This window comes from Rhamphochromis longiceps, linkage group LG9 (genome assembly GCF_057381845.1).
Source record: "Rhamphochromis longiceps isolate RC_006_pf linkage group LG9, R_longiceps_female_GT1.1, whole genome shotgun sequence".
Taxonomy (NCBI): Eukaryota; Metazoa; Chordata; class Actinopteri; order Cichliformes; family Cichlidae; genus Rhamphochromis; species Rhamphochromis longiceps.
Window position 1 is genome coordinate 5,015,744 of NC_140565.1, and position 72,089 is coordinate 5,087,832.

The 72,089-nt window shown below is 43.4% G+C and overlaps 2 protein-coding genes and 3 long non-coding RNA genes across 5 annotated transcripts; 2 read left to right on the forward strand and 3 right to left on the reverse strand.

Annotated features, from left to right (window-relative positions):
- Positions 1-736: 736 nt before the first annotated feature.
- On the reverse strand, positions 737-3,526 carry LOC146661570 (uncharacterized). Its single transcript, XM_085417737.1, has 3 exons — positions 1,875-3,526; positions 988-1,832; positions 737-902 (listed from the first exon to the last, which is right to left on the reverse strand). Exons 1-2 carry the CDS (start codon positions 3,524-3,526, stop codon positions 1,451-1,453), a joined length of 2,034 nt encoding a protein of 677 aa, XP_085273863.1. The 3' UTR covers positions 737-902; positions 988-1,450.
- Positions 3,527-3,571: 45 nt separating this feature from the next.
- Positions 3,572-4,023, reverse strand: LOC146661571 (uncharacterized). The gene is made up of 2 exons (XR_014913183.1): positions 3,823-4,023; positions 3,572-3,737 (listed from the first exon to the last, which is right to left on the reverse strand). It is a non-coding gene; the product is annotated as an uncharacterized LOC146661571 (long non-coding RNA).
- A 17,009-nt stretch (positions 4,024-21,032) lies between these two features.
- Positions 21,033-23,265, forward strand: LOC146661572 (uncharacterized). Its single transcript, XM_085418057.1, has 2 exons — positions 21,033-22,493; positions 23,226-23,265. The coding sequence occupies exon 1, from the start codon at positions 21,234-21,236 to the stop codon at positions 22,188-22,190; it is 957 nt and encodes a 318-aa protein (XP_085274183.1). The 5' UTR covers positions 21,033-21,233; the 3' UTR covers positions 22,191-22,493; positions 23,226-23,265.
- A 9,693-nt stretch (positions 23,266-32,958) lies between these two features.
- On the forward strand, positions 32,959-34,199 carry LOC146661573 (uncharacterized). The gene is made up of 2 exons (XR_014913184.1): positions 32,959-33,424; positions 34,033-34,199. It is a non-coding gene; the product is annotated as an uncharacterized LOC146661573 (long non-coding RNA).
- A 491-nt stretch (positions 34,200-34,690) lies between these two features.
- On the reverse strand, positions 34,691-35,896 carry LOC146661574 (uncharacterized). The gene is made up of 2 exons (XR_014913185.1): positions 35,494-35,896; positions 34,691-34,937 (listed from the first exon to the last, which is right to left on the reverse strand). It is a non-coding gene; the product is annotated as an uncharacterized LOC146661574 (long non-coding RNA).
- Between the last annotated feature and the right edge of the window lie 36,193 nt (positions 35,897-72,089).

Below are 72,089 nucleotides of genomic sequence, written 5' to 3' on the forward strand. Positions count from 1 at the left end.
GGTGTCTGTTCCTTTCTCTGTAAGGCAGAAAACCAAAACACCTCTCTGCCTAGCTCTAATAATCTAATGTTGTTATCCATTGTTCTTCTAGTGATGCAAATTTGGTTTAGAATATCATGTTCAGGACTCTCTGACCCAGAGACTTATTCTAACCATAATCTATGTGTGTAAGCATGTTTGCATCCACTCAAAGTCAATACCTACAAAATATCAGTCCGGACAGTCACACCAAACGAAGCTTATGACCTTCTAAAGACTGAGTGCCAACTCATTATGAGCACATTTGCAATGTGTGTATGAAAATGATTATAACCGCTTAGTTTAGTAAAATAAATCAAAAACAAATTAGCCATTTTTAATTCTAACATTTGCCCCCCTTTTCACAAAAATCATGTGTTTCATTCAGCCTGCCGTCCCACCGTTTCCTCTCCAGTGTGATACTCAGCTTCTCATGAACACAGGCATTTTATCTTCTAAACGCTATTCAGTTTATTTCAATCATTAATGCTTAAACATGAAAATGATGATTTATGCTTCTCACTGGTTCTCTAAAAAAAGTCTGGGAACTTTTGGGTAATTACAAGCTTCAGTTTTACCATACCTAAATTATTAAACACACAAATAAAGTCATAAAAATATTCATAAAACCATTATATGATGTTAAAACTCAACTTCTGTCACGGTATGGCATGGCACACCGTGGAAGGAGTGGGGAAGGAGGACCCAGGCGCGGAGCTCTATGTACAAACAGTGTTTATTTACAGAGTGAAAACAACGTAACAATAAATCCCCGTGTTCTCCCAGACTCCCGTGTCGTGTCTCCCGTGAATAGTCCGTGTGCTCTCTGCTCCCGTGTCAGCACCCCCCGGTGCTCGCTGCTCTCCGTGCCTTCCACGCTCTTCCTGCGGGAAACAATAGCGCAGCTGTCAGGACACTCAGAAATGGCAGGCATACACTTTCTGACTAAACTTAGACAGGGTGACTAACGTGGAGTCTCATGCAATGATCCCGCGTCGGTGGGAGCTCCAAGACTCTCTTAAGTAGCTCCCCCGACGAGGCCTGATCAGCAGCAGGTGTGTGGCTTCGGGTGTGGCCAGTCCCCTTGCAGGGCCACACCCTCCAGGCCTGACGCCGCCTATAAACAAGTGCTCAGCCACCCACACACACATATACACAAGCACAGGGAAGGGGGAGCAACACCAAAATACACAACAATAATAATAATAATAATAATATAATACATAACTGCTCAGGGATCCTGGGTCGCCCAGTCCCAGGACCCTGACAGTACCCCCCCTCTAAGGGTCGGCTCCCGACGACCCCAAAACCAAAACAAAAAAACAGCACAACCAACCCAGGGCGGGCGGCTGGGGGAACCAGGACGGAGGGCCAGAACCAAAACAAGCAAAAACAACAAAACAACAAACCGACCCAGTCCACAGTCTCAGAGTCAGACCGCGCATCCCGCAGCGGTGCAAAAAGAAAACGAAAAGACGCCACAAACAGTCACAGGCGGCCCATCAACACAACAAGAGAGTTCAGGGGGCCTACCTCGAGCCCAACGGCGGCGACGTAGCAGCTCCGGCGGACGGCCCCGGGTCCGGCGGCAGCAGCAAAACAGTTCAGGGGGCCTGCCACGGGTCCGGTGGCGGCGGCGCTGCTCCTCCGGCGGCCAGCCACGGGTCCGGTGGCGGCAGAACGGTTCTGGTGGCCTGCCACGGGTCCGGTGGCGGCGGAACGGTTCTGGTGGCCTGCCACGGGTCCGGTGGCGGTGGCGCTGCTCCTCCGGCGGCCTGCCACGGGTCCGGTGGCGGTGGAACGGTTCCGGTGGCCTGCCACGGGTCCGGTGGCGGCGGCGCTGCCCCTCTAGCGGCCTGCCACGGGTCCGATGGCAACGTCGCTGCTCCGGTGAGCAACAGCGAGGCGTGGCAACAGGTCCATGACGCGCCGATCGCTGACGTGGACGCACCGGACGTGGACGGCGAGGAGGCCGCGCTAGACGTGGAGGTCCCTCCGGTCTGCTGACCTCCTCGGCCGGCAGCGAGAGCTCCTCCTCGGCCGGCAGCGAGAGCTCCTCCTCCGGCTCGCTGAGCTCCTCAGCTGGCAGAGCGGGCTCCTCCGGCTCGCCGAGCTCCTGCTCGGGCATGCTGAGCTCCACAGCTGGCGATGCGGGCTCCTCCGGCTCACTGAGCTCCTGCTTGGGCATGCCGAGCTCCTCCGGCTCGCTGAGCTCCTCAGCTGGCGGTGCGGGCTCCTCCGGCTCGCTGAGCTCCTGCTCGGGCATGCTGAGCTCCTCCGGCTCGCTGAGCTCCTCAGCTGGCGGTGCGGGCTCCTCCGGCTCGCTGAGCTCCTCAGCTGGCGGTGCGGGCTCCTCCGGCTCACTGAGCTCCTGCTCGGGCATGCTGAGCTCCTCCGGCTCGCTGAGCGCCTGCTCGGGCATGCTGAGCTCCTCCGGCTCGCTGAGCGCCTCAGCTGACGGTGCGGGCTCCTCCGGCTCACTGAGCTCCTGCTCGGGCATGCTGAGCTCCTCCGGCTCGCTGAGCGCCTCAGCAGACGGTGCGGGCTCCTCCGGCTCGCTGAGCTCCTGCTCGGGCATGCTGAGCTCCTCCGGCTCGCTGAGCGCCTCAGCTGACGGTGCGGGCTCCTCCGGCTCGCTGAGCTCCTGCTCGGGCATGCTGAGCTCCTGCTGCAGCTGGACGAAGTCTGAGGTTTCCCGAGCTTGCACTACCCCCCGGGCTTTACGCAGGGTGCAAAGGCAGGCGGAAACTCCCTTGAGCTGGCCGAGGTTGGGGTTTCCCTCCAGGATTGCCTCGATGGCATTTAACCCCACCACTCTTGCCCTTGCGTTGGTGGTGTGAGTTACCCAGTCCATCAGGCGTTGGACGCGTGTGAGGTCGCCCCCTCCGGACAGGGCTGCTGGAGTGGGTAGTGGAATGGAGGCTGCCGCTGGTGGAGAAGATGGCTGAGGGATGACTGCATGCGGATGAGATGACGACAGCGCCACAACCGCAGATGGTGAAGCAGCGAGTGGTGTGAAGACCTCTGACCGAGGTGATGTTACCTGCGCTGTCAGCTCGTCCACTGCAGACACAAACACAGATGGTGAGGGAAATGGAAAATTGTCCGTACTACTCACCACAGCCGGCTCTTGAGATGACCGTGGATGTGGCTGCGGTGAGGAACGCTGGCGGCGCGAACGTCGTTTCCGTGTAGACGTCGGGGCCGGCGTCTCAGGCTGTGAATCCACCAGCTGTCCGGGCCGGTGAGCAGCCTGAGGAGGAGAGTGGAGGTGGAGGGTGGAAAGTAAGAAGTCCAGGACCACTGCATTAAGGGAGTCCACCAGCCAGGGGAATTTAAAAAGCATCTCCTGCAGCCGCCTCTCCACGGCGCGACGCAAACCTTCCGCTGGCTTCTCCCACCACACCTCACATAGGTGGTACATTTCATCCATAACTTCCCTCCTGAGCCTCTCCTCGGAGACCGCTGGGTCCATAAGTGGCGGGATCATTCTGTCACGGTATGGCATGGCACACCGTGGAAGGAGTGGGGAAGGAGGACCCAGGCGCGGAGCTCTATGTACAAACAGTGTTTATTTACAGAGTGAAAACAACGTAACAATAAATCCCCGTGTTCTCCCAGACTCCCGTGTCGTGTCTCCCGTGAATAGTCCGTGTGCTCTCTGCTCCCGTGTCAGCACCCCCCGGTGCTCGCTGCTCTCCGTGCCTTCCACGCTCTTCCTGCGGGAAACAATAGCGCAGCTGTCAGGACACTCAGAAATGGCAGGCATACACTTTCTGACTAAACTTAGACAGGGTGACTAACGTGGAGTCTCATGCAATGATCCCGCGTCGGTGGGAGCTCCAAGACTCTCTTAAGTAGCTCCCCCGACGAGGCCTGATCAGCAGCAGGTGTGTGGCTTCGGGTGTGGCCAGTCCCCTTGCAGGGCCACACCCTCCAGGCCTGACGCCGCCTATAAACAAGTGCTCAGCCACCCACACACACATATACACAAGCACAGGGAAGGGGGAGCAACACCAAAATACACAACAATAATAATAATAATAATAATATAATACATAACTGCTCAGGGATCCTGGGTCGCCCAGTCCCAGGACCCTGACAACTTCCCCCTTTTTGACACACTCCCATGTGTCAGTTCACCGGAGCTAGAAATGAAAAGAAAAGGTTAGTGACATCATATCTCAGGAAACATCAAAAATTATTCTCTCGAGTATCGTTGCCGCAGCCTTCTATCCTGTGTTGGGGAATGAAATCAATTTAATTATCATGTTAGATCTGTTAAACTCCTGGCTCCGCCCACATTTAAAGGGAGAACCTAAATCACGTGGACCAGTGTTTGTTATTACATATCTCTATTTTGAATGTGAAAGTGTTGTGAAGTCTACCATTCCCCTGTTATTCATAGATATTGTTAAAGTTTTGGCTATTTTCCTCTATAAAATTTAATTTACTTTTTACAGTGGCCTGCTATGGTTAATAGTAACATATTCCAGTCATGAGTGATATCGAAAGTTTTCTCCACTGTAACATTTGGCATTCCCAACAATATAATGTGATACCTTAATGAAAACACAGCTAATAAAACACAATTTTCTTAATGCAAACATCAGTAACTCAAGATTAGAAACCCAAGGGTTCAGTCTGCAGTTCCACACTCTCATGTGAAGCTAGTCTCCCCCTCCGGTCTCTCTTATCCTCCTGCTCCTGCAAAAACAAAGCAAGACAAAACATCCACTCGTCTGTTGCAGGCTGGGTGAATTGTTTCTCAACATTTACTAATCCTAAGGTTGGTGCAGTTTTTGTCTCAGCATCAAGTCAGTCAAAACTTTTAGTCTCGTCGTCCATCATAGTCCACAGTGATAATGGAGTCTCACGCGCAACCTATTCGAGCATCCATCACCAGCAAGATGACGTCATCATTTTAAAAGGAAAACACTTCCTTGTTTTTTGGACTGGATTGACTCGCTGCAATCCTTTTAGACTCAGGACTATCTCATGTGATCAGTGTCCCATATAAGTGAATTTCTCCCAAGCCCAATATAATCGTGGAGAAGCACACTTTGCAACTGTTTTCTGTAAGAATATTTCATAGCACTTTAAATTTCAATCTTTCAGGCCTGGTTTAAAGAGCTGATTGCTAAATCATGAACTCACAAAATATCACCACTGGTGGATCACACTTCTCAGATGTTCTTATCTCCGTGCACTGTAACAAAAGCAAAAACAGATGTAACCAATAAAATACTAATAAAATAACTCATACTAGGGCCCGTTGCAGACATGTCCAAGCATAAAACGTCTCTCTCTCTCTTAGAGAAAGAACACAATCCAAACCTCACTGATAAAATCAACCTAGCGTTAAGCAAACCCCAAAAATCAACCAGAAATTCACAGGAAAGTTTTTGCTTCCTCCCGGGACAATATTGTGTGGGAATGAGAACCTCAGGTACCGTAGCACCTTTTGTTCCTCCTTCAATTAAGTCTTAATCACAGAAAATGCAGCGCTCCGACATAAAACTTACACCATTAGTTCACCATGTTCACTCTGTGCCACTGCTCCTCATCAGGGCTGTGGGAAGCACAGCAAACAATTCAGTCAAGGCCTTGAGCAGCCATACACAGACATCACACACAGACATTGTTAGAAATTGCAGCTCCTGGAGTGAACTCTTCGGGCAGTGTTAAAATACTCAGATCCTGGTGCAAAAGATGGCTTTAGTCTCTAAATCCAATTTGTCTCTTCATAACAGCTGTATGATGGCTGATTGTGACTGCTTATTGCTTGGGGCGACCGTGGCTCAGGGGGTTGGGAATCGCATCTGTAACCGGAAGGTTGCCGGTTCGATCCCCTGGCTCTCTGTCCTGGTCATTGTGTCCTTGGGCAAGACACTTCACCTACCGCCTACTGGTGTTGGCCAGAAGGGCCGATGGCGTGATATCAATCAATCAATCAATCTTTATTTATAAAGCACTTTTCATACAAAAAAAATGTAGCACAAAGTGCTTTACATAGTTAAAAGCAGCCCACCCCACCCTCCAACTCACTCCCCGCACTCTCATTAACATAAATGATGTGAATACACACATATCCCCCCCCACACACACACACACACCCACACATACACACACGCGCACACTTAAAGAGTAAAAATTGGGCTGGGCTCGCATGAGCCAAGTGAGGAAACACTATAACAGGGAGCCGTCTGCACCGGGAGCCGGTCACAGACCGCAGCCTCCAGGCTGGGCACACAGCAGGAGGGAGGCCAAGGAGCCCCCCAGCCAGGCTGAGAGGACCCCCAGAGACCCAGCAGCCACAGTCGATCACAGCCCCGGTGCAGAGAGCGCCCTCTGAGGAAACACTGGAGATATGACACAATAGGATATATACAGGGTAAAATGATAAAATAAATAAGAACAGGATACAATATAAATATAAATAGAGTAAGAAGGTTAAAAAATGAATAAGAATAAAATCAATAAATATTAGGTAAAGTCTAAATTAATAATAGAATAACAGGATAGAATAAATAAGCATAAAATAAATAAACGCTAAGTAAAAGCTAAATTAAAAAGGTGGGTCTTGAGCCTGTTCTTAAAAACATGTACGTTCTCTGCGGCCCTGAGCTCCTCCGGCAGGCTGTTCCACAGACGAGGACCATACCACTGAAAAGCTGCCTCTCCGTGAGTATGTGTCCTGACTTTAGGGACAATCAAAAGGCCAGTACCAGAGGACCTCAGGGTCCGCGAGGGTTCATATGGTAAAAGCAGATCTGAGAGATAAGAAGGCCCAAGACCATTAAGACATTTAAAAACCAATAAAAGAACTTTAAAATCGATCCTGAAACACACGGGGAGCCAATGCAGCGATTCTAAAACCGGTGTAATGTGGGCCCGCCCTCTGGTCTTCGTCAGCACACGAGCTGCCGAGTTTTGCAAAAGTTGTAAAGTTGAAATATTCTTCTTAGGAAGACCAGAGAGCAGGGCATTACAGTAATCAATGCGACTGGTAATAAAAGCATGCATCAGCATCTCCGTGTTGGCCCTAGAGAGAATAGGGCGGACTCTGGCTATATTTTTTAGATGATAAAATCCAATTTTGGTTACATGTTTAACATGTGGGATAAAACCAAGCTCAGAGTCAAAAATAACACCCAGGTTTTTCACTTGTAGCGAAGGACATAGGACATATGGCAGCCTCGCTTCTGTCAGTCTGCCCCAGGGCAGCTGTGGCTACAACTGTAGCTGCCTCCACCAGTGTGTGAATGTGTGTGTCAATGGGTGGATGACTGGGTGTGTAAAAGCGCTTTGGGGTCCCTAGGCGGGACTAGTAAAAGCACTATACAAATACAGGCCATTTACCTCTCTGTCGCGCCCTTTTTTGCTGCCCGATCACCCGTGTTGGTCCGTCACTGCCCTGCACAGTACTAATGCAGAGTTATCAAGGTCAGCATTATGTTGCTCGGCCTCACTTTTCATCTGGGCTTATTGGGCGTCTTGTCACAGCTCTGGCAGCTGAAGCTGTCTGGGAATTTTCCCCCCGTGTAGTGAAACGGGCTTTAGGTTTAGCGCTCTCCGTCTCCGCTGCATGAGATCGTTTTCCTGCAGCACTGTTGACATTTTCAGGTTGTTGTTGTGGGTCCAGCTGCTGGAGCGTTTGGTCAGGGTCATGTTAAAGATGGTAGAGCAGGAGTCCAGGTCAGCCTCGGCTTCCAGGGCCGGCAAAGCGGCAAAACAAAAACAGACGACTGGACTGTAACAGGAAAATGATGTTGTGCTGGCTGTGTTACAAAGAGAGGGGAGAAACACCGGGCCAGGCCTTGTGTCAGCCTTCTCTCCCCCTTTTGTCTTTCTTTTCTTTTTCTCATGATATAATCAACTCATAACCCACCAAGTTGACAGGACAACACAGGTACAGGTTTAAATTCTTAACATCATGTTTAAACTCACAAAAGAGAATTTTCCTTCCTTCAGTAAGTTACTTGTGTTGATCAATCATCAGAAAGCATCTCACAATCTGACAAATCTTAACCACTGAATTTGTTGTTTCCTCACTGGTTGGTCATACCAGTCTCTTTATTTTCTTTTTCTTTGAAATTAAGTTGTTGTCCTGCAACCCAGAGAGTTTATTTGTTAGTAGTGGATAAACTTCACCATTTAACAACTAGTGTATGTTAAATTTCACTGCTCTAACCTTGCTGAAAAATCTTCACGTGTTCATGAGTGTAAGCTGCTTTTCATTGCGTGTGTGTAAATTTGTAGGCGGGTTAATTTTATGTCTGTTGAGTGAAGCTGCAAATCCAGCAAAGCTTCTCTCTGCCTTCAAACAAGGCGCTTCCTTAAAAGGAGCCTGTCTCTCACATTTCTCTGATTGTGTGTGTTTTTGTTTCACCTTTTGTTGCGATGCTCCGGACGCCTTCCCAACCTCCACAAGTCCGTTGGCCCCAAATTTCAACCCAATTTTACGTGTTACAGCTTCTATTAATTTCTCCTCTACTTCTCTCCTCGCTGCTGTCGGTTGCACAGCTGCTGATTCTTGCTGGGTGTGGTTCCCATTACTTTCATTTTGCTCTGGCCGCTGTGCGTGTGGTGGGCGGTTGGTCCAGGTCCGTAGCCACCTGTATTAACACACTAAGAGATTTATTTAATATCATTTTCATCACTGTTAAATACACAAGCAGGCAACACGCCCAGCTTTACAGCGCAAACGCCAGTCTCACAACACATTCCTCTCTCTGCTTCTCCATAATTCTCCACTCTCGCTTTATTTCTCCTTTCTCTACATCAAATTTAAAACCCAACAGATTTCACACCACTACTCACCTCTTACTGCTTTGACTCCTCTTTTTTCTTTACACCACAGAGAATGTCACCCAATTAAGCCCGTCTATCTCTATGTGGCTCCAAATTACCCTCTTTCTCTCTTTCTTATTTAATTTTACACACTCGTCAGGGGACAGGCACAAAGCAATCAACAATTTCTACCACTGAAGCGAGTAATTCAACCTTTTTAACTAATATAGAACTCAAAATATTCTCTTGTTCTATTCCAGAATAAATGTAAACCCGTGATTACACAGCGGTTTCAGTGTTATTCTGTAGCTAATGCAGGGTCCTCAATTCCCAAGTCGCCACCTCAGCTAACCAGACGCCGCTGGACCTGCCTGTGCATCCACAGACAGGGGGGTTGCCACACCATGAACAAAATCAATTTCCACAGGTCCACTAGGCGTCAACCTTAGGTCTTAAAATATCGTCTTCGCACTAGTGTCCCCCAATTCACACATTAACCGTCACTGTCACCATGTTCATATTTCACACGCAGAAACAAGGAAGGAAGGACAATACTTGGTTTATAATTGCTCAATCAACAATCTTTTATTTCATACAATTCAACACTTTATGAGCATAAACCATCCGGAGGGGAGATGAGCGCGGGAGTGTTCCTCACATTCTTATAGCTTCAGCCGCCCTCCACCTAGTCATAAAAACCTAAACATTCACATTCTTTCTCTCTCAGTGAGCCTGAGTTATGACCTTGGCTTCCTGTGCAGTATGTTCTGTTCTTTTCTAATCAGACAAATAAGGTGATGACTCTCTGAAAACAGTATTTCTTATATCTCAGCAGTATAATGCATCATAAAACAATGTCATTCATTCACAATAAATCAGCAGTCTAATGTAATACAAATCCGTTTAATAAGTGTAATAGTTATCACCTTCTTCTAAGTCAGGAGAATAATGCAAACTAAAACTACATAATGATTTCACAATCTTTAATTAGAGGTCTAACGTGGCATAAGATAATATAATAATCTCACATTAGACACTGGTGTATATTTAATTCAAGAAACATATTGTATTTCTGAGATTCACACCTTTACACACTCTTTGGACAGAGGTAGCACCGTTCCAGCCTGTCACACAGGCAGATGTCTGTACTTGTGCTAACACACAACTGGTATTGGTTGTGAGGGTCTTGGGATGCATTGCTGTTTCTGAAACAACGTGTTGTTGAGAGAAGGATGATGGTCGGTGAGCGTTAGATGTTTGCATTTTGACTTGGTTGAAATTGTGGACAATTGCAATTAAACCCTTTTATGAGATATTTATACCCGATTGAACAAGAAACAGTCTCTAACAGACAACCCAGTAGTCTGAGATGCATAAGTCGAAGGCATATCCAAAAAGCATATAGCTCCATCTCCCCCAGGCATCAGACTGCATGGCCTTGCCCCACAAAAGGTTTCATAGCCCATCTATTGTTTGTTAAGCAGAAAGAAAATCCCTAAGTGAGATATTTCACTCGGGATAAATAAAGTACTATCATTCAATCAATCAATCATGCACAGTTACAAGGTGTGTAATATGTCAATTTATTATTATATGCCAGTTAGTAGAATTACCTTCTTTAATAATGCAGCTGCACATTTATCATATTTTTTCCTCAAGCATATGATGACATAAGATCAAATTTTATGTTACTAGTAATGACTGTTCATAAGATTTTCTTTTTATCTCATTGAAATTATAAATTGATCATCCTGGAATTGCAACTTGTATCTGTCTATAACCTTTAAACTGTTTGGTTTGGCTTCGATCGACTATTTGTGAAATTACTATAGCATCAGTTCCATGTAATAGCATTAAATGTATCTTATACACAACAATGAATGCTCAGAAGAGTTTTTATTTTTTTGTAAATAGGCGTTTTCGGTGTACGAGCTTCAGGTTTACCATAAAGGGCCAAATCATCTGTTTTTAGAAAATTATTTGACCCTCATAAAACCTTTTTTAAAGTTATAATGTTACTTAATTCTGTTCACTAATGTTTCAAACATGATGTGATTTTTTTTTAAACGTACCTTGCAACTTTTTCCACCAGAGTTCACATTTGTAGCATCTCTTTGCCTTTGCTAACTGAAACAGTCTACCACTTTAAGACAGATTGACATTCATTTCATTTTTTTTATTGTGAGTAACAGGTTAAGCTTATTTCAGTGCATATTTCACAAAGATATTGGGACTCAAAATATGCTGTGCATGTGCTGAGCAGAACATTATATACAGAAGGATCACAGGATGGCAGGAAAACTCATACACAGGGAATAAATATAATAATTATGGATTACAAAAGAAGACATAACCATAAAGCAAAACCAGAGAATAGAATAATGAAAAATAAAACAAGGTATAAACTAGAAGACAATAGAATACATACCTTAAAATATTTAAGCTGGGGTTAGTGTCTGTCCCTTTACATTTCTTGGGAGCCATGATGCTAATAGATAATTCCAATTAATTTCAATCAGGATTTAATGGAATTTATGATAAGAGCAGGTTTGATCCTGTGCAGAAATAATAGTCGCATAAGTTTTAATCTTACACAGAGTTTTCTATCTACAAACAGCTAAGCTGTGCTTGTGGCTGTAGAGCCAAAACTCACAATGCCAGCAGCAGAAAGAGGGAGTGATATTCCTGAAGACTTCGTCCGACTAACCTTGGTTGAGGTCTCCCCATATAGTGACACCTCGTCAAACAGAGGGGCTGAACCCAAAAATTTATAGCACAGACTACATAAGAAGTATGGATACAATGCTTATTTACAACTTGTTTCAGAAATAGATAAATACATTGCTCCACAATGCAAACTACACTGGGTGATTGTTTAACAAAGTATTCTTTGCCATTGCTTTATAGTAATGTAATCCTTTTTATTTGATTTTATTTATTTTATTTAATCAATAATTCTTACATATTCCTGTTATGCCACATTACTGCAACACTGTAAGACTTAGGGGGGCTTATTAGTGAACAGATGGGCTGAGTCATTTTTAACAAAGGATGGGGTGAATAAATGAAGTAATGGAATTGAGGTCATAGACATAGACTATTTGTATTTTGGCTGCTTCCATGATTTTTAGTGAGGAAAAAAATGCCGATATTTAGATAACAAGGTGAAGTTATCAAAAAATGCCAGCAAGTTTGGTTACAAGCTACAGTCATAAACAAAACAGACACAGATACTTGCTACATAACAGACTGCAAAATGCAACAATTTTACTCATTAAAAGCAGTCATTTCTCTGATGGACTGTAAGTGCTGAATGGTTCCTATATAGTGCCTAGGCGCTTCATTCACACCAGCACTGTCTTTCCCTTCCTATGTGCTTCTATCTAACATTCACACACATTCATACTTGTGTCTCTATCTTAGTATCTTGCCCAAGGATAGTTGGCATGCATGTCAGTTTTAAAGAAAATGTCAGACCACAAAATTGTTCATTCTGTTATATTTTATTTATATAGCTGCAAATCACAGCAGCATTCACAGAAAAACAAACATGCTGCTGGACATGGGAGTTTATGGGGAGTGACTTCTGTTTGGAGGGAGCAGGCTGCTGCTTACTTTAGGCCCCTCTCACACTGCCTAGAGTGCAGTTGGTGATTGTCTGAAATGACTCACCACAATGATATGACAACCATTTGTTTGACAGCTAATGAGAAGAAAAAAATAACACTGGTTACGTAATGCAGTCTTCATAATCTCATGTCATGAATTGTAATTGTACGCTTGTTTTTGCATAACTAAAATTGTCCATACAGTAAAAAAGCAGCTGTAAATGAAACCTTACGGAAATTTTTACTTACAAATGAAGCCAAACTGATTTTCTGACTTAGTAGCGTAAGTTTTTTTTGTTTGCTTGTTTTGGAGTGTCTATTCCTACTACAAGTATAACACAGATTTTCCACTAAAACTTTCTGTGCTGCCTCATTTTATTGACAATTCCACCTGCTCACCATTGAAACAGGGGCCGATAACCTTTAGTTTACTAGGAAACATCAAATCAGCAGGTACATTGCAGTTCACGTTTGCCAGCTCAAGCTGGTCAACTAAAATGATTGCAGCGTCAACATTATTAAGAGCAGTTTTAACCTATTTGATGCACAAATCAAAACAAAGGCCTTAGTGATTAAAAAGAAAATAAAACTGAAATGAATTTTAAAAGGAATTCATCTTTAGCGGAATTTACTTTTTATTCTTCAAACAGCAGACACAGCTTGGGTGTCTGGCAGTGACTTCCAGATTTTATTTTGAAAGTGTTTTCATTGCCACTTGAAAAATGAAATTAATTGCATGCTCACCGTGTGGTCTCTTGAAAGCAAGCTTTAAATATGATGAAAAGGAAAGCACAGCAAATGATTCAGCCAGTTTGAAGTCGCAGTTTTCCTTTTGTGATGTGGAAGAAAGAGTGTGTGGTTGAGGGAGCGTTTGCTTCCTAAATTCAATATAGCCCTTCTGGTGGGGTAATTATTTCAAAGACAGACTGCCATGTGCAAGATTCAGTCATTTGTTTTTCTGCACTCTCACACTATTTGTGATGTCACTCCCTGATACTTGAATATAGGAGCTTCAGTGATAAAAATGATGATGAGACAGCACATAAACAAACTCCGGCTGCCTTTCCTTTGATGCACACAATGAACGGATAGACTGTCTATACTGAGAACAATAGCGTAATCCACTCAAATAGAGATGTTGTTTACAATAACTATACAATAATACAATAACTGAGAGAACATGCTATTTTCTCTTCATCATACTCTTATTCATTCTGTCCAATATTCTTTAAGTGTGATGAGAAGTACTGAAAACAAGCCAGTGTTTTTGACTTTAGGGACCCTTTCCAATCTGCAAAGTTTGATACACATCCAACACATTGTACCTGCTCACTATACTCTTCAGTTGTTGGAGATTTCAGCGCTTAACAGCACCTGTTAGCTCAGTGCAACAATACTAATAGAAGACAGCTGCTTTTAAAGCTGCAGATTGAGATGCTAAAGCACAACAGGAACAATAGTGAACAGTGTGGACAAACCTTGGTAGAAGAAAGCAGTGTAACTGAACCAGGTGATACCCAGCCCCCTGTAATCATGGATGCATCTAGTGAGCTGTCAATGACAAGCTACCAACCCAACGGGGCATGCTTACAGATGTGATCACTGCTCTAGACACCATCTCCACTGCCAGAATAACTTAAAGTAGTGAGTTCATATATACTGTTGTCACAGCAATCCTAGAAAGGATCAGCATAAAGGTGGCCTTTAACATCATCTAACCTCACCTCATATCTATCTATCTATCTACATACATACATATATATATATATATATATATATATATATAAAGATGCCCCTGAGACAATCCAGCACATAACTGCATAACCAAGTGGCCATCATAGTATATAGAAACATCTGTGCCGAATATGGCCTGGAAGCCCCCGAGCCCTGCCAAAATGGGAGACGCCCCCGAGGATGGTGGGGAATGACCGAGCTAAGATCCTGTGGGGCTTTCAGATACAGACGGACAAAATGGTGGTGGCTGACCAACCATAGTGGTGGAGGACAAACAGAAGAAGACGACCATAGTGATCGATGTAGTGATTCTGAATGACAGCAACATCAGGACGAAGGAACACAAGAAGCTCGAGAAATACCAAGGGCTCAGAGGAGAGCTCGAGAAGATGTGGAGAGTGAAGGTAACAGCGGTCCCAGTGGTAATCGGAGCACTAGGTGCAGGGACTCCCAAGTTAGGCGAGTGGCTCCAGAAGATCCCAGGAACAACATCGTAGATCTCTGTCCGAGTGCAGTCCGAGGAACAGCTAAGATGCTGCGCAGGACCCTCAAGCTCCCAGGCCTCAGGGGAATTATATAAATATTAGGGGTGGAGCCGAACCCGAATAATGTATTCGTAAAGCCACGGATATCATGTTTTTTACGAATACTTATTTCAAACAAATACTTTTAAAAATATTTGTATTCGGGAACAAGAAAAACTTTCTATGAAAAGCTGAGTTTCCTTATGAGACCGCAGAGTGTGACACACTAATGTGTGATCCCATCAGAAGTAGTACTTAAAAGAAAGAGAGATTTGTCACCGAAGTGAACTATGTTTAATGAGGTAGTTGCACCCCCCAGCCTCCGGGTGGCGCATTGTTCAGTGAGACAGAATAGCGAGGTCATAGGCCCTCCTCTCCAATATGGCAGAAGCGAGGCAAAGAGAAACTTCACCAGTCGTCTGTCTCATCATTTCCCTGTTTTGCAGGTTTGTAACCGGTAAAGCTATAGTAAAACGGTTGTAAAATATTGATAAGAAACATAGCTAAATGTGGGGGTATAAATCAGCGGGTAAACGCTGTTATTGGTTACGTTTTATGAAGTAGAAGGACTGAAAAAAATGCCAAAGCCCAGCCAGCCGCGGGCGCCATTTTGGTTTCCTTTCGCCACTTATTTCGGGTCGTTTAGCTGAATAAGCTCCTTTTTGTGTCCTGATATTGTTAATCTGCTGTTGGCAGTGAAAAACGACTGTTTACTGGTTCTGAAAAGTGATTTTGAGAATGTTAAAGCTAAAGCTAAGCCTGCCAGCATACGCATGACTCTTTCATGTATTTGTGAGCTACTAAGCTAAATTGGTTTAAGACCAAGCACTGGTATGTTGGTTAAAACAATCAGAATACATAGGTATTTGGGTTAAGAGTTAAATCGAGGTAAAAATGTATTTGAACATGCATTTCATATTGTTTTGAATTGTCATTCAGAGAGAATAGCCGAGTAAATGATTTGAAGGTCACTACACGTGAAGTACTCTTGTTTCCCATGAAAAGATCGTGGTATTGCAGCTTGAACATACAGACTGTTTTATTGTTATTTCTGTTGTATATAGAGAATGGTGATGCTGCAAGTTAAAAATACATGTGATTGTATAAATAAATATGGCAGAAGCGAGGCAAAGAGAAACTTCATCAGTCGTCTGTCTCATCATTTCCCTGTTTTGCAGGAACATTTAATCTGTTTTACCGGCCCAAACTCTGGGTCGGTTACAGATTCTTGGTGGCCCGTACGGGGATTGGTTCCACATCATCAATGGAGCTGATCCTCACACATCCATAAGACCTGCTGCGGAGCTGATGGCCCAAGGAGAGTTGGTGTAAAGCGGAGGAGCTGCTGTCCACTACAGAGGGAAGATCCAGTTTAGAATTACCCATCGCAGAGCAACGAGGAGGACATCATGGCTGACGGTGTAAGGAAGAGCCTGGTGTGGGACATCAGGAAGGGCCTTTTCGCACTGATGCCGGATCAGCTTTTTGAGATTGCTGCAAAGGTGGGTCCAGTACCAGGCAAGGATCTGTCAGAGCTGTCAAGTGATGATGCAGAAGGAAGCTTCGAGTACATCAACTCCTTCATCTACAGCAAGGCAATGTTAGAAGCTGAGGACAGTGGGATGGGGGAATTGTTAGCGCTAAAGGACATGGTAGATGAACTTCTGAATCCTACCAACAACCAGACCAGTGCCGTGGAGACAGATGTGGAAACACGGACGTCAGAGCATGCACCCCACCCTACCTCAGAGCCCAGCCAGTTCAATGCAGCTCAAGTAAACATGGATCAGTCTGACTCTAGCCTTAACATCCCACAAGAAGAACTCCTTAAAATGATTTCGGACTATGAGAAGGTTGGTAGGACATTGCAAGGTTTAGTAAAAACTCCTGCACTACAGCAAGCTCAACTCACCTCACAAAGTAATGTTAGACCTCCCCCAGGCCCTGTAGTTTCCCTCAAAGACCTACCTTATCTTCCGAGACGTGAGTTCAAGGTTCAGGGAGGCCAAGTAGGGGATCACATGTCAGACATCAGCTACAACAGTGTGTGTAGGCAGATAGAGGAGGGTCTAAAAGAGAATTTTACAGAATCTGAGATTGTTAGAGGGGTGTTAAAAATAATTAAACCAGGCAGTTTCAAGGACATGTTAGTTAATAAAGATGACATGACAGTTGCCGGGTTAAAAGGATTCCTGCAGTCCCATCTTGGAGAAAGGAGTAGTACAGAGCTGTTCCAGGAACTGATTTGTGCCAAACAGAGAGAAAATGAAACAACACAACAATTTCTCTACCGCATAATTGGCTTAAAACAAAGAGTTCTTTTTGAGTCCAAAAAGACTGATTCTGAGATTAAATATACCCCAGAAACAGTTCAAGGTGTCTTCTTGCACACAGTTTATCAGGGGATCGGACATAAGGACAATGATATTAGAAGAGAGCTGAAGCCCTTGCTGGCGAATCAGTCAGTGACAGATGAGATGATTCTGAAACATGCAATGAAAGTGACCAGTGAAGAATCTGAGCGTCACCGGAGATTAGGTTCCACACCCCGAGCAAAACAGTTCAGTGCTCATGTTGCCCATGTGGATGAAGGGAAAGTCAAACTAACAAAGAGAGAGGTTGCAGATCAAAAGTCAACAGCCGACACAGTAAAGCAACTGGAAGAGAAGATTGATGCACTCACTAGAGTAGTAGATTCACTCGCAGAAAAAATGAAGAAAGAGTCTTCTAGCAGTACAGCTAGACCAGCTGCAACAAAGACTGAGAGACTTTATGCATGTTCTACATGTTCACAGGTGGGCTCTAAAAATTGTAACCACTGCTTCTCATGCGGCGAAGAAGGCCATAGAGCGATTGGCTGCCTCAAACGTCCAAAGCAGCCGGGAAACGAGGGCCGGTTGCTGCGGAGGGACCAGCTGTGACCGGGACAACATCTGAGTCCCACCTTGACACAGAGACTGAATCATGTGACAACACCAAAGTGCACCAAGCTAAACTCAAGACACAGAAATCCAAGAAGAGCAAAAATGAGCCACTAAAAACCACTGTAAGCAACAGAGAGCCAATAGTAAGACTAATAGGAAAAAAAGCAACAACAAAATGCCTTCTTAATGGGTTAACGGTGACCGCTCTTGTAGATACAGGGGCTCAGGTTAGCTTGATAGACCGAGCTTGGAAAAATAAATACATTCCAGATGTCAATGTTCGTCCGATAGCAGAGCTCATAGAGTTAACTGACTATGGGAAAGTGCCAAAGATTTATGCAGTTAATGGGGAATCTCTTCCATTTGATGGGTGGGTAGTATTAACTGTAAATTTGCCAGGCAATGAAGACCCAGAGCTTTCCATGAATGTGCCGTTTCTAATTAGCTCAGTGCCCTTAGACACACCACTCATAGGGTTCAATGTGGTGGAAGTGTTAATCCAGGGAAGCCCAGCACAGGCTGCTTCTAACTTAGCTAAGCTACTTGGGGGTGCACTGTCTATTCCAGTCGATGAAGCACAGGGAATGGTACATTTCATCCAGACACATCAGGAGAACACAGCTCAGGGGCGCTTGAGGGTGGGTTACAGAGACACAGTAATTCCTGCTGGCAGCACAACCTGGGTAAAGTGTAAAGTCCCACCACAGCTTGACCCAAGTGAACGTTTAGTCTTGTTTGAGCCTGAAGAGAGTTCTGTCCAGTTGCAGCAGTTAGGATTAGGAGAGGGACTCTTAGAGATCCAGCCCGGCAAACTACCTTATGTAGCTGTGCCTGTAGAAAACCACACTAGACATGACATTGTTCTAACAAGAAAGACTGCTATTGGTAGCGTCCAGGCAATTAAGAAGGTGATAGAGACAGATTCACCCATTGAAAACGACGCTAAAGTAGAGGCAACTACTGTTTGTCAGGCAGAGACAGGTTCCCCTAGAACTTTGTGGCAGCCACCAGTAGATCTAGGCCATCTTGAGAAACAGCAGCAAGACATTGTGGAAAAGATGTTATGGGAGGAGTCAGGCGCTTTCGCTAAAGATGCTCATGACATTGGTTGTATTCCTAGTTTGCACATGTCACTCAACCTCAAAGATGACGTCCCAGTGCAGAGGGCCTACTCCTCTGTCCCAAAGCCTTTGTTCTCCGAAGTGAAGGAGTACATTCAGGACCTCCTGGCCAAGGGGTGGATTGTTAAATCCAGGTCACCGTATGCTGCTCCAGTCGTCTGTGTCCGAAAAAAAGACGGCTCGTTACGCCTTTGTATAGACTACCGTCTGCTGAATCAGAAGACCATTCCGGATAAACACCCTCTTCCTCGGATCCAAGACCTGACCGACACTCTGGGGGGGCATTCATGGTTCAGTATCCTTGATCAGGGAAAGGCGTACCACCAGGGCTTCATGGCGGAGGGCTCACGCCACCTCACAGCCTTCGTCACCCCCTGGGGCCTTTATGAGTGGGTACGAATACCCTTCGGCCTCTCCAATGCACCTGCGGCTTTTCAAAGAAGCATGGAGGAGATGTTAGATTCGCTCAGGGACAATTGTTGTATCCCATACCTGGACGACATCTTATGCTATGCACCAACATTTGAAGAGCATGTTGAGGGTGTGAGACAAGTTTTAAGAGCACTCCAGAGGCACGGAGTAAAACTAAGACCCGAAAAATGCGAACTGTTTCGCAAAGAAGTAAGGTATGTTGGCCGCCTTGTATCTGCAGAAGGGGTAAGGATTGATCCAAAAGACTTAGAGGCAGTAGAATCCCTAAAAACTAAGACACCTCAAACAGTTGGTGATATAAGGCGTCTACTTGGCTTCTTAAGCTACTACAGAAGCTACGTCCAAGACTTTTCGAGGATTGCAAAACCTATCTATGAACTGTTAAAAGTAAAACCGGACATGCCAACCTTCCCATCGCGCCAACTGAAGACTAAAGGTCCCCAGTTGTCATCCAAGGCCCCCGTTGCATGGACTAGTGAACACCAGCATGTACTTGAACAGCTAATTACCATGCTTACGAGTCCCCCAGTTTTGGCCTACCCAGATTTTAACTCACCGTTCTGCCTCCACACAGATGCCTCAGAACAGGGCCTCGGTGCTGTTCTCTACCAGCGCCAGGATGGAAAATTACGGGTAATAGCGTATGGGTCCAGGACATTGTCACCAGCAGAAAAGAATTATTGTCTCCATAGCGGCAAGCTAGAATTTCTGGCACTTAAATGGGCAGTGTGTGAGCGTTTTAGAGACTATCTGTACTATGCTCCACACTTTACCATCTATACAGATAATAATCCATTGACCTACGTTATGAGTACTGCCAAGCTGAATGCCGTGGGCCATCGCTGGGTCGGGGAACTGTCAGACTTTCACTTTGAGATTAGATACAGGCCTGGCCGGGCCAATGTTGATGCTGACACATTGTCCCGTCTCCCTCTTAACATTGACATGTATGTGGGTGAGTGCACTGAAGAGTTATCACCTGAGGTGGTCCAAGCAGCCTGGGGTGGAGCTAGAGCAGCTCGAGAAAGTGATGTTGCATGGATTGCTGCCCTAACTATCGCTGAAAATGCAGCCCGGGAGCCACATCCAGTTTTCCCTGCAATCGACCAAGATGAGCTAGCTCAAGCACAAAGAGAAGACAAAACGGTTGGAGAAATAATGAGGCTAAAGGAGAAAATGACAGTCTTAACAAATGACATCAGAAACACAGTGACTAAAACAACGAGGAAAATGTTGCAGGAGTGGGACAAATTACATTTCAAAAACGGACTGATGTATAGACAGACAGGTGAAAGGCAACAACTAATCCTCCCCGCAAAGTACAAAGAGACGGTGTTAAAGCACCTGCATGATAACATGGGACATATCGGCACAGAGAGAGTACTGGCACTGGTGAGAGAGAGGTTCTACTGGCCGTACATGAAACGGGACATAGAAAGCTATGTTACCAGGAAGTGCCGATGTATCATTAGCAAGAAGCCAACAACCCAGGTACGTGCTCCAATGGGCACCATCACATCCACCTCGCCTTTGGACCTGGTCTGCATCGACTATCTCCACCTGGAGCCCAGCCGGGGGGGATATGAATACATTCTTGTCGTCGTGGACCACTTCACCAGGTTTGCCCAGGCGTACCCCACCAAAAACAAGTCTGGGAAGACAGCAGCTGAGCGAATCTTTGGAGAGTTCATTCCGCGCTTTGGGTACCCAGCACGACTTCACCACGACCAAGGGCGCGAGTTTGAAAATGAACTTTTCAAGACACTGAGGGAGAAATCAGGTACTGGACACTCGAGAACATCCCCATATCATCCTCAAGGTAATCCTGCCGAGAGGTTTAACAGGACACTTTTACAGATGTTAAGAACGCTAGGTGAAAAAGAAAAGGGGAATTGGAAGGATCATTTGCCACACATAGTTCACGCCTACAACTGTACGCGCCATGAATCCACAGGTTTTTCCCCCCATTTTCTACTGTTTGGGCATCACCCGCGCCTTCCGGTAGACATTTTATTTGGTCTAGTTGGGGAGAAGCAGATAACGTCACACAAAAGCTACACAGACAGGTGGGCGAAAAGAATGACAGAAGCGTACAGGATAGCCAGTGAAAAAAGTAGGTTGTCTAGTATCAAAAACAAGTCTTTCTATGATAAAAAGCTGAGGGGTGTAGTGTTACAGCCTGGTGATAGGGTCCTCGTAAGGAACTGCAGGGAACGTGGGGGACCAGGGAAGCTGCGATCTTACTGGGAGAAAACCATTTATTTGGTTAAAGGGCAAATAGGTGATAATCCAGTTTATGCAGTCTATTCGGAGGGCAGTGATGGAAGTAAAACCAGGGTCCTACACCGTAACCTCCTATTACTGGTTAACGACCTCCCAGTTGAGGCTCCGCCTCCGAGATCTGAGCAGGCACCTAAGAAACCGATTAGACAGAGAGAAGCGGAGTTAAGTGAACAAAACAGACAGAAAAGCGATTCTAGTGACTCAGAATCTGATGAGGATGCAGGAGGGTACTGGTTTAGGTTCCCCAGAGAGGCTAGACATGTTGAAAGAGACGTCCATTATAGTCAATCTGGCGTACCCCCAACAAGCCAAAGCCCTGAGGACCAAAGGAACCGCTTCCAGTTACCAACTAGAGACAGTGAAAGAGAAAGAACCTCCAGCGAACATGAACAGACAGGAATAGACAGTCAGATGCCCCCTGTCCCTGAGGTACAGGCACAGCCAAATTGTCTGGAAGAAGGATGTGAAAGGTCCACTTTACCTGGCCAAGCGCTACCACAGATACCAGCAGGTGACCCACAGACTGAGTTAAGAAGGTCAGCCCGAGAAAGGAGACCTAGACAAGTGTTTACTTATGAGTCACTGGGAGAACCGGCTCTACAGCCACAGGCCATAGTATCTGCACTAGCTGCGCCATTCTTTCCATACCAGCCATGGACACTAACACCTTTTGTACCATTTAGCCCAGGGTTTGCATCTTGTGTGCCTTATCCAGTTGGGCCATATACTTACCCTGCACATATGCCATGTTGAGTATTTGACTGTATTACTTTTGAAAATGTTTGTATTTTTGAATGTCAGGAGCCATTTCCATTTGTCAGGGAGCGTGTGACACACTAATGTGTGATCCCATCAGAAGTAGTACTTAAAAGAAAGAGAGATTTGTCACCGAAGTGAACTATGTTTAATGAGGTAGTTGCACCCCCCAGCCTCCGGGTGGCGCATTGTTCAGTGAGACAGAATAGCGAGGTCATAGGCCCTCCTCTCCAATATGGCAGAAGCGAGGCAAAGAGAAACTTCACCAGTCGTCTGTCTCATCATTTCCCTGTTTTGCAGGTTTGTAACCGGTAAAGCTATAGTAAAACGGTTGTAAAATATTGATAAGAAACATAGCTAAATGTGGGGGTATAAATCAGCGGGTAAACGCTGTTATTGGTTACGTTTTATGAAGTAGAAGGACTGAAAAAAATGCCAAAGCCCAGCCAGCCGCGGGCGCCATTTTGGTTTCCTTTCGCCACTTATTTCGGGTCGTTTAGCTGAATAAGCTCCTTTTTGTGTCCTGATATTGTTAATCTGCTGTTGGCAGTGAAAAACGACTGTTTACTGGTTCTGAAAAGTGATTTTGAGAATGTTAAAGCTAAAGCTAAGCCTGCCAGCATACGCATGACTCTTTCATGTATTTGTGAGCTACTAAGCTAAATTGGTTTAAGACCAAGCACTGGTATGTTGGTTAAAACAATCAGAATACATAGGTATTTGGGTTAAGAGTTAAATCGAGGTAAAAATGTATTTGAACATGCATTTCATATTGTTTTGAATTGTCATTCAGAGAGAATAGCCGAGTAAATGATTTGAAGGTCACTACACGTGAAGTACTCTTGTTTCCCATGAAAAGATCGTGGTATTGCAGCTTGAACATACAGACTGTTTTATTGTTATTTCTGTTGTATATAGAGAATGGTGATGCTGCAAGTTAAAAATACATGTGATTGTATAAATAAATATGGCAGAAGCGAGGCAAAGAGAAACTTCACCAGTCGTCTGTCTCATCATTTCCCTGTTTTGCAGGAACATTTAATCTGTTTTACCGGCCCAAACTCTGGGTCGGTTACAAGAGCATGAGCGGATGAGTGACGTGTGAAGAGGTGACTGACACGGGCTGCTGCACACAGCAACAGAGAGGCTCGGCTGAGCGAAAAAACTGCATCACTATTTTTGTTAAATAGATTTTTTTTGTACCTTAACTGGGTTCCAGAGGCAGTTTATGACTTTTGCGAAGATCGGGAGATTATTCCATTGCACTGCATTATTACTGTCGTCTGCAGTCGAGTGCTCTCATGTTCGCTCTGTTTACGTAGCTCTCTTAGCTCGGTAATTTAGACCAGCAGTCCCAACCCCCGGGCCATTGACCGGTACCGGTCCGTGAGTCGTTTGGTATCGGGCCACGAGTGATGAGGTTCGGGTGTGAAATTTATGGTTTTCAGGGTTTTTATTCGTTTTTATCGTTAATATTTATTGCTTTTATCGTTACCTCAGTTTCCCTGTGTCTTTTCCCGTGTGTTATGAATATATATATATATATTTTTTTTTTGGCACCGGTACTGGTTTTATTTTGTTGTATTTATCCGCGACACCTTAAAGACCGATCCGCAAAAAAGGTTGGGGACCGCGGATTTAGACAATAGTCTGTTGACAGAGTAACGTTAAAGTTTGGTGTAAAGGATAAAACAATGCTTGCGTAGTTGTGTCGAATTAACTTAGACTCAGACTATGAATCATTAACTTAGTTGAAACTCCCCACATGGATTTGGGCAACCAAATGGAAAAGAGTGTTGCTGCTGCTGAGCCACCTCTTGGTCCTCCACCAGCCAAAACAACTTGATCCAGTTCTGTGTGGAAGCATTTTACAGTCAGTGCAGATGAAACCAAAGTGATATGCAATATGTTCTGCCACTGCAAGTCAGTTTCGCTGTCTGTTCAGTGTCCTCCATTAAGGACAGGTGGTGGTGAGGTTCATAATGTTCACAATGGCATTTTATAAGTTGTTGGTTTAACCATGTATGAGTCAATGGCTGTTGTTATTTTCTTTTCTATGATGTTCCTTGTTGCATGTTCATTGCTGGATTTATGCAAAAACATCAACTAATATTGCATATCCATACTTACTATAATGGATATAATTAAAGAATACTTACACTATAACGTTAATTAGGAGTGTAACACAAAAAAAAATGATTTTTACACCTATTTTGAATTTTACTTGAATACAAATACAAATACTTTTCCCCCTCAACAAATACAAATACAGATACAAATACCTGCTGCTTTGCACATCTCTTATTGATATATATATATGTATATATATCAAGGGCGTAGATTTGGCATAGACGGAAGGGACGTGTCCCCACCAATAATTTGATCTCTTCGAGTAAAGAAAAACAACCGATAGAAAGAAAAAAACAATCTGTCAACGTCTCATTCACCCAGCGGTGCAGAAAGAGTTAAATTACGTTCTCTACTGGAGTCCTCATGTGACAAACATGGCCAATGTGATTGGCTGTGCCTTTCAGGGAGCTCTGTTTAATTTTAGCAGCAGCAAGCCTGTGCTGCGAGGACCTGCAGGGAGGAGAGGAGGATGGTAGCAAAAAAGGAAGAACCTGGATATAAGAAAGTATTTTTCAAAGAAACCTGTAAGTCACTTAAAGTCAAGTTCACTCATGAAATGTATCCGTCATACATGGCCATACATGCCAACCCTCCCGATTTTTCCGGGAGAATCCCGAATTTCAGTGCCCCTCCCGAAAATCTCCCGGAGCCACCATTCTCCCGAATTTCTCCCGTTTTTCCACCCAGACAACAAAATTGAAAAACCATATCCCAGATTGGCCCAGCCAATTCCAGTTTCCAACAATGGCTACTACTAGTGCAGCTACTTAGTTTTAGTATTACTCTTATTACTGTTTCTGGGTCGCAAAATAAACGTTTAACATATTTTCAGGCAAGAATGTAGCTGTGTAAACTTCAAATATTTGAGCCGACGAGAACAGCAAACTCCGGGCACATCATTTTAGGCTTTGGCCCACATCAGTCTAAAGTTGTATGTAACTATGAATAACGTGTTGCCATGTCCACCAGGACAGACTGGACAGTATAGATGTAAAACAAATATGTCAGCAGTTTATCTCAGTTAACGAGAGGAGCAGGCATGTGTTTGGCTCCTTCACATAGTGGACATTGGTTGTAGTGTGGGACACCAGTAGTCCATGTCTGTTGCTGTAACAGTAGTTCATGTTTAGAATAGTTAATACTTAGTGTTAATGTATCAGAGATGTTGGTGCAGTATAACTGAAGTAATGTTGTTAAGTCCTTAAAGATTCCATTGGTTTCGAGTCAAGTTTCCCCGATTAATCGGTTCTGGTCGCCTCCTTTCACAGCCGGGCTTGGGACCGTCCAAGCGTCCATGGATGAAACAAATCCAGGATGATTTGAAGGCCCTTTGACTTGACCTCGAGCAGGCAAGAACCATCGCCTTAGATCGAAAAGCGTGGAAGATAATCGTTGGTCAAGAAAGAGAACCTGCGGCACCTACAGCAGCGTACTGGTTGCGCGGCAGACCACCGCCGCTGGTCGCCTGCTAAGGACAAGAAGAAGAAGAAGTCCTTAAAGTCTTATTGTTTTATTGTCATGACTTATTTGAAGCTATTTTTATTTTTGTATGATACCTGATTTATATGGAATATGGCTGAAGTAAACTAAAGTCTAAAATACTTAGTCATTTGTTTAATAGTAATATAACATTATATAATTCACATATAAAACTATGAATTGTAATTTTAAATGGTTTAAAAGCATGTAGAATAGCATATGTAAGCAAGTATGTTTCTCCTTTTTTTTTTTTTTAATCAAGAAGCAAAGACAAAAAGAAAAAAAAAGAAACAGGGCAGGGTTCGGAGGCTGAATCATCCGTCCCCACCAATGCCAAAACCAAATCTACGCCCTTGATATATATATAGAGAGAAAGTTGATTTTAATTTTTAAGAAAGTAAGAAGGAAAGAGAGGCTTTTCTTCTTTGCTAGGTTGTTGTTGTTCTCCTGACATTCTACAGATTTAGTCATAAAAAAGGAGAAGGTCTCAGAGGAAATAAAGACAGGGGACCTGAACAAATTCAGTGCCACATTTAAAAAAAGCCTCTGTAAGGCCTCTAACCATATGCGCAGAGATCCCAGGTGGCCATGGCAGCCACACCACAGGGGAAGTGTCCTGTACTCGGCTCAGGTTATGAAGTGAAAAGGAATAAAAGCACTCAGCCCTGTGAAGGATGTTTTTTTCTGTTAGAGTATGTAGGTATTCCAAAAGCAACAAACACACGATATCCTTCAGGCAGTAAAGACATGGTTGGCTAAAAGCTTCTGGAGCACTTTGCTGTTCATTTCCAGTTGTTCTGTTTGCTCCCATTTCTAATGTATTCATTGGATGGATATAGCCACAATGGCATTAACCATTTGTTAGTCCTGACGTGAAACCTCCAGCAAGAGTTTCCATTTTAGCTTTAAAAAAAAAAACATGATCTGAGTACCAACAGACTTTTTGACTAACAAATTTATATATTGTACTTAAGTAACTTGAACTTGAAATTCAATTCAATTCCATTTTATTTAAATCACAGCAACAGTCACCTCAATATGCATAAAACTCATGAGAAAAGTGTTGTAAGGAATCAGAAAGGCTTCCAGTACCAAGAATGCTGCCCAATAGCTACAAATTCTGCAACAAGCAGAGGTGGAAAGTGAAAAAGTACAAATACTTTGTACTTAACTCAAGTTTTCAGGTATCTTAACTTTTTTTGAGTATTTATGTTTCTGACAACTCTTTACTTTTAGTCTTAACATTTTTAAACTAATATTTGTACTTTCTACTTCTTACATTTTCTAAAAGGATTTTTTTACTTTTGGTTCAAGGGTATCATTTTTAGCGTTTGTGTTGTTTGTGTAGGAGTGATGGGTTTTTTTTTAAGTGGCAGGTAATTTCAAATTCAACATTTCTATCAACTCAACAACATCAGCAAACACGCAAACTATTTGTGTGTACAGTTTGTCGCACAGTGTGTTGCTAGCTAAATGTCCAGATGTTGTATTTCACAGAGAGAGAAAAGAGTGTGAGAAAGATGTAGGAAGACAGACAAGACAGGAGAGGAAGAAGAGACATTTAAAAGGAAGAACTGCTCAGAGGGGCTTGATGAACTGCAAATTTAAAGCTTACATGCGATGTCATTTGTATATGATGTGTTTTGCTATTTTTCATTTTGTGAAGGGTCCTGCAAAATAAATCAAGTATATTAACTTTGTGTTATTCAAATGTTGTATGAAAATACTGGGTACGTATGTGCAAGATAAGCAGGTTAGTTTGCATTAATGTAGTGAATTCACAGTAAAGCACTGTGTTGGACTGATGCACAGTGCTCATGGTCAGGTTTAGGTTACATCAAGTGTAGTAGAGTTGAAATGAAAACTGATCATGCTTAGCTAACTTCACTGAAGTGTCAGTGTCGAGGAACGTAAGCCATGACAGCCGTGACGCTGCTGAGAATTTGTTGAATTTAGTTGTGTAATTCCACAACGAGCAGCAGGTCCACTGATCACGCAAAACTCATATTAGAAATGATTGTGAGTTGTGATTCTTTTTTCCTGTGCTGAGCCATTACACAGATCTTTGGTTTCCCCCTCCTGCTGAATCCCACTGTAACCCTTGACTTAACTTCTTTTAATGTTTAGGTGTGGAGATAAAGTCACCATCGACAATGTAGGCAAGAGAAAATAGTTATTTTCAATTATTTTTCACTGCTTGTGTCAAGTGTGAGTCGATCTAAGTCTGTTCATTAAAACTAGAATTTAGATTTGAATGACTTTTGTATTTTATGTACTGATATTATTTAGACGTTATATTAATGTAGCACAAGGTTCAGTTACCTATGTGCAAAGTTTTTTAGTAGAACTGTCCTTCAAGGAGCTGTTTTTTACTTTCTTACTTTAAGTACATTTCAGAGCCAGTACTTTTTCACTTTTACTAGAGTAAAAAAGTTCAAGTACTTCAACTTTTACTGGAGTATTTTTTAACCCAGGTATCTGTAAAGAAAGTCTGTACTTTTATAATAATGGGTTGGATTTATATAGCGCTTTTCAAGGCACCCAAAGCGCTTTACAATACCACTATTCATTCACTCTCACATTCACACACTGGTGGAGGCAGCTACAGTTGTAGCCACAGCTGCCCTGGGGCAGACTGACAGAAGCGAGGCTGCCATATCGCGCCATCGGCCCTTCTGGCCAACACCAGTAGGCAAGTAGGGTAAAGTGTCTTGCCCAAGGACACAACGACCAGGACAGAGAGCCCGGGGATCGAACCGGCAACCTTCCGGTTACAGATGCGATTCCCAACCCCCTGAGCCACGGTCGCCCCAAGCAATAAGCAGTCACAATCAGCCATCATACAGCTGTTATGAAGAGACAAATTGGATTTAGAGACTAAAGCCATCTTTTGCACCAGGATCTGAGTATTTTAACACTGCCCGAAGAGTTCACTCCAGGAGCTGCAATTTCTAACACAGCGAGGGGTTCCTTTTCCAATGTCACAGCCAACATATAAAACTGCCCCTGAAAAATAAAACGAATATAAACTAATAAAAGTGAACTTATATCTCTGCACACAATTGTGAAACATGCCCTTTAGAATCTATAATGCATCTGCTTGGACAATATTCTGTTTTTCTTTTATCTGTAATTGTTTTCTTTAGCAAATCCAGTACATCAGCCAGCTCAATCTATATTTACAGGAAGAGATTTAAACGGGGCCTGCCAGGCATTCAATTCATGCCTTCAATTCCCAGTCATCCTCACAGATTTGATAGGTGTCTCTGGCAGGCTCAGACTAGAATTTTGAACTTCTCCTGAGAGCCAGTCTCAAAATTGCTTTCTGTTTATGACATCCTTCATGCAGACCTGTGAAGATGAATCAAAGTATGAATGAGCTAAATGATATGGGCAGCTTTTTTTGATTGATACTGATCTTTAGTCCACAAGCTGTCTCCAAGTGTTTAAAAAGATTAACTTACCATTTGGGTTTTTAACTGTTTTCATTGCGAGTGTACATTTCCTAATAACATAACATGTGTAAAATGACTTAACTCCTCAGCAGATATTTTATCATCATTCATGCTGTAGTGTGTTTACCACTGTTCCCTGAATAATGATATAATGAAATATGGCAAGACTCAGAAGAGCCAGAAACTCGGATGTTCTCATGAATAAAATGAGAAGAGATACACATCTGCAAGTAGTTGGAGGCAAAGCAAGACAAGCCCTTACTGCTACTTCTGTCAAAAACAACAAGGATAATTACTGTTGCAAAGAATAACTAATTATCTTCTATTCAGGACCCAACCTGTTTCCTCTCATTTTACCATTCCTTTGAAAATGAGGTCTCTTATGTCTTAAAATAACCTGAACCTGAGAACTAAGCTCTATCTCTCCTTCTAACTTGGACTCCAGCTGTGCTGCTGAAAGGATCAGCATAGTGTTTTAAAATAATGCTCAGTCACTGGCTGTGCGTGTGAGTACTCCACCTTCTCCTTTCACTTCATCTCAAACCAAACCTTTGCTGAACTGTTATGCAGAGGTGTTTTATGCATTTCTGTGCCACACTGAAACCAAGAATATCTGTCCGGTGGAAACGACGTTATTGATCTGAAGGAGAGCTAAAATGAATGATATGAAGTGGGTTTGCTGCTTCAGACTATGAATCTTCATTAAAAGAATTGATTATATGTGTAAAAGCTGGAGGAAAAATGTCTTGCGTATAAGATGTTGGACTGCTGAAATTGACCTGAACTACTTAATCCTACCCATCCATTTGCTTGGGTTAAATGTTAATCTATAGGTTATTTATTACAGGGTGGCTGGAGCCTATCCTATTGGAAGAGGTGGGTTGCTGCGTGGAAAGGTCATCACATGGATAACAGAGAGACAAAGTTCCCAAACTTAAGTTGACAAATCTAAATTCAAATGAAGTAACGTGCAGTCACCATCGCTTATGATCCTAACCCTAACTCTAATCCCTTGCAATCAGAATATAAAAATGTTGTATTGGTGTAACCCCTATGGACATGGTTACTAGTATTTTCTTGTTTTTACCTGGTATTATTATTTCCGACACCCCTTGAACACACTTTGATTTTCAGTAGTTCAGTGAATGCAACAAAAGCACGTTGCTGCATTAAGCTAGGCAAAACGGAGCAAGACACCCGAGAGCAATTAACAAGCTACACAGTGAGTCTTTCGGTATAAAATAAGTATTATAAAGTATTTTCAACAGTCTCTAACTTAAAGTTATGTACTTTTCAGAGGCCTTTATGTGTTTTACTCTCGACCAAAACCAGGCAGAGCGTGTAATTGTTTCTTGGGAATTCCGGTGAGTTACTAGAGATGATAAGTTAGCAGGAAAACTTATGCTAATTTTACATGTGGTAAACACTGCAACAGTGCGAATTCTGTATTGTCTAAAAAAAACTAAAACCAGTCGGAGTACTTGAATTGTGTGTGAAATGGAATGTCGTATTTTATTTTATTGTCTATTTGATTGGGCATCTTCACAAATGCGCAAAACTAATGCAGGATGCACTTTTCTTTTAGCCATAAATGTTGTCCAGTGCCTTTTCTGCACTTTGTCATTTCAGTTATAGGTTAATACATGTAAATAAGTTATTTAAAACTAGTTACGTTACAAACATTTCATGATGTGATTACATATGCCTTAAAAAGGGGTATATAAATACAATTGATTGTAATGCTGTAAAGCAATACAAATGGAATTCATAGAGACAGAACAATGTTAAAACAACAGTGTACTTGATTTTGAAAACTTTATGAGATTTCATTTTATTTAGAAAAACTGTTAAGAACTATTTTGTTTATTGCTCTGTACTGTATGTGCAGACTGGTTTTTTGTGATCCTGGATCTGAAGTGGTTCTGGATACGGATGGCGAGCCAGACCCTGTGAAAACTCTTGGCGAATCCAAAAGCAGTGTGGCCAGCTGTTCTGGATGCAGGAGTAGAGCTACAGTCTGAATTACTTTGAATCGCAGGATTTCAGATAAGCAAGAGCAAAAACTGCTTACTTGATACGGATTGTTTCTCTGGTCATCAAGAGTCAGGTCTAAAGAGACTACTTATTTTATTTTATTTTGTTGTTATTTTCAAAAGAGCGCTCTTCTCTGTTGATCTTCTGTTAATTTTCTATGGTGTTTACATTGGGTTATTGCACCACTGTAACATTGTAATAAATCTGCCGGCTGTTCAACACTCAATTCTCTCAAATTTATTTTACTCCTCTCGAATCTAGTCTATAAGTTTAACCCTACTATACTAAGCAGGTGTTACATTGTTCTCCCACGTCTTGGCATTAAAATCATTCTGACACACATCAAAAAGTATGTGCTTTAAAAAAAAAGTCAATTATGCCTCTCACAACAAGAGAACATTAGGATAAGATTTGTGTTGTACGTGTGGTGACTTACACCTCACCGCTGTTATTTTCCGACATCCGCTGAACATTTTAGGGAAACACTGGTCAATTAAAAAAAGTTACTAATACGTTAAAGTATTTATTTATGGGAAAACAACACTTTCCCTGTCATGTGGAATTTTCAACTATTTCAATTCGATTCAGTTTTATTTATACAGCACCAAATCACAACAACTGTTGCCTCAAGGCGCTTTATATTATAAGGTAAGAACCCTAGAATAAAACAGAGAATACAGAAAAAAATCTCAGCACTTCAAGTTCAATTCAATTCAATTTTATTTATACAGCGCCAAATCACAACAAAAGTCGCCTCAAGGCACTTTATATTGTACAGTATACTCTATAATAACAGATACAGAGAAAAACCCAACAATCATATGACCCCCTATGAGCAAGCACCTTGGCGACAGTAGGAAGGAAAAACTCCCTTTTAACAGGAAGAAACCTTCACCAGAACCAGGCTCAAGGAGGGCCGGGGCCATCTGCTGCGACCGGTTGGGCATATCACATATAAATGTTAAAGCAGAAAAACCCCGTTCACCTGCAGGTTTGTAAGTTTAGTTACTGATAGTAAAGTGAGTTATACAGAGGTGTATGGAAACATTGTATAGAACCGTTTATAGCACAATTGAGTACTGAGTTGTTGAAATTTAGCAGAAAATAAAAAAATAATAATAGGTGGGGGCAGTTGCACTGGACAGATCCAGACCAGAATCTGGATGGGCGTCTGGCCTGTGTTGGGTCACATCGGGGGCCGCAGGTATGTTGTGGGCAGAGATGGGCGCCTTACTGTAATCCGATTACTTTTTTCAAGTAACGAGTAAAGTAAGGGATTAGTATTGCAAAAACGGTAATTAGATTACTGTTACTTTCCCGTAGGAACACGGCGTTACTAAAACCGTGATTTTTTGCGAGAATGTCTCATGACGGTGACGTAAGCGAGTGCGACGTTTGTGACAACAGCTGTGTGCAGATCAACAATGGATAACATATCGAGTGCAGGAGAGAGTATGAGCGTGCAGCGTTTAAAGCGTGGAAGTACTGACCTTACCTTGAGTTTGATTCCGTAAAAAGTGACAAAAACATTAGTGTCCGTTGTGTGTGGAAAGAAAACTTCTTTTTACAGCGAAAAAAAACCCCTAAACTTCCAAGCAAGCACCGAGTAGCTACCACGTAATGGGAAATTCACAGAGAAACTCGCGGATTCTTCTATGGGCAGAAATCTGTGCCATCAGAAACTGAATTTGAATAAGTTCAATTTGAATTTGAATTGCTCCGATTGAATCTGAATTGTAACTTGAATAAATGCTTTTGAAAACTGAATTTGAATTAGTCTAATTTGAAATTGAATTTATGGTTTGAAAATGATCATCACTAAATTGAAATTGAATTTATATTTTGAAAATGAATTGATTTGCTTTGAAACTGCATTTTATCCTTTAAAAATTCAGCTCTCGAATAATTTCAGTTTCACTTCTCACCATTCAGTTTCAGTTCTACAATTCAATTTCAGTTCCAAAATTCAGTTTTTTGGAACTTACATCCGGTTCCGGTTCAAGCGCAGATTAATAGAACTACGTTTTACTAGCGGACCGAAAGTGTTACCGACGGGAATCTACAGCGTCTTGAGCTGAATTAAGACTTCAGAAGTCATTCGTCATGTCGAATGACCAGCGGATAAACTCTCAGGTTGGTAATAAATGTACTACATGTATAAGAACAAGCGTCATGTTAACAAAAGATAGCCGTAAGGTAACTGTTATGCTTATTGTAGCTGCTAGCTAAAAACGCTAATTTAGCGTAGTTTGCCCTGAATTCAGCTTTGACAAACAAATATGATCGGCTGTTTCTAGTAGAATTCCAAAGTTGTCATCTTGGACCCTCTCAGAGTACCCCCTCTGTATGCTTGCAGAGACCCCTACAGTAGGGAAACATGCAAAACGGTGTCCAAACCTTTGTGTTTTAGCTTTATTTATGTCTTACACAGCATCCCAACTCTTTAGCTGACTTAATAACTTTAGCTAAAGTGAATAGTTAGTCTAATTCATTAGTGCAGCATTACTGGATCACCTCTGTTTGAAGTGATATAATATGATATACAACTATCACTGAAACAGCAAACTTTGTAAATAAGCAAACAACACTTCTCATTCTCTAAACGTTTGGCCACAGCTGTAGATTACACTATCAGTGCTTGTTCACTCTTGACAATAATTACATTTCTAAATTCTCTTTGTGCATTTACAGGTAAACAATATCTAATATTTTATCTAAATGACTGCTTTGTCTTTGAAAAGGGTGAAGAGCCTGAGGCCGGTGACAGTCCAGTTCTACTCTAAGTACATCCTTACAGTGGCTCACAGGACAAGGCCACATTCCTGTCCTGCCAGAAGAGAAGACAAACTTCAGAGTCTTCATGCAGTTCAACCACACCTGTCATATTCCATATGACAGGGGTCTCAAACTCCAGTCCTCAAGGGTGGACTGGAGTCATGCAACTTTTCCATGCCCTCGAGGACTGGAGTTTGAGACCCCTGCCGTATGGTGTTCATGCTGTTTTCTACCCCACAGTTACAGCATGTCTGACTGCCTGTTCAGCATATGCAAAAATATATGAGTTTAAGCATGTGATGACTAAGGCCTTCCATTATGGTGTTTGTCATCACATGTCACAGACATCTGGATGATCATTTGGAATAAACTAAAAACTTGTTACTTCATCTTTTATCTTTATTATTATTATTATTGTTGTTCTTATTTTACACTTTTCATGGTTAGGCATTAGGTTTATTTGTAGTAGTCCTTTCCAACGTCTTTCCCTCTTCCATGTTACTGTGTCAGCTTGTCAGCATCTATTTGGGTTTGGAAGTGGAACAGAAAGTCAGGAAATCCAAAGTGCCATTAAAACCAGAAGAGGTTCTTATATTTCAGAAGAAGGGATTAATTCAAAAGAAATGACCTCAATGCCATATTTTATTTAGGAACACTAGAGAGCACTTTGCAAAATAACACATTCTTATAATTTCACCCTCAGATGAGCCAAGCTACGACTGTCAGGGAATGTGATGTAGGTACAGAGCATATGAGAGTGGTTAAGTTAATGTCTCTTGTCTAGATGAAGGCACAATAGGGATCAATGGCAAGGCGTAGAGATTCAGTATCTTCAGTCTTCAGTGGACACTCCATTTCTGGCACAAAACACCTGTAAAAGATGGTCGATTTAGGAGGTGACCCGACAACTTCAGCCTGTCAAACATAGTAATGGAGCAGCATGTTTAAAAAATATATCTAATTAAGCATGCACTCAGTACCCTAAGAATTATTATGGTAGTTAAACACAGTGATAGTTGTATATCATATTATATCACTTCAAACAGAGATGATCCAGTAATGCTGCACTAATGAATTAGACTAACTATTCACTTTAGCTAAAGTTATTAAGTTAGCTAAAGAGTTGGGATGCTGTGTAAGACATAAATAAAGCTAAAACACAAAGGTTTGGACACCGTTTTGCATGTTTCCCTACTGTAGGGGTCTCTGCAAGCATACAGAGGGGCACTCTGAGAGGGTACAAGATGACAACTTTGGAATTCTACTAGAAACAGTCGATCATATTTGTTGTCAAAGCTGAATTCAGGGCAAACTACGCTAAATTAGCGTTTTTAGCTAGCAGCTACAATAAGCATAACAGTTACCTTACGACTATCTTTTGTTAACATGACGCTTGTTCTTATACATGTAATACATTTATTACCAACCTGAGAGTTTATCCGCTGGTCATTCGACATGACGAATGACTTCTGAAGTCTTAATTCAGCTCAAGACGCTGTAGATTCCCGTCGGTAACACTTTCGGTCCGCTAGTAAAACGTAGTTCTATTAATCTGCGCTTGAACCGGAACCGGATGTAAGTTCCAAAAAACTGAATTTTGGAACTGAAATTGAATTGTAGAACTGAAACTGAATGGTGAGAAGTGAAACTGAAATTATTCGAGAGCTGAATTTTTAAAGGATAAAATGCAGTTTCAAAGCAAATCAATTCATTTTCAAAATATAAATTCAATTTCAATTTAGTGATGATCATTTTCAAACCATAAATTCAATTTCAAATTAGACTAATTCAAATTCAGTTTTCAAAAGCATTTATTCAAGTTACAATTCAGATTCAATCTGAGCAATTCAAATTCAAATTGAACTTATTCAAATTCAGTTTCTGATGGCACAGATTTCTGCCCATATTCTTCCACTGACTGCTGCGTCACACCTGCACCAGGGTAAACCTCCGCCTGTCCCACTCCTGCTTTACAGGTGAAAATAGAGAAAAAGGGCCGCTGAGTCTTTGACTTTATTTATTTTCTGCATCTATTTGAAAGAGTGAGTGTTAACACAAAAAATATATATATTTTATGTGCTGGAATGTGCAGAAAATAGGTTTAAATATTAAACAAATTTCTTCCAGTCAGTGAATGTTGCATATAAGTTCATTTTTGCTTGATGCATAAAGTTAAAAGATTAAAACTGATAAAACAAGTTTTAAAAAGGGACTTTTCCATTTGATTACATTTTGTATGATGGATTATGTAGAAAAAGTAGAATTAGGCTGAAATTAGGCTGAAAGATCTATCACTTTATCACCTGTTCAGGTTGTAAATCGTGTTTTTAAAAAGTAACTAAATAACTAAGTAATTAATTACTTTTGAAAATAAGTAATCAGTAAAGTAACGGGATTACTTTTTGGGGGAAGTAATCAGTAATTAGTTACTGATGACTTTTTTCAAGTAACTTGACCAACACTGGTTGTGGGTGCACTGGTAACATAAATCAATGCAATCAATGCCTGTTGTTGTTTCTGTTTGTTTCTTTGTTGCCTTGTTCAGTTGCTGTCAATTTTCCATTTGGTTAAAGTTTGGTGTGCCATAATTTCCCATGTTGTCTACAGTATGGGACATCACAACTTACTGGCAGCTGGAGGCCAGTAAGTTACTATAAAAAAGTTTTTACAATAATTTCACTGTAAATGAAAATCAGAGAAATATTAGAGATATTAATAAAATTACAGTACTGTAAAAAGCATTTACAATATCTCAACTACAATGTCAGTATTTCTCTTATTCATTATTTTATACACACACACACACACATTCACACCACTCATCTTTGATCAGAATCAGAATCGTGTTTATTGGCCAAGTATATGTGCAGACACATACAGGGAATTTGGTTCTGGTAGATGGTGGCTCTCAAGCACAGCAATGTAAATCTCACACACACACACACACACACACACACACACACACACACACACACACACACACACGTCTATATATACACATTACACATACATACACAAAGCTGTGTAAACCAACTATAAATAACAAATCTAAACTATACATAAAATACAGAAATGAATGAGGTGGAATGAATACTACAAAATGTACATAAGGTGCAGTTGCAGTCTGGCAGTGGGAGCAGTGTGACAGGTCAACTATTAAGAAGGGAGATGGCGAGGGGAAAGAAACTGTTCCTGTGTCGGGTGGTCCTGGTCTGCAGGCTTCTGTACCGTCTGCCAGAGGGCAGCAGATCAAAAAGTCTGTGTCCAGGGTTTGAGGGGTCTGTGATGATTTTCCCTGCCCATTTCCTGGTTCTTGAGAGGTACAGATCCTGGATGGAGGGCAGGGGGGCGCCGATGATCCTTTCTGCTGCCCGTACAGTCCGCTGCAGTCTGCTCCTGTCCTGTTTAGTGGCTGCTCCATACCAGACTGTGATGGAGGAGCACAGGACAGACTCAATGACCGCAGTGTAGAACTGGATCAGCAGCTCCTGTGGAAGACTGTACTTCCCCAGTTGTCTCAGGAAGTACATTCTCTGCTGGGTCTTTTTGAGGATGGAGTTGATGTTGGTCTCCCACTTCAGGTCCTGGGAGATGGTTGTACCCAGGAACTTGAAGATCTTCACAGTCGACACAGGGCTGTCTGATATGGTGAGGGGGAGCAGAGTTGAGGGATGTCTCCTGAAGTCCACTGTCATCTCTACAGTCTTAAGAGTGTTCAGCTCCAGATTGTGCTGACTGCACCAGAGTACCAGCCGCTCAACTTCCTGCTGGTATGCAGACTCATCACCATCTTGAATGAGGCCAATGACAGTGGTGTCATCTGCAAACTTTAGGAGTCCTATTTATGCAGCTAGAGTTATGCATTATTTTCAACTTAAACAATAAAATACATCATTGTTTTAAATCGTAGGAACATATTATAGAAAAAACAAACACTTTGGTGTGAGTGACATAATCCAAATCAGAATATAAGTCTACCCTCAAATAGGACAAGTGGCAGTTTCATGGTCCCTCAGTCTTCCTGATGCGACTTTTCATTTTGTGTTTGTCTCCCTGGTTTTGCGTCCCGCCTCTTTTCTCCCATATCCCAGTTTGAGTGCATGCATGTGTGTGTTTAGTGTGCTGGTTTTGATGCATTGGCAGGATGCAGCCCAAATTCCCAGCTTCTGGTTTCCGCATATGTGTCAAAAATCACACGACTGCCTCTGATGACCTTGTTATAACGGCTTCTTGGCTGGATCATTACACTGCAGCAGTTAGTGTTTCCTAGTTCCTCACCGTTGTGAATGTTTTCCCCTCACCTGAGAAACAGTTTCTTACTTGCTTTTCCTGTGCTCAGATTTACCAGAAAACACTGGGATTTGAAATTGTTTGGATTCTGTGAAGAGGCTGAAGGGAGACTGATGTTCATTTAGATATTAAAAGTTCACTGTGATTAAATGCACTGAACTCTGACCTCGATCCTGTAATTGAGTCCCGCTTGTTCATACAACCTTGACAGACAGGATACAACACAATGTGATATCGTGACTTGGCATATAAATTGCAAGCTACTATTAATTTTTTAAAGAACATTTTGCATTCATGACAACATATCCATTTTGTGTTTTTCATGTGGTTTAATGCCGTTTGTCTCCATAGACTTTTCACTGTATAAACAACACAGTATATTGAAATAAGCCCTGAGAAGGAATGGGCAAAAATGAAATCCCTCCAAGCAGAAATGGAGAAAGATGAAAAAGCCAGAACAGCCACATCAGCGAGCAGGTACAGATGAATGAAAAGCCCTTCAGTCCCTGCAGCTTGCTGAAAAGAACAGCAAGGTAAGGAGTTTGCAGGAGCTTAGCTGGCGCTATTATATGGAGAAACTCTAAATTGGCAATACTGAAAAGATTAACATTACATATTACTAGCCAAATGATTAGGCTGCATCCTTCATTTATTTGGTAAAGTGTACAGAGGTTTTCATCAAGGCACAGAAGTATATGGCTAACGAGAGGTAGAGTTAGCATGAAAAGAAAAACCAATAACTAAAATTCACTGACAAGGTCCTGAAACTTACCCTGGATCCAGATGAAACCATGGTGTCCTTTGATGTAGTCTCTCTCTTCACTTGCATACCCACCACGGAGGCAGTGGAAACTGTCAGAAAACGACTACAAGAAGACAGCTCCTTGGAGGACAGGACCAACTTCACACCCGATCAGATTTGCACACTGTAAGACCTCTGCCTCACCACTACATATTTCAAATACAACGAAGGCTTCTACAGACAAAAACATGGCTGTGCCATGGGCTCCCCCGTGTCACCTATTGCAGCCAACCTTTACGTGGAGAATGTGGAAAGGAAGGCTCTTGGCTCTTTCAAAGGAAGACTACCCAGCCACTGGTACAGATATGTAGACGACACCTGGGTCAAAATCAAGACTAGTGATGTTCGATTCATGAATGAATCGTTCAATACTCGAGAATCACTTTACTGACTCGTGAATCATGATTCACAAGTCCAACTGACTCACTGACTCATCCCTGTTTCTGTTAGCAAACTAATTCGCTTAGTAGAAATATATCTAGCTTAGAATTAAAATTGCGGGGGGAAAAAACAACAGCCAGTTTCTTAACAAAAGCATTTCTGCTCTGAACTGGAAGAAAAAACCCTGAGTAGAAGCTCACATCAAGAAAATAGCTCCACGGTTCACAGTAGCATCGCTCTGCTAACATGCTAACAACACATTTGAGCTACTCACCCCCTCCCTTCCTGTGCTGAATCATAGAGCGAACAAATCACTCACTCACTCACTAACCCCCTCCCTCCTGTGCTGAATCATAGAGCGAGCGAATGAATCACTCACTCACTCACTCACCCCCTCCCTCCTGGCTCACAGCTTCTTCTTCTCCTTGGTTGGCAACCAATGTTAAGGCGCATTACCGCCCCTGAATCACAGCTCAGTGGACATTTAGATGAGAAAATATATATTTGACACATTTAAGGAAAATACTAATAAAATAAAAATAAACAAAATAAATGTTTATTAAGCAATTTTGATAGGAAATTGCTTAATTTTTGAAATGTTTTTGAATCATTCATCTTAGCAGTGGGATTTACATGAAAAGAGAAACAAATTAAGTTTGAGTGAAAATGTAAATTTTTTGCACTCTCTGGTCAACTGACTCAGTGAATCAAATGACTCAAAAAATTCAATTCACTTTGGTGAGTGACTTATTAAAACGCGATTCAGTAAAAAGAATTAAATTTACCATCACTAATCAAGACACAAGAAGTGGAATCCTTCACTGCGCACATTAACGCTGTGGATAAAAACATCAGGTTCACCAGGGAAGACACAAAGGACAACTGTTTGCCTTTCCTGGACTGCGCTGTGCACATTGAAGACAATGGCAACCTCAACATCGAAGTTTACCGGAAGCCCACACACACGGACCAGTACCTCCTCTTTGACTCCCATCACCCTCTGGAACACAAACATGGAGTAATTAGGACCCTACACCACCGGGCAGAACATGTTCCCTCTAAGCCTGAAGGAAAAAAGAAGGAACACACACATGTAAAGGAAGCACTCAAAACGTGCGGCTATCCTAAATGGGCGTTCTTAAAGTCAGCAAAGAGGCACAGAAAAGAAGATCAGACACCAGCGAGGGAGGATAAGAAGGACAGACGCAACAACATTGTCATCCCCTATGTAGCCGGTGTATCAGAAAAACTCAGGAGGGTTTTCTCCAAGCATGACATCCCGGTGCATTTCAGACTCAGCAACACGCTCAGACAGAAACTGGTTTACCAGAAAGACAAAACTCCAAAACACAAACTTAACAATGTGGTGTATGCTGTACAGTGTAGCGAGGAATGCCCAGACCTCTACATTGGAGAGACCAAACAGCCACTTCACAAGCGCATGGCACAACACAGAAGAGCCACCTCCACAGGACAAGACTCAGCAGTCCATCTGCATCTTAAGGATAAAGGACACTCTTTCGAGGATGCCAATGTTCACATTTTGGACAGAGAGGACAGATGGTTTAAAAGAGGAGTGAAAGAAGCCATCTATGAGGCGGTGGTTTACGACACCAACTGTCTGCCATCTATAATCCAGTTTTGAGTTCCCTCCTCAGACGCCTTAACGCCCACTCACATCCTGGGCCATCTGACCTCAGGAATTCGCATAAGGTGGGGCCAGGTTTCACAATGAGCTCACCCAAAACCCTGGCTGATTGTGACCTACACCCATTTTCACACCTTGGCTCAGGTGATTAGAGGATCATCAGGGGGTCCTTTTGTCCCTCTGTGGGGGGAAACTCCCACTAGGTTTATATCTGGGACTCTCCACCATTTGACCTTAGAACTGAAGAAGCTTCTCGGATGAGAGGTGAAACGTCTTCAAGTAACTTAAAGAAGTCCAGACGCTTTTCTTTGCAAGCTCCTTAGACTACGATGACCTGGATGACTGAGAACCTTCACAGACAAATAACTAAGATTACAAATTTCAGTTTTTAGTAGCCAGTTTCCTGAATTTAAAGTATATTTACTAATATAATTTGCATCTTTTTATATAAACCCAATGTTATTTGAATCAGAATCAGAATCAGAATCAGAATACTTTATTGATCCCTGGGGGAAATTATTTTTTGTTACAGTGCTCCATTTTAAGCCAACATTAAGACAAGACAGACAATATGCTAACTAAGAATAGTACAATATATACATATATATACATACATACATACATAAGTCACTTATAAATAAATATTTGGAAAAGAAACATGTGTAGTTGTAGCAGCAAACAGTGTGTTAAGTGGATGCGTTGTACAGGGAGATGGCCACAGGCAGGAATGATTTCCTGTGTCGTTCAGTGGTGCTTTTCGGTAATCTCAGTCTCTCACTGAACGAGCTCCTGTGACTGACCAACATGTCATGGAGTGGGTGGGAGGTGTTATCCAACATTGTCTTTATCTTGGACAGCATCCGCCTCTCCGACACCACCTTGAGGGAGTCCAGCTCCATCCCCACAACATTGCTGGCCTTACGGATCAGTTTATTAAGTCTGTTGGCATCTGCGACCCTCAGCCTGCTCCCCCAGCATGCAATTTGACATTATAACCAGGTTTCAAACTTTCAGTTTCAACCTTATTAGTTCATTCTGCTAGCAGGTACCCTTTCCTCTAAGCCCTTTTTTGACCCAAGATATCTTTTTGAACTCACTCCAAAACATGCATTATGTAATTCTATTAAACAACTTATTATTGCTGTCTGTGTTGAATTACAGGACCACATTTAAATATGTCATTCAATATTCAGGTAGATCGCAATTTATTTTTTGCATTAAAATTTTAAAACGTAAACTCTTTTTGTGTTTGTTCTTAGGGTTAATTAATTGCAATCCAGTGTCTTAAAGTCAAAAGACCTTGCCCTGTACTTCCGAACCCACTGAAAAAGTTAGTTCCACAAATATAACCATATAGACATATTGTCAAGATTTGAAGCATAAAGCAGGACTTGGAAGCAGGATGAAGTAACAAAAACTAGCACTATATTGAGGTCCAATTCAGAAAGTTTCAAAATCCAAAACGACTTTCAGCCAAGAAGTAAGAACACACAGGATAGGGGTAAACAGACAATCTGAGACTGGAATGACATATACAAAGGAGGGTAATTAGGGCAGAGTGGAAAAACATTGGAAACTGCACAGCTGAGCTATGATTTGTTTTATTCTGTGGGAATTAAACAAATCATTGGATTCTAGAGGCGCCGCAGATGCTGTACGTGTTACGGAATGTAAACAGTGTGACAAGCAGTACCAGAACTGGTCCAGTCAGTGCTTTCTCCTTCCATTTTGTCTCTGTGGACTAACTCAAAACTTAAATTCTGCCATGGACTTTTTCCCTTAGCACAGCTGATGGGCTGTCTTGGTGGTGCACAGAGGATGATGGAGCACAGTTTTGAAATCACTAGTAAACTTGGAAAAAGACAGAATGGATGCAGAATGCAATCTCTTAATAAGCAAACAATATGAGAAACTTTTGAGTAATCACTGGGAAATGCCTGAGTCACCTGTTTAAACAAAAGCAACCAAGCAAGCAATGTATATAGAACTTTTAGACACTATAGCTGAAAACAAAGTGCTGTACATTCGACATGACAAAAAACCAAAGATTCATTTCAATCTGAATGTCAAATAAAACCCAAGTAACCAGGCAGATAAATCTGGCAGTCGTTGGCATAACAGTGGAACAATATTCCATGCCTTCTAATGATGGTTCTCAAGGGCTGTAAATATAATGAAAAAAGCATAGGTCCTAGTGTTGAGCCCTGTGGACCCCAAACTTAAGAGCAGCGGAAAAGGTCTCATACCCTAAAAAGTTAACACTAAAAGTTCTGTCAGAAAGATAAGACCTAAACCAATTCAAAGCAGTACCACAAATGGTGCAAGGTGGTGTACAGTATCAAAAGCAGTTGTTAGGTCAAGGAGGACAAGAACAACAAGATTACCAGAATCACAATTAATAAAGATATCATTAAAAACTTTTAAAAGTGCTGATTCAGGGCTATGAAGGTTTTTAAAACCTGATTGGAAGACTTCCAGGATACCATTCTCATTTTAAAAATCAATCAATTGGGAAAATACAATTTTCTCCAGGATTTTAGACAGAAAGGCAGCTTGGAGATAGGCCTGTAGTTATCCAATACAGTGTGGTCCATGGTGGGTTTCTTAAGCTCGGGTTGTACTACTTCATGCATAAAATTAACAGGGACTACACCAGATATTATGCTGGTGTTTATAATAGTAAGAAAAATCCTTCAATATTGGTTTGTCAAGACATCTCTCAGGTCCAGGCCATGCTTAACCTCAATTTTCGCCAGGTTTGGAACCTTCCTCCCAGTTTTCTTTAATTAGGTCCAACGCCCCCCTCGGCCTCCTACCGAACTCAAAGGGAAAATGGCGACCTGGGGTACCTCCTGCACTGCAAACAGCAGAGGGTCCATCCAGCGATCTCAATTGCGTTCATCCTCGTGAATGAACTTACGAATCATGGACTTTAAAGTCTTATTCAGCTGCTCCACCAACCCGTCACACTGAGGGTGGTAGACGTTGGTTTGAACAGATTTGACGCCCAATAATTCATACAGCTCTTTTAAACTGTGGCACAATAGGGTATTTGTGAATATCCCCGTGAACACACTTAACCTCCTCACACTCTGCCTCCAACAATGCCCCAGGGCAAACCAGGGTTTAATGAATGAGGGTCTGCGTGCAGCCTGTGTCCACCAAAACCTGGCTTATACCCTCTTAAGACCATACCTATCGTAGGTGTCCCAGCTGCCCGCACTTCCAGCACTCCTGTGCCACCCCCCATGGCTCAGGTGCAGTGGCTGGTTTCACTGGGGCCTGGGGCGGCAGGTCAGTGACAAATGGGTTCGTTAAACACAGCTGTGGTGACCGTTCTGCTGGGACAAGGCCGGGAAGCTCCTCGGTGCAGGTATCGGCTGAGGCCTGCAGAGTGGCTGGCTGTGGCCCTCTCTTCTTTGCTCGCCAGCCGCTGGCAGCAGACCCAACGTGCTTGTCTCTCCAGGCAGCCCCTCCATGTACTGCTCCGTCATGATCAGTGTCAGCATCCACGCCTCCCCATCGCATGGCCCTGGCTGCAGCCATCTTACCAAATCGTTGTGCAGCCTCAAGGCCCATGTGAATGGCCAATCAACCGCTGCCATCTGCCTGCTGAAAAACTGCAGACTGCTGCAGACAATCCAACACAGCCTGGCGCCCGTTGCCAAAGCTCCTTCAGGACACCGGTGGCAGGCTCTGGGCCTCCCCTGACACCAGTGGCAGCAGCGACAGTGCCCAGTCAGCTGTGGGACACCTCTGCTGTAGCCTGGAAAGCCTCCAGGAAAACTTGGGGTTCAACTTTCTCCTCCATCCAGTGATAGCCACCACAAACAGAGGGGAAGGGCGGCAGGGCAGCACCCTTGATCAGCTTCTCCAGCATACAAGTTTGTCACTCAGCCTGGGCCTGGAGCCCGTCCAGCTGTGCTTTTTGCACCACTGTTCCCTGGCAATGCACTGCTGCCACCGCCGCTAGCATTTGTGCCAGCAGGCACAGCGGCTGGGCGGTTGTGGGTCTAACATGACAATCAGGATTTTGGCAGCACTGTGGACAGACCCACACAGTGTTCAGTTTGTCTCGTTTATTTATGTTTCTGGGTTGGCACTGACGTGTTCTCTACTTTGTTGCTTTTTCAGTTGACTCCACCACAATTTTCTCCCATCCTGTCTTCACTAAATTTAAAAGGTGATCAGGCACATTTAGGGGTTAAGCATCGACCCAATGTCCTTTCACAAGTGTAAAAATGTTGGGGCATCTAGTAAAGGTTATGGTTCAATCAAGTTATTGCTCAAAACATGATTGAACCATAATCTTTTAACATCCACCATGTTACCAGCAACTTGCTTTTAATGAAGGGCAGGGTTGGGTTTTATATAAGATAAGAAGATGTTAAATAGAAGCAACTAGAAGATATCATCCCTCAAAATGATGTCTCCCTTATTGATGTTGACATTTTTTTTTCTTTTAGAAGCGCTTCCATTAAAACCTATAACATTTAATTAATAACTATCACAACATCACTCTTGAGCCTTTAGGTAAACAGGATGAGGCATGAGTGAGAGCAAAAAGTAGTGTAATTGCACCTTAACACAGAATGAACCCATTTACTCTGAAAGCCACATACACGTGGTCTGAATATCAGGCCATGTGTCTCATTTTTATCTCCTTTCAAAGATGTGAAGAAGGAAAGAGAAATATGCGTGGAAGAAATTGGTGTGTACAACCATGACCTTGTTGACAGTGTGAGCTCTGTTGTATAACTGCCACTTAATCACAAAAGTGGATAGTTGCAAATGATGACTTTATGAAAACAGTTACAGTAAATGAATAGGAATTGATAAATCTGGGTATGTAAGACCAAGATAGTGAGGCATACACACCCCCTGACTCACATTTACAAAATACCCACATTGTATTTACAGGGGGGCTGTAATAGCTGGGGCCTGTCAAGCCTGGGGAATGTGGCATATCCATCGTGTGCTTTGTTTGGGTGAGATCTGTCTGAGGTAATAGTCGTGTGTGTTCCGTCTTTTCCTCTGCACACATCTGTCTGAGGAGGGGCGCCAGTATGATGTATGAAGCTGTTTGCTGAGTGTGAGCTAAGAAGAATGAAGCCCTGCATCACTTAGCATCCCATTGCCAGACGCAGCTCCGCCATTACACCTCCCAGAAGTACCAGGCACACCCTTGCTTGAGTAATTTTGCCATCTGTTGACAATGTTTACACGGTGGGTGATTTGTCATCACAAACAGCAGGGCAAAAATTAACAAGTTTATTTATGATCTGAGCTGCATTTGCACAATGAAAATGCCATTGGTCACGTAAAACAGTCAAATTATCATCACAGTTTTTGGGTGAGATGGCAGCAGAGATTAATCATTTAAGGTCCAGCGTTGGGTAGGTGAGTGTCCAGTACCTGTAATTAATAGCTACGTTCATTCAGAAAATATGACATTGTTGATAGGGTATTCGCTTAAAGAATTGAGATCGTCTTTTTTGTGTGTGTGTGTGTGTGTGTGTGTGTGTGTGTGTGTGTGTGTGTGTCAGAAGTGCAGCATACCCAGAATTAAACTCCTGGAAGCACATTGCTATTTGCACTTTCCTTGAGAATGTAGCTGAGAAAAGGTCAGACAAAAAATTGAAATCTTGGCCTAACATTAGATGTAGCATGAGAGCTGAAGTGTAGAATGATTATAGAAAAACAGTGAAGCTGAAGAGCAGTGAGAAGGAAAAATAGGAAAGAAATTACACACAGTACATCTCAATGGGCATTTGAAAATCTTTAAAGCACTGGAAAGTGTCTTCTAAGTCATGGGATTGCTCTCAAATGGTACATTCCTGAAGGGAAAGAATTTCATTTTGTATGTATAACTTTGAAAAGGTCACAAGAAGAACAGACAGGCATGAGAGAACTTGTGAACCATCAAGAGACATGAGGTCTGAAAAGAAGATCAGAAAAAGAAGTCAAGCATGCTGTTTCAAAGCTTTGATATTCACTTTAACACCTAAAGTGCCCAGAGACATTGTTATATGTTATATTCAGTATTATATACTGTGCTTCTGTCTTGGCTTGCGTACTTGTATGCAGTATTTGCCATACGGATAAACATACAGAGAACAAAAAAGGCACAATACCAAGCCTACATGGCTGACCCTAGATGTATTAGTTACAGTTTAGGTGTCATCTGGTCTGATTGGCAAAATAAACCATATTCTTGTCTTGAAGAGAAAGGCGTGAACAAATCAGCTAGAAAGCTTGACAGGTCAGCTATTTGGTGACAGCATGGTTTCCAAATTCCTTCTGCTTTCTGTAACTGAAGGAGGGTGTTTGTTTTCAGTTTATGAGAAAGTGGAGCTCAGTGTTATCTGACCCTGACTAATATGCAAGTTTGCAGTCTGCACACCATCTACAAAGGATTGCTGACTGTTACTCTGTCGCAGGATTTAGCCTGCTTGTCATTACAGTTGTAAAATGTATTTCTGTCACATCGTGAATATCTGCTGGCAGATAAACCCAAGCAAATAGAAGTCAGTTTGATAAAAGGAAAGCACATCTGCCAGTGAGGTTCTGCCTTTCATAAATTGGAATCTTACTAAAAAAGATAAGTCTTCTTTTTTTGTAGCTGGGATAAGCTGTGAAGTGGGCTTTTCATCATTCTTTTTTTTTTTTTCTAAATCCCTGTCCCTCAAAAAAGAGGGGAACAAGGCTTTGGCATTCCTAAAACTAAAGTTTGCTTTGAGGACTGCAAGAAGTATTAAAATTGTGCTCTACTACTGCCAAATGAAAATTTCTTCTTCTAACAAGTATAATAATCATAAAGACCATGAGTGTTTTTAATTATATGCAAATCTTCCATAGTTGGAAATTTCTAAATTAAAAGATTTATTTTTGTTAAACACAAAAGTGGGAAGTATCCATTCATCCATCCATCCATCTTCTTCCGCTTATGTGGGACTGGGTCGCAGCCTAAGCAGAGAAGCCAGGCCTCCCTCTTCCCAACCACATCCTTCCGCTTGTCTGGGGGAACACTAATGCATTCCCAGGCCCGTCGAAAGATAAAATCTGTTCAGCATGTCCTGGGTCTGCCCCAGGGCCTCTTCCCAGTGGGACATGCTCTGAACACCTCACCCAGGAGGTGCACAGATGGCATTCTTGTCAGATGCCTGAATCACCTCAACTGGCTCCTTTCGATGTGGAGGAGCAGCGGCTCTACTCTCAGGCTGTCCCAGATGGCCGAACTTTTGACGGTAGGGATGTTGATTGACTGATAAATTGAGAGCTTCACCTTTACACTCAGCTCTCTCTTCACCACAATGGACCGGTACAGTGTCCATATCACTGCAGCCGCAGCATCAATCTGTCTGTTGATCTCCCGCTCTCTTCTCCTGTTACTCATGAACAAGACCCCAAGATACTTAAACTCCTCCACTTGGGGCAGGAACTCGTACTTGACCCAGAGGGGGCACTCCACCCTTTTCCAGCTGAGGACCATAGCTTCAGACTTGGCTGCAAACTATGCCAGTCCGAGCTGGAGACCATCACCCGATGAAGCCAACAAAACTAATTTCATCTGTGAAAAGCAGAGATGAGATTCTGAGACCACATAAGTGAAAGCCTTCCGCCGCTTGGCTACGCCTAGAAATTATGTCCATAAAAATTACAAACATAATCGGTGGCAAAGGGCAGCCCTGGCAGAGTCCATCACCCACAAGAAACAAGTCCGGCTTATTGCCAGCTATGCGGACCAAGCTCTTGCAACAGCTGTATAAGAAGTGAATGGCCCGTAGCAACGGGCCAGAAATCCCAGTCCCGAAGCAACTCCCACAGGACACTCCGAGGGATACTGTTGAGTGCCTTCTCCAAGTCCACAAAACACATCTAGACTGGTTGGGCAAACTCCCATGTACCCTCAAGCATCCTCAACAGGGTAAAGAGGTAGTCCAGTGTTCCACGACAAGGATGAGAACCCCTGATCTCCATGCAACATTGTAGAGGTGTGTCAAACCAAGACAGCCCTAAAACATCCAGAGCCTTCAGGAACTCAGGGCAAAACTTTTCCGCCTCAGGGGCCCTGCCTCCAAGGAGTTGTTTAAATGCCTCCGTGACCTCCCCCTGGAGATAAACGAGTCTTCCCCCTTGTCACCAGACTCTGCTTCCTCCACGGAAGACATTGAGGTCCTCGAAGTATTCCTTCCACCACCCGACAATGTTCTCAGTCGAAGTCAGCAGCATTCCACCTGAGCTATAAACAGTGCAGGTATGCACAGAGCAACGCTTTCCCCTCCTGAGTTGCCAGAATGTCTTTGAGACAGGCTGAAAGTCTTTTTCCATGGCCTCTCCAAACTCCTCCCGCACCTGAGTTTTTGCTTCAGCCAATGTCCAAGCCGTGTTTTGCTTGGCCTGCCGGTACTTATTAGCTGTCTCTGAAGTCCCACAGGCTAACCAAGCCCGATAGGACTCATTTTCAGCCTGGTGGCTCCCTGCACCTCTGGTGTCCACCACTTGGTTTGAGGGTTACCACCACAACAGGCACTGACCATCTTCTGGCTGCAGCTCAGTGCAGTGGCTTCGGCAGTGGAGGTGCTGAACATGGTTCATTCAGACTCAATGTCCTCAGTCTCCTTCAGAATGCTGTTGAAGCTCTGCCAGAGGCGTGCATTGAAGATCTCTGCCAGGCATTCCCAGTTCCCTGCCACCTATGGCCTCATGTCTGGTGATACAATTGTAAAATCGATCATCAACCTGTGGCCTAGGGTGTCCCAGTGCCACATGCACTTATGAGCACCCTTATGTTCAAACACGGTGTTCGTTATGGACAAACTATGGTTTGCACAGAAGTTCAACACCAAGAAAACAACACTCCAGTTCAGATCCCAATCCCGCCCCTACAGGTCTTACTGTTGTTGCCCACATGAGTGTTGAAGTCTCCCAGTAGGAAAACACATTCCCAGTCGGAGTAACGTCAAGCACCCCGCCCAGGGACAAGAAGGCTGGGTACTCAACCATCATTTGGCACATAAGCAAAGACAACAGTCAGGACGCAAAGACGCAGGGAACAAAACCCTCTCTTCCACCTATAGTGGGAAGTAAAAAGGTACATATACTTACTTACTGTACTTGAGTACAATTTTCAGGTGTCCGTCCTTTACTTGAGTAGATTTTTAAACAAATATCTCTACTTTCTTCTCCTTACATTTTCAAAACAGGCTTGTTAGTTTTGGTTTGACATTTTGAGGAGAGGTATTATTTCACATCACTTCAAACATCAAACTGATTTGAGTGGCAGTCCTTTTCATTTATTAATCACCAGGGGATGTCGCATAAAAAGGAGATGACATGTTCCAAAGCCAGAGTTAAAGTTGCCTGTTTGGTTTTTTTTTTGGTTTGTTAGTTTTGCCACAACACTGGAAAGACTACAGGTGTCCATAAGTTGCAGTTGTTGTACTTTGGCATCTAGCTACCAATACAGAAGAGGAGCGAGCATAAAGGGAATAATGGTTTTTAACTGGCAGGTAATTTCAAATGCAGCATTTCTATCAGCTCAACAAACTTCAGCGAACACACAAACTGTTTGTGTGCCGTATGTCAGGCAGTGTGTTTCTAGCTAAAGGTGCAAGTTTCAGAGAAGAGGGGGAGAAAAGAAAGAGCTAACTTCACTCAGAGATGGAGAAATATAATAAAGACAGGACAGGAGAGGAAGAAGAGAGGTTGGATTTAAAGGTAAGGACTGCTCAGTAGGATCCGATAAGCTGTAAATGTAAAGTTTAAATGCAAGTAATTGCATTTTAAATCATTGTTTTTAAATCAGATATTGGGTCTGTACATGTGATATTATGTTTATTTACACTCAACAAAAATATAAACGCAACACCTTTGTTACTGCTCCCATTCCCCATGGGATGGACGTAGAGACCTAAAATTCATTCCAGATACACAATATAACCATCCCTCCCAAACAGTGGTCACAAATCAGTCCAAATGTGTGGTAGTGGGCACATCTGCCATATTGAGATAATCCATCCCACCTCACAGGTGTGCCACATCAGGATGCTGATCTGACATCATGAGTAGTGCACAGGTGTACCTCAGACTGCCCACAACAAAAGGCCACCCTGGAATGTGCAGTTTTGTCTCACAGCAAAATGCCACAGATGCCACAAGCAATGAGGGAGCGTGCAATTGGCATGCTGACAGCAGGAATGTCAACCAGATCTGTCGCCCGTGCATTGAATGTTCATTTCTCAACCATAAGCCGTCTCCACAGGCGTTTCAGAGAATATGGCAGCACATCCAACCGGCCTCACAACCGCAGACCTCGTGTAACCACACCAGCCCAGGACCTCCACATCCAGCAGGTTCACCTCCAAGATCGTCTGAGACCAGCCACCCAGACAGCTGCTGGAACAATTGGTTTGCACAACCAAACAATTTCTGCACAAACTGTCAGAAACCGTCTCAGGGACGCTCAACTGCATGCCCGTCGTCCTCATCGGGGTCTTGACCTGACTCCAGCTCGTTGCCGTAACAGACTTGTGTGGGCAAATGCTCACATTCGATGGCGTCTGGCACGTTGGAGAGGTGTGCGCTTCACGGATGAATCATGGTTCACATTGTTCAGGACAGATGGCAGCTGAGAATGTCCCAGTTCTTGCATGGCCAGCATACTCACCGGACATGTCACCCATTGAGCATGTTCGGGATGTGCTTGACCGGCGTATACGACAGCGTGTACCAGTTCCCACGAATATCCAACAACCTCGCACAGCACACATTCTGGAGGTTCTAGTTCATGAATGCAACATGTTTGATTCGGTGCTCCAATATCGGAATGGTCAGTAAGATCATGTTTGAGAATCTGTTTTGAAAAGGTGAATGCAGTGGATGGGCAAGAGCTCTGCACTGAAGTTTAAAAAGGTGGCATGTTCTAGTCCAGTGTTTCTCAACCGCTGTGCCGCAGCACATAGGCGTGCCGTGAGAAATGATCAGGTGTGCCGTGGAAGATTACTGGTTCCACCTGATTAGTACTCCAAACGTGAGTAACGGGCAGAGTAATCACCTTCTCTTCCACTAGAGGGCAGTACAACTAACTGCTCTAATTAAATGGTTTGCCAACTCCTGGTAAAACAAAAGAAGACGAAGAAGAAATTACATAATAGTCATGCTGTGAGACCACACAGCGTGTAATAGCAATAGATATTTAAAGAGAAAGTAGTCAATCTGACCTGGGTCCTGGAGAAAATTCCGACCCAGATGAAGGCCCTGGCATGAGTATTGGTCAGAAGAAATCAAAAAAGGTATACTGGGGACAAACTGAGCCAGTTCTGCTATACTTTTTATACTTTTTTTTTTTTTTTTTGGTGGTGTGCTGTGTGATTTTTCTAATGTGAAATATGTGCCATGGCTCCAAAAGGTTGGGAAACACTGTTCTAGATAACACACAAAATCAGGTAAGGAAATTGGTGGAGGTCTTGTGGATGAAATACCCTTGACTACTTTGGAAGAAAATGTTACTACTACTACTGTTACTATTTTGGAAGGAAACACTTCATTCTGGAACAAGTAAAACGACTTGAGAGTACTGAATTCCTGGATGTGGTTGGTTAAAAGTACACAAGATAAATAATGTATTTAAATATATTCTCCATGCATATTCCAAGATCACATTATGGTCTTTTGAACCTATGTTTTAAACTTGAATAAGGGAAACTTCAACTGCTTTGAACATTCCAGCTGAGCTGATTCTTATGCTGAAACCAACGGAGGCCCACAGCTCCAGAATGAATTTTACAAATCAAAAAACCCACCCGCTCCCACTGATATTGACATGGAATTACTTAAAGCCAACAAATGCAGACATCAGCATTACAAGAGAGCTTGCCAAACTTGGTGAGTCAACTCCCACTTGTATCAGCATGTGTATGGGATGTTAGGAAGCTGTAAAAGCAAATGTGACCTAGACATAAAAGCTGACAGCAGCAGTAGCTGCTTTGGTAAAATTGGAGGTTTACTACAGGATGACACATGAAATGCAACTGAGCATCCTTGGAAATATAACCAGAACTAAGAGTTTCAGCTCCATTCACCCTGGATGACAAGAATTGCAGGACACAAAAAGAAAGTCTGCTGGAAGCCAAAGAGAAGCCAGAAAGTATCAAAAATAGGTAATGTTTACCATACAATATACATGATGTGCTGTGTGCATGTTATCCCCACACTTGTTTAAATTCATAAACCAAGACATCATTATCAGACTGATACAATTTGGTGCAATGTTAGTCATGTCTGTGGATTTGAAGACTTAATTAGTTTCATTAATTTATTTAGTGTGTTTACTTTTTATCACGGAACACGTGCTTAATTTTGGATGAATGGATTTACAATATATGTTTTCCGTCAGTTGCTATCAGGATATTTGGGAATCGTGTAATGAGTTGAAACTCCTGCTTTACTTGATAAAGGGCATTCGTGCCGCTGGCGACGGAGATGTACTTCTGCACCCTTCTCATCAGTGACATCAGGACCTGGGACAAAGCTGAAAATGCAGGCTGTGAAATTTTTGTCACTCTTAATGCATGACTCTTTTTTGGTGCAGGTTCCAGGTCATCTCTGAGGTCACTGAACAAATTTAATATTGATTATCTTGGTAATTTATGTGTTCTAAACACACCTTAATCTGACATTCCAAATAAAATGACATAAGTAAAAAGGTTTCTCACTTTTCCAGCATGCATTTAGTAATAATATCTGCAGAGAATAGATATTTAAAAAATGAATGAATTAATAGCAAATAATTAACTGATAAAAAATGGTAACTGGCACAGAAGATGAAAAGAAAGATGAGAACACAAATAGGATGCAGCTGATAGTCAGTTTATCATTCTGAGAAGCTCACATCTTCTATCTGAAAGCTATTTTGTGGAGAGCTTACATAACGTGTAGTTATGGTATAAAATTTGTCACTGATGTCAGCTTACGCATTTATCTCTGCTGAGAATAACACCAGAACATATGCAGACTTTTTCTGGGTAAAATGTGTTAGTTGTGAGAGTTCAGCTGATGGATTTAGGGTCGTGGAGGGTTATCTTTCCTCTGCATATCAGTGGCTTATTTCCCCTTTCCCCTTCAGTTGAACAGGAGGTAAACATGGAAATATGTATGCATAAACACACGCACATGGCTGGGATGCCTACATTTCTATTGTTGTTGAAGTGAAATAGAAAAGTAGTTCCAGTTCCTCTAACAGATGGCAGCACTGATGTTATTTCTAGTTAGGATAGCTCTGTGCTACAAAGTGCTGTGCATTGCTGAGTGGATAGCGCAGTATGTCCAGTTGCACACTTGGTCAAGCTTTTGATCTTGGTCTCCCATAATGGAAGACTGCAACGAAATATCTTTGTCAGGTTCAACTGCACACCTGTAAAGATTTATGATTGCATCATGCACTGTTGTGAAACTGAAAAATTGCCCAAAGAATTCATTTCTGTCACAAGAGTTGTCCACGGTATCACAAAAGACTTGCCAGACATAGAAGTCTTGCTAAGGGAAAACAAAACCAGCTAATATGTTGCAGGTGGTACACTTTATGTCATATGTAATTTCACTCATTCGAAGTACTTAAAGTTCAAATGAAAGTTCATCTAGCTGAGCAAGAGGCCTTTTTACTGAAGTCTAGTAGTCTAGTAGTAGTCTCCCCTGTATGGGCCCAGGCTCAGTCCCAGACCATTTTCTGTGTATCATTCACCCTGACTCTCTCCATATTTCCCTGTCATTATCTGTGCTGTCCTATCTAATAAAGGTAAAATTTGAAAAATAAATATTAGAAAAATAAAAGTAGTTTTAAACCTGGAGAAAAAACAAGGTCAAAAGTGGCATCGAAAGGTTAATTATTCATCAAAGACTGGAGGACGAACTGGTTTGATAATGCAGATACTACTGAAGTGCAAGCAGTATCTGAAACCATTGATCATATGTGGTATCAGTTTGACGTGATTGACATTTCTCTGTCATGTGGATCTTCTTCTTCATGAAGATTTCACAGACAGAGTAGAAAGTGAATCAGAGTAGAGCTCGTCCCTTCACTGATTCTGTCGGATGTGTCTGTATGCAAATGACTGTGTCAGATAATCTCCAAAGTCAACTGCTGATATTTAAGGCCCCTGACAAGTGACAACATGTCAGCTTTTATCTCTGACATTTTTAATGTCCCTTGTTTTACTATGTACATAATGCTACACTGAACAACAGAGAAAAAGAATTGAGTAACTTTGCACCTTTTTGCCCTACTAAAGTATTTTATTCTGGAGAGAACGTGGATTGGGAGTTTATGTAAAAAGAAATTAGCTAAAGTTTAGAGCAAGCTTGATAGATGTGGCTGTCTATAGACAGACAGGTGAGCACAAAGCTGACTGAATAACAAACATCTTGAGCTATACTACCATGACTATGGGATAGCATCCTTGCAAGGAGTGGTGCTGGAAGCTGGGCTTAGAGATCAACAGGAGAGAGGAGGGAGAAGGTTATGAGGATCTTGACATTCTGCATGGCACCAGAACAGCTTACGTGCCATTTGTTATTGATTCTCTAAAGAGATCGTCCATTACTGAGCTTACGTGGTGCTACATGTTGTAGCTGTGCACTGTCACCACGGACAACATGAAACAATCGGTCTCTGTGTTTGTACTCTTATTGCTCTTTTAGTTAAGCTAAGCCACTTCTTTGTAGTTCAGTAAAGCCTTTGAGACTGTTAAAAGCAACAAAAATTGCCATGTGAAGCCAATGCTGCTTTAGTTATTGTTTCATGTTACTCAACCCAGTTTTGTTTTGTTTTTAATTTAACTAGTCAGCATTCTAAGTAGCAGAAAATGTAGAAAAAAATACCAGGTGGCATGAAGGACAGTGGTGGTGTAAATCAGAGGACTTACACTAAATTCCACTGACGATATTAATTTAGTGCCTCTTGTATGTGTGTTTCGATTAACTCTGCTTACCTCATCCTAGAAGTAGGTGTGGCTACCAAGGCTGCTGTTGGCGCACCTATTCATTGGTTGAAATTGTCGTGTTCTTGGCGTTGCTCTTCACCAGACTGTCATTTGGTTGTGTGATTTCTTACTTTGATAACACTGCCTGCTATACTTACCCTGGTTATCCTCCTCCACTGCAGATCCCTTCCCGGTGCATCAATCTGCCTGCCCCACTCTTGTTCAGTCAGTGACATTAACCTGTGCATGTGGGAGAAAGGAGAAAGTGGGACAAAGTGTTGTTATTGTGGAGAAAGCTCATCTGTGGTTGAATCTATGAAGGAAGCATTAGCCGCCAGTGTCATATCTGCATAAATCAGACTCCAAATTTAGAATAGAGAAAAACCGCTGAGTAGTGGAGCAGTTTGGAGAATGTCAAAAGGGGTTGTGCTCTGTCTTTGTGGATCTAGATTCTAGACAAAGCACGACAGGGCCGAGAGAGGAACTTCATTACTATCCACTCATTTGTATAACCTGGCCCGCCCACGGTGGGAAGCTGTGGATGGATGGATGGTCCTATGATGCCCCCTTGACCCATTGCAGGTGGTAGGAGAGAAGAACTTTGGCAAAAATGGCATCACTCTTGGACAACGTCTCCCACCTCATGCATAAAGCTGAACTAGAGAGCTCCCTCAGTGACAGACTATTGCATCCTAGGTGCACAAAGGAGTGTTATTGCAGGTCCTTCCTCTCAGCAGCTGTTAGACTTTATAACCATTGCTGCTCCCAACAAATACAACAACCTGTTTATATTATAGTTATTTTTTAGCTGTTTATATGTCCCTACTGCTATTTGGACAGTTTTTCCATTTTCTGTTTTATTTTAATTTTTAATAACTTATTAACGGTACAGTCTTTTTTTCATTATGTTGTAAATTGTTGTTTTTTTAATCTGCATGGTCGATCTGCCTGTCACTTTGCTGCTGGAACACCTGAATTTACCCATGAGGGACAATAAAGGATATTTCTATTCTCATCTATTCTATGAAAAATATAACTTAGACTCCTTAGCAGCAGGGATCATTCAACTTTCATCCTCCCCACTGGGTCCTGGTTTCTTCTTTGTAGAAAAAAAGGATAAAACTCACCTTTATAGATTACTGTGAGTTAATCAACATCACCATCAAAAATAAATTCCTGCTGTCTTTCAAATTCTGTTTTTGAGCTCCTGCAGGAGGTGATCATTTTCTCTAACATTAGTGGGCATCAAGTGGAAGACTGCATTTAATACACCATTGGGTCATTCTGAATATCCAGTAATGGCATTTAGATTCTCCTTATTAGCCCTTCCATTCACCTCCAGTTACTCAATCAACCCCCCTCCTGTTCCATCACATCCTTGTTTTCATTTGGAGTTGGTAACTGGCCTGCCTCCCTCCAAAGGAATCTCTGGGACACTAAATGCCATAGATTGCTTTTCCAAGGCAGCCCTTTTAGTGTTTCTGCTCAACAAACTGCAGACACCTTTGTTCACTCCATGTTATCCCTTTCTCAAATCATGAATCTCAGTTTAGCTCTATTGTAGGTAAAGACTTTTATTCAGGTTTGGGGGTACAAATGGGTTTGTCCTCTGTTTTCCATCCACAAACTAATCGGCAAACTCGACCAGTTGGAAATTGGAAGTTGCCCCCTGCTGTGCCCTGACCAACCCATACACCTGGACCATCAATTTCCCTTAACCTGAGTAAAGATGCAGTACTATGACCTCATCTGCCACTGGGTTTCTCCCCTTTTCTCCTTTTTAAGCCTATTTATGTTACTAGCTACTTCTGTTTCCAGTGTTAGGGTCAAGTCGAAATCAAATTCATTTCCATCCCTAAAACATTACACCGTATGGTGTGGAAAGATTTGGTGATTTGGCACTCTTGAGGACTGAAGATCAAAACAGGTACCTGGCCAAACTAACCTCTAACTAGTATAGAACTAGTTAGAGGTTCTAACTAGTATTGGAACATATTGTAGATGACAAACCTGCACGTCATCGATACGGGCCAGTATCCCCGATACCGATACTGATACTTTTCAATAAATAAGGTCGATGCATCATTGAATTGCTAAATCTCAATAAATTTTCATGACCTTGAGTTTTTTTTGAGGTTTCTTTTTTTATTATTAAATAGTTAAAACCCAGGATATAATTAGGACAAAGTTTATAATGAAATAGAAAATGCTTTATTATGCATGGTCTGCGATGCCACTGCAGGTGAGTCCATCTACAACCACGCCTCGCCAGCTTCAAACCTGTGCTCTGCTTGTGTTGTTGTTGCTTTTGGTGGTTATGTCCCGCTGGTAGTGGGAGAGCTGCGACCATTGTACTGTTACAGCAATTGATTATTGTAAGGGTGGACAGCGTACCAGAATGACCGGGGTGAGGCAGAGGCTGGCGCGCCAGCGGGACCTGCCAAGCTGGAGACAGAGGTGCCCAGCTTCCTTTAAGACCCAGCTCACTTCTACGCCTGCTGCGCCCGCTGGAGGCTCGGGCGGCCTCCGGAACCACCTCGTCACCGGCCCTGCTGGATGCTCGGGCAACCCCCAGAGTGGACACTTCCCCATCGCTGGGCCTGGAGCGCCGATGCTCCGGGTCGATTCCCTTGCCTGCTCAGCGGCTCAGTTAGACTGGATGGCCTCAGGTGGGCGATGGGGATGTCGCTGCAGATGGACTCGCCTGCACATCATCTACACCTCGCCGGCTTAAGAATGTGCTCTGCTTGTGGTGTTTTTGGTGGTGGTGATGTGTACGGCTGGCAGCGGGAACGCTACTGCCGTTCAATGTACTGTTACAGCAAACATGTGATTATTGTAGGAAGAAATGATGATGAGAAGCATGAGAATGGCATCGGGTCTGCCGTGGTGGTTATCAAGTTTTTGTTTTTTAAAGATTTTTCTAAAATAAAAAGTGCACGGAAACCAGTAAACAAATGAAAACAATTAATGATGAGAAACTATAATAAAACTCAAATATATATAATTAATATGTAAACAACTTAACAATCCCCAAGGTGTCTAAGTCACGATGTGTGACAGCGCACAAGAGGGGGGGGAGCAAAGTGTGCCTGCTCTGTGCTCACACGAGCGGCGAGTCCGGCGACCTGGCTGTTGCGTCTCTGCCGAAAGCACAGCATTGTAAACAAGAGCAGAATTTCAAGTAAAGAATCTATCTCACCAGGCTAGTATCGATCTGATACCGATGCCGACTTGCTATCGATACAATCGATATTTGGATTGATCCGCCCACCACTAGCTCTAACCAGGTGAGGCTCTTTTCTAAAGACATTCCACTTAAAAGTGATTAATCCACGACTGGTTGAGGGTGAGAGGAAAGAAGAGAGCAGAGAGAGAGAGAGAGAGACAGGACAAACGTTACATGATGGGAGAGATAAGCAGAGTTTAACATTTACTAATTAAACAAAGCAGTGCTTTATAAACACAGTGAAAAGAGATTAGTGAAAAAAAAACACTCCATGTATCATGGGAAGTCCCCTAGCAGCATAACCCTACAGTAGCATAACTAAGGGATGGTTCAGGGTCGCTTGATCCAGTCCTATAAGCTTTATAAAAAAAACCTTAGAAGTACAGACGGCATCTGTCTCCCGAATCCAAAGTGGGAGCTGGTTCCACAGACGAGGGGCCTGAAAGCTTTTTACAATATGCTATCAAGAAAAGTAACTTTATTACAAACTTGAACAGGAAATCTGAAGTCTAAACGTTTGACAGTTAAAGGACTGTAGTCTGGTGGCTCTGACACTTAAGAAATCATCCCAAAACAGAAAAATGTTTCAAAAGCACACAACAGCTCTCAAAACACCACCCCAAAGCAATAACCAGAAGTGACAGAAACCAAAATATGCCAATGATTGCACTCAGACTCATAAAGAACCAGAGGGTTCATCAGTGTTTTGAGGAAGAAAAGATGAGAAGATGTAAGATAAACTGTTTTAATTGCATGATTTATATAATGTAGATACAATTGTGCTAGTCGTTTACTGTTATCTTGTCACTTTAATCTTAATATTTTCTTTAGTGATTTTTTTTTTTTTTGGTGTGGGGGTGGTTGCCATATTTTCCATTTCCGTTGTGCTTTATTCATTTATGTGCCTTTAGAGCGTTTTTTTTTTTTTTTTTTTTTTTTTCAGTTTGCTGGTATTTTCTTAAGTTGCCATTTACGTCGCAGGGTCATAGGCTACTTATTGCTAATTCAGTTCTTCAGCGTTCACTAGTTAATACAGTCAGGAACAAAAACCAAGCCCAAAGTAATAAAAGAGAATATATACCTCAGCCGAGTATTAAAGAAAAAATATATATATTTTAAAGAAATATACACAAAAGATTCTAGCTGTCTTCCTAACCATAAATCATTGCAACAATCAATAATTTAAAAAAAAAGTAAAAAAAAAAACATAGAAAGCCTTGCCGAATTGAATAGTGCATTGGGAGAGATAAGCAGAGTTTAACATCATCTCACAACTTGAACAATCTTTGTAGAAGCTGTAAACAGACCCATAAGCCAAACTTAAAGCTGGATCTTGGGTGGCTGTAGCTTAGGAGGTAGAACAGGTCACCTACTGATCGGAAGGTCGGTGGTTTGATCCCTGGCTCCTCCAGTCTGCATGTCAAGTATCCTTGGGCAAGATACTAACCCCAACTTGCTCTCCGATGCATCCATCGGAGTATGAATGTGTATGAATGTCGTTAGAAAGCACTAAGTGTAGATAAAGTGCTTGTGAGAAGCACGAGCTGTGGCACGAAACTAGCTGGAAACTGGGAGATTAAAAAGAAAGCATGGTACTGATAAAGCAATACTGTTAAAGGTGACATCACTTTTACTAAGGTGTTATTAACATGAAATTCTCACCAGATGTTGGCAACAACCCATCCAGTCCACACATGAAAAGAGATCAAACCATATGTCTGTGAAGGTTCTCAGTCATCCAGGTCATCGTAGTCTAAGGAGCTTGGAAAGAAAAGCGTCTGGACTTCTTTAAGTTGCTTGAAGACTTTCACCACTCATTCAAGAAGCTTCTTGAGTTCTAAGAGTCAAATGGTGGAGAGTCCCAGATTTAAATCCAGTGGGAGTATCCCTCCAAAGAGGGACAAAAGACCCCCTGATGATCCTCTACCTAATCACATGAGCCAAGGTGTGAAAACCGGTGTGGGTCACAATCAGTCTAGCATAGCTGGACTGGCCATCGGGCATACCGGGCATTTGCCCGGTGGGCCGCTGGCGATTTTTTGTTTTTATGGGCCGATGGATTTTTTTTTTTTTAGGGTATATATAATGAAAGGTGTTGGATTGGCCAATTGGTCATGATCGACTCTGGGCTGGACCAATTACAGCCGAGGAGGCCGGATGCACCCTCCCCCTTGTTTAGCAATCACGTGATTTTCGCGCATTGCATGCCGGGAACTCGTGGCAAGAAAAATCCAAGTACCCCATCAAATGCAAAGCATTTGCAGCACCGCAAAACGTTCATTCTCCGGTTCCAATACCTTCTTGTTTTTTCTTTGCCGCACAAAAAAGGAATGTACAAAACAAAAGGAGAACAATGCCGGTCCGTACAAAGACAGACTCGACGAAAAGACAAAGAAAAGATACGAGGAAAAAATCAAAGGAGTGAAAGGGTCAGACCCTTACGAGCACACAGAGTGGACAAAAGACGTTAGCGTGCTGCCCAACTTTCACCACGCTCATATTTATAATTACACGGTTCTTGGAGTGAGTGCATACACTCATGAAGTTTAGTAACTTCAGGTCACTGCAACAAGACCAGGTACAGTTTACCGACGGATGGGTGCAGGACCTTGAAATGCACCGCGTAGAACGAAAGACCATCGTACGAACAAAGGTAAGTTTACCAGTCTCACAAATCGTCGTCATAAATACACATTCGTTAACCATTTATTAATATAACCTTTGAGCTCAACCGTAATTAATTAGTAGTGGAAATAATTTCTGGTAGCATCACAGAAATGTAGCAGTGACAATAATATTGTATGCTGTAATCGCACTGGACAATTAGTGATACAAAACAACTGTTTTATCCTGTGAATAAAAGTATATGTTTTTGTCAGTGTACCATGGTAATAACAGAAGCGAAACGCAATATTGTGTCAGGACAATTCACTATTTATGCACAATAAATAAAGGAGCATAGTGCGACAAATTCTGTTCAGCGCCAGACTTGCTTGTAACCTATATCACCAATTATGTTAAGAAAAATGACGCATTAACTACTACAAAACTCTGACCTTTGTGGGAATGTTTGGAGCAGACTAACCTGTGAGCTGGAGTGTTCTGAGACGTTATATTTGGTATATCCAGACCATCCGTCGGCTCTTACTTCGGAAACATGGCTTAAAAAATTTCTCTTCAACGCCGTAATCCGATAAAAAAAACGATCTCTTTACCCGTCGGCTTCCCGTGGCTGTCATGCGACCGGCTATTGCAGTTAATAATACAACAGCTTCTTGCCATTTTTTGGGTTTCATTTATCGCTGTGTAACTGAGTTCAATTGAAAGCCTGCGTGCGCTAGTACCTCTTGCCACAAGTTCCCAGAATCCTTTGCGGTTTTACCCCTGAATGACGTCACATTTTCAATCTTTATTCTGGTGGGCAGTCAAAATGGCCGGGCCGATTTTTTGTCCCAGTCCAGCCTTTGATGATAGACAGTTGGTGTCATAAGCCACTGCCTCTGTTCAAAGATGGTCGCTCACAGTGGACTTAATGGCTTCTTTCACTCCTCTTTCAAACCATCTGTCCTCTCTGTCCAAAATGTGAACATTGGCATCCTCGAAAGAGTGTCCTTTATCCTTTAGATGCAGATGGATGCTGAGTCTTGTCCCGTGGAGGTGGCTCTTCTATGTTGTGCCATGCGCTTGTGAAATGGCTGTTTGGTTTCTCCAATGTAGAGGTCTGGACATTCCTCGCTGCACTGTGCAGCATACACCACATTGTTAAGTCTGTGTTTTGGAGCTTTGTCCTTCGGGTGAACCAGTTTTTGTCTGAGTGTGTTGCTGGGTCTGAAATGCACTGGGATGTCTTTTTTGGAGAAAACCCTCCTGAGTTTTTCTGATACACCGGCTACATAGGGGATGACAATGTTTGACAACATTTGTCTTTCTTATCCTCCCTCGCTGGTTTCTGCTCTTTTTTTCTGTGCCTCTTTCATTGCCAACAAACATGATGGGTAAAACCAATGAGCTCTCTCAAGACCTTAGCAACCGTATTATTGCAAAACATACTGATGGCATTGGTTGTAGGAGAGTTTCAAAACTACTGAAGGTTGTAGTGAGCACTGTTGGGGCCATAATCTGGAAGTGAGGCATCATCAGCATACAGCACTGGTATGCTTCATAAAACTGAACTAAAGAATGAACAGAAAATGTACCAAGACATTCTTGATAAAAATCTGCTACCATCTACCAGGATGATGAAGATGGGTCAAAATCACACCTGAGCAGCGCATGCGTGTAGTTTCTCCATGCCGGAGGCAACTTGACCAACAAAGGCTTTTGTACTAAGTATTAAATCAGTTTCATTAAGCTTTTTCCCTGTATCATTTCTCATTATTACACACAGAATTATGCAAAATCATAATATATGGCAGGGCAGCCAGGACAGGATTGCTGATTGTTGGAGGGTACCAGTCGTGCTGGTGTTCCTGTAACGATCGATTTCAGGGATTTAAGCGCAGAGCAGGTTGACGTTTCCAAACACAGAGTTTATTTACAACACCAGTGCAGAATATATACAGTGGAGGGAAAATCCAGGGTTCCGAGGGCCCAAGGGAAAACTCTCGCGCACTCATTTTCTTCTTCTCGTTCCAACACACACACGTCCATACAGCGGGAAGGTCACAGATCCGGGGAGGAAAACTATTACACAAGAGAGGGCCCCTGGTGAGCTCATCACTGGACCCAGTTTAGTTTGAACAGCCTGGCACCGGAGTGGATGATGCCGTCACCTCCTACATCGTTCCCTCGCTCACCTGGGAGCACTGTGAGAATCATGTTCTTTGATTTCTCCAGTGCCTTCAACACCATTCTTCCCATGGTCCTGAATGACAAGCTGGAGAACTCAGGTGTGGACCATCACCTCACTACCTGGATTCTGGACTACCTCACCGACCGACCACAGTATGTGAGAACTCAGCGCTGTGTGTCGGACATGGTCGTCTGCAGTACGGCCCCACAGGGAACGGTTCGGGCTCCGTTCCTCTTCACCATCTGCACTGCAGACTTCTCCCACAACTCCACCCAGTGCTTCCTTCAGAAGTTATCTGAGGACTCTGCAATAGTCAACCTCATCACTGATGGGGACCACAAGGAGTACAGAGAACTGCCCAATGACTTTGTGGCATCTCTGCTGGGGACAGGAACAGACTGAACGGGCTGATCCAGAGGGCCAGCTCTGTTCTAGGATGCCCTCTGGACCCAGTGGAGGTGGTGAGTGACAGGAGAATGATGGCTAAGCTGTCATCCCTGTTGAACAACATCTCCCATCCCATGCAGGAGACTCTGACAGCACTGAGGAGCTCCTTCAGTGGCTGCAGCACCCACGATGTGGAACGGAGAGATTTCGCAGGTCTTTCCTTCCAACTGCTGCCAGACTCTACAACATGGTCTCTGCAGAGGACCACAAACGTGCAGACACACACACACACGTGCAATTTTCCCAATGTAACAAAGTATTTTATTCTATTTGTATAGTACTTATTCTGTTGTATATAGTATTCTTTTCTGTTTTGTATAGTATGTTATCCTGTTTATCTTATTCTATTCTATTATTTGTTTGTTTGTTTTTCTCTTAATTTTTTCTGCTCTTATACTTTCTGCCATGATCAGAACATTTCCCATGTGTGGGACTAATAAAGGTTTATCGTATCTCTCTTATCTTGTATCTGTTGCACATTCTTTCCTGCCTACCCAGTCGATATAAGTCATTTTCTCCTTACTTAGCGTCCAGCCTGGCATACAGCTATCAGCTTTTTCCTTTGCAACGTCTCACTGTGCTGTAAACCTAACCTTTCTGTACTCTTGCCAGTTTGGAAAATCAAATATTTGATAACCCATAAATGTGATGATTTGGCAAAGAATTTGCACCAGATGCCCTTCCTGACACAACCCTCCCCATTTAACTGGGCTTGGGACTGGCACTAGGAGTACACCGACTTAGTAGTAACTTGTGATTGGTATCCCCATCATCACCATAGCTGTTACGGCCGAGAGGGCCAGGCAGTGGGTGTGGACTCAAATGCAGACACAGAGGGAGGCAAAACGGGCGTGAGCACAGAGTTTATTTACAGAGCTGAGCGAAGTTACAAAACAGAAAACTAAGAATGCTATAACCTATGCATGCTATGAACTGTGAAAGCTATGAGCGGAAAACTGTGAGGCAAAACTGTGAACGAGAAACTCTGAGGGCTGGATTCCACAGAGGGATCCGGGGAATGGAGAAAGGGGGCAGCGGCTTGGAGGGAGTTGTGAAGTCACTATGATGAGAGGAGGAAAGTAGTCAGTGGTAGTCTCAATGAATCACAGCTGGAGGATTAGGCTATGGTGGTTTGGGCTTACGCGTTGCAGATTTGAAGTGTCAATCGAGGAGGGAGTGTCCAGGGGGTTCCGGGTGAGGAGTGTCCAAAGCAGATCCAGAATAGGCTTGGAGTGGGGAGCTGAGCAGGGAGGCAGGCAGATGGGTCCTATGGCGAAAAAGGAAAGAAAACACGGTGAGGAGAAAAAAACAGTAATCCAGAGTTCTCGCAAGGGCTTGGCGGCCTAGCACTAACATGTGTTAGCAGAAGATCTGGCAGGGGTCTGTCGTGAACGCTGGTCTTATATGCAGGTGACTTGATTGGAACCAGGTGTGGAAGCTGATTGGAGTCTCTGTCTGAAGGTGGAGCCCAGCAGAGTGGAAACACCCCGTATTCACCCGGACCATGACAGTACCCCCTCCTCAACGATCGCCCCCCGGCGACCGAGCAGACCCGGACACGCGACGAGACCTGTAAAAATCAGAAACAAGCGCCGGGTCCAAGATCAGAGACGGAGACACCCACGAACGCTCCTCAGGCCAGTACCCCTCCCAGTCCACCAAAAACTGCCGGCCCCTGCCCCTCCGCCGCACATCCAGGATACGCCGTACCGAGTAGGCAGGATGACCACCAACGAGCCGGGCGGGAGGAGAGGGGTCGGAAGGAGGGCACAGAGGACTAGACAACACCGGCCTGACCTGCGAAACATGGAACACCGGATGGATCCGCAACGATGTAGGTAATGCAAGCCTGACTGCCGCAGGGCCGATCAGCCTGTCAACCTTGCAAGGCCCGATATAGCGCGGAGACAGCTTGCGGGAGGTACCCTGGAGCGGGATGTCCTTAGCCGCCAGCCACACCTTTTACCCCGGAGAGTAAGTAGGTGCCGCCGTGCGCCGCTGGTTGGCGTAGTGGCATTGGCGAGACACAGCGCGCAACAGCGCCTCACGAGTCCGCGTCCAGGCCCGGCGGCAACGCTGTAGATGATGCTGGACCGAAGGCACAGCAAGCTCGGCCTCCTGCTCGGGGAACAGAGGTGGCTGGTAACCTAAGGATGCTTCAAAAGGCGAAAGACCCGTGGCTGAGGCGGTGAGTGTGTTATGTGCATATTCAACCCACGGTAAGAATGTGGACCAAGAGGCTGGATTCTGGGCAGTAACACAACGAAGAGTGGTCTCGAGTTCTTGGTTTAGGCGCTCAGTCTGGCCATTGGTCTGTGGATGGTAGCCTGAGCTCAAACAGGGCTTGGCCCCCAGGGCCGTACAAAAGGCTCTCCAGGCCTGAGAAGCAAACTGGGGTCCCCTGTCAGACACTATTTCCATAGGGATCCCATGGAGTCTGAAAACATGTTCCACCAACAGTTTAGCTTTTTCCGAAGCAGTGGGCAGTTTATCTAGAGCTATGAAATGTGTGGCCTTGGAGAATCTGTCAACTATGGTAAGTATGGTAGTCTTCCCTTCAGGTTCTGCTTGAAGAGCCCGCTGAATGACGGAGTCTACCTCCCATGCGACAGCCCCCACCCGACAGCTGGCAGGGAGTATGGAGGGCACCCCTGACTGCTCTGAAGCAGCTTCGAACTGGCGGGAGAGAGCATCTGGCTTGATATTCCGGGTACCTGGGCGATATGAGATAGAAAAGTTGAAACGGGCAAAAAACAGCGACCAACGGGCTTGGCGTGTATTAAGTCTCTTTGCATTCCGTAGGTATGTTAAATTTTTATGGTCTGTCCAGACAATGAATGGGTGCTCAGCCCCCTTCAGCAGGTGCCGCCACTCCTCCAATGCCAGTTTCACGGCAAGTAGCTCACGGTCCCCGACATCGTAGTTTCTCTCCGCCGGAGACAAGCGGCAAGAGAGGAAAGCGCAGGGTTGTAACTTTGCTGATGGACCAGTATGTTGCGACAACACTGCCCCCACTCCAACATCCGATGCATCCACCTCTACGATGAAGGGCTTGCTGGTGTCGGGCTGAATTAGCACAGGAGCGGTTGCAAACAGCTGTTTTAGCTTGTTGAAAGCTCTGTCGGCCTCAGCAGACCATGTGAATGTGTGCTTGGTAGATGTGAGGCGTGTTAGAGGTGCGGCTACCTGACTGTAGTTCCTGACGAATCGCCTGTAGAAGTTGGCAAAGCCCAGGAATCTTTGGAGTAGCTTGCGGGACGTGGGCACCGGCCACTCTGTGACTGCCTTGACCTTTGCCGGATCCGCCTTCAGCTGTCCCCCTGCCAGGATATAACCAAGAAAAGAGACTGACGATGCATGAAACTCACATTTTTCCGCCTTTATGTACAGCTTGTTCTCCAATAAGTGCTGGATGACCGCACGAACATGAACATGATGTTCCTGGAGCGATCTGGAAAAGATGAGTATGTCGTCCAGATACACGAACACAAATCTGTTCAGAAAGTCCCTGAGCACATCATTCACCAAAGCTTGAAAAGTGGCTGGGGCGTTCGTTAGTCCAAAGGGCATGACCAAGTACTCGAAGTGGCCCAGTGGCGTGTTGAAGGCCGTCTTCCACTCATCTCCTTGCCGGATACGTACCAAGTGATAAGCATTACGCAGATCCAGTTTTGTGAAGATAGTGGCGCCTTGCAGGTACTCTGACACGGAACTAATGAGTGGCAATGGGTATTTATTCTTTATGGTTATGTCATTGAGGCCACGGAAATCGATACACGGTCGTAGCGACCCGTCCTTCTTACCCACAAAGAAGAATCCAGCTGCAACAGGTGAAGACGACGGTCGAATTAGTCCAGCAGCAAGTGACTCTCTGATGTACTTCTCCATAGCAGCACGCTCTGGTTTGGATATGTTGTATAACCGGCTGGAGGGCAAAGGAGCCCCGGGGAAAAGGTCTATGGCACAGTCATACGGTCTGTGAGGCGGCAAACATTGTGCCTTACTCTTGCTAAAAATCTCTTTGAAATCGTGATATTCTAGGGGCACCCCAGAGAGATCGGGGGTGGTTTCATCCAACGCATAGGGCTCCTCGGGACCCGGGGGGCACGCTGACATCAAACAGTTAGAATGGCAGAATACACTCCAGCTTGTTATCTTTTGTCCCGACCAATCCAAGTGTGGATTGTGCAGCTTTAACCAAGGGTAGCCGAATGTGAGGGGAGTGTCGGGCGATGAGAGGGCGAAGAAAGTGAGCTCCTCCCTATGATTACCTGAAGTGATTACAGTCACTGGTTCTGTGTGGTGAGTTATTTGTGCAAAAACCTGGTTATTGAGTGCTCTCGCTGAAATAGGCGGGTCTAACGGCGCCAGGTGCAACCCTAACTGTGTGGCGTGGTCAAAACTAATTAGGTTTTGCTCCGACCCGGAGTCGACCAGAGCCTGAAGGGAGTGCATGACACGGTTGATAACTAAACTGACTGTGAGAAGCAAACGGGGTTTGTCATCACTAAGAGAACCGCCCACCCGTATCCCCGAATCTACTGGCGGGCTGGCCCTTTTCCCCTCTTAGGACATGCTGCGATTAAATGTTCGGTCGACCCGCAATAGAAACACGCGTGTGCACGAAAACGACGCTCTCTTTCTTCCGGCGTCAGCTGAGCGCGGCCTATCTGCATCGGTTCCGGCGCCGCGTCTACGGCGGGGGGAGAGGCAACCGACACAGGCAACTGCATTATGGGTGGAGCTGGCACCGCCGAACACGGAAGTGGACGGAGGAGGGAACGTTGGGGTTTGTAGTTCCTTTCATACTCCCTCTCTCTCAGCCTGTTGTCAATACAGAGAGAAAGGGAGACTAGCTCCTCAAACGTAGCGGGCTCATCCCGAGAAGCAAGCTGATCTTTCATGTTATCATTCAGGGACTGTAGAAATATTCCCTGCAACGCGTGATCCGGCCACCCCGTTTCCGCGGCGGCCGTACGGAAGTCTATGAGGTAATCAGCAACACTGCGGCGACCCTGGCGCAACTTTAACAACTTGCGGGCCGAACTGCCCTCAGAGACAGGATGAGCGAATGTCCTTTTAAACTCACCCAGGAAGTTATCGTAGGAGCAGGCTCGCAAGGGATGGCTTGACAGGTATGCTTCCGCCCATCTTAGAGCACGATCCCGTAATTTCTCTATGAAATAGGAAACCCGAGCGGCGTCGTCAACGAAGGTGCGCGGTGAGCGGCCGAATACCAGGTCGCACTGAAGCAGGAACCCCGTGCAGCTCCCCGGATCCCCAGAAAAAGGTTCGGGCTCTGGAGATGATGCGTCGCGAAAAATCGGCCCACTTTGGAGTGCGGAAGCTGAGGCGGGGGACGAAGCAGACGGCTGAGTGACTTGTGCGGGGACCGCGGGTTCGGGGGCGGGACGCGGCACAGGCGTGAGGTTAGCTTGTAGGGCTTCCAGGGCAGCAAAGATTTTAGCCTGTCCCTCACCAAGGTCTTTCTGCGAAGCCAGGAGATATTGAATGGATTGCTCGTGGTGACCAAGGATGGCGCCTTGTTTTTGAATGGCGGTCCGCTCTGCGTCTGCTGAGTCCATATTGTGGCCAGATCTTACTGTTACGGCCGAGAGGGCCAGGCAGTGGGTGTGGACTCAAATGCAGACACAGAGGGAGGCAAAACGGGCGTGAGCACAGAGTTTATTTACAGAGCTGAGCGAAGTTACAAAACAGAAAACTAAGAATGCTATAACCTATGCATGCTATGAACTGTGAAAGCTATGAGCGGAAAACTGTGAGGCAAAACTGTGAACGAGAAACTCTGAGGGCTGGATTCCACAGAGGGATCCGGGGAATGGAGAAAGGGGGCAGCGGCTTGGAGGGAGTTGTGAAGTCACTATGATGAGAGGAGGAAAGTAGTCAGTGGTAGTCTCAATGAATCACAGCTGGAGGATTAGGCTATGGTGGTTTGGGCTTACGCGTTGCAGATTTGAAGTGTCAATCGAGGAGGGAGTGTCCAGGGGGTTCCGGGTGAGGAGTGTCCAAAGCAGATCCAGAATAGGCTTGGAGTGGGGAGCTGAGCAGCGAGGCAGGCAGATGGGTCCTATGGCGAAAAAGGAAAGAAAATACGGTGAGGAGAAAAAAACAGTAATCCAAAGTTCTCGCAAGGGCTTGGCGGCCTAGCACTAACATGTGTTAGCAGAAGATCTGGCAGGGGTCTGTCGTGAACGCTGGTCTTATATGCAGGTGACTTGATTGGAACCAGGTGTGGAAGCTGATTGGAGTCTCCGTCTGAAGGTGGAGCCCAGCAGAGTGGAAACACCCCGTATTCACCCGGACCATGACAATAGCAACCTCTCGGCAAGTCACATTTTCGTCATATGTCACATTAGGCCCATTCAATCAAGTCATTAGTGAACTATTTTCTGGAAATGTGGTGTTCCTATATAGTGAACTATAAAGAAAAGCAGAAAAAAAAGCAATTTCAAAGAATAATTTCTTTGAAATTTCTTTAAAAAAAAATCTCATTGAAAATATGAGTGTGATGTGGACTTTCTAAAATTTTTAAACCACATTTAAGAAACTCAAATATATAAATTGTTTTCACATCTATTTTGAAGTTATTTTATTACAGAACTGATCTTCATATTGTTTAGTCTGTTAATCTGCAAACCTGCAAAAGAACTGAACAACATCTAATAAAAATGGCTTGCTGCAAAAATATCAAACAAAGCAGAGGCCAGAGCTTAATCCTACAGTGATAAAAGAAGAATACAAATAACAGTTTTTTTACTTTTTATTTTAGTAGGAACTATGTGTCATTTTTAAAGATAAAAAGGCACAATCTGCTTCATCGAATTCATAGTCTTTGTTATTTATGAGGTAACGTTTTAATAAAAGATATCACACAGGTTGCAATGGATAGCTAGCAGCTAAATCTGTAAATCTGCTATTAGCAGTTTACTTTTTCAATCCATTTGTTTTTAGCTTTAATATTATTAATCTCAAGAAGTCATTTTACTTATGATAAATAACCCCATGAGCAACCAAACCATACATGGCATAGATGGAAAAAAGACATTTAAATACACACTAGCGCATAACATGCTAGACTATTTACTTCTAGCTTTACCACAGATGTTTATTTCTAAGTTATGTGATAAGCCATGTGTGTATTAGCAGCTTGGTCTATGCGGTGAAGTGAATGCAAATTCCTTTCATAATGTACAGCAGTGGTTCCCAAACTTTTTTTGCTGGGCCCCCCTTTGTTTTACATGAAAAATGTTCGCCCCCCCGCGAACACGCACGCACACGTGCACACAAACACATCCTCCAACCACACACACCCATATTTTGCTCCATTGCGGTTTATTTCACACCTCAAACATTTAGTAAACAGTTAAGCAAATACAAGCAATCTGCAATAAATTACAGGTAGTAATAAAATAAACTACTGACTCTTTTACGCTAC

What these genes read in the sequence shown, in the direction of transcription:
- LOC146661570 (XM_085417737.1), bottom strand. Translation starts at nt 3,526, where the DNA reads ATGCCATACCGTGACAGAATGATCCCGCCACTTATGGACCCAGCGGTC. An exon ending in TGCCATCGGACCCGTGGCAG is followed by an intron (nt 1,833 to 1,874) that starts GCCGCTAGAGGG and finishes GACCCGTGGCAG; the next exon opens with GCCACCGGAACCGTTCCACC.
- LOC146661572 (XM_085418057.1), top strand. Translation starts at nt 21,234, where the DNA reads ATGACAGAAGCGTACAGGATAGCCAGTGAAAAAAGTAGGTTGTCTAGT.